Consider the following 71087-nt stretch of genomic DNA (forward strand, 5'->3'; position numbering starts at 1 on the left):
GGGACGACTTGACTTCCTGTGTGGGTGGCCATGGTGAGCCAACCCAGTGAGCTCGTGTCCTTCCAGTGGCATCTCCTGCTCTCCGGGTCCACCCGAGTTCTGGAGAACCAGTTCTTCCGCCAGTGAGCACCTCCCCAGAGCATCGTGTTCACGTTTTGGTTGTAACTGGGGAGTTCCCTGTCTACAACTTGATACCTAATGTCACCTAGGTCCCCAGCATAGGCCCCACCCATCCCATCCTGACACTCCTTTCTCCTCTGTTCCCCTTGAGAATATTATTTCCACTTAAGACGTGAGTCCCGATCAATCCCAGAGCCACCACTCCTGATTTTGGGGGAGTGGTTGATTGATGTAGGGGCATGGAGCCATTGATAATGGCTCATCAGCTTCTGAAGGAAGGGTAATGAATATTTGCATCATTTGTGTTGAAAACTAAGCTCTTCTATATTCTCAGCTATTTCCCTTGTTTCTCTAGGGCCCTGCTCCCACCCTATTATGCCAGAACCCTACCTACCAGTGATTTTTATTATTGGATCAGAACGTTGGGGCTGGCCCCTCACCTTTAGTGTCCAGGGCCTCAGTGTCCAGTGGGGTCTGGAGGGATTTCCTAGACCCTGACTTTCAAGAATTCCCCAATCAATCATCAAGCTTGCAGCTTTAACAAGCCCCCTAAGAACACACTGTCAAGGAGGGGGTGTGTTTAGCAAGTAGGAAGCTAAGAGAGTGAACAAGAGATATTTGCATTTTAATATGCAAATTTGCCCCCTTTGAGCTCCTAGTGTTCCCCAAGAGTCATCTGGGTGGCAGAGCAGCACCCCTAGAAGGCGAGCCTGACCTGCCTGACAGCTCCTACCTACCTCAGCCCAGCCAGGCTTGGGTGTCTTTCACCTTATTCCTCATCAGCTCCATCCCTTGAACCCCTGCCCTTCCCACATCACTTCTGCCTCTCTTACCCTTACTTACCCTTACTTCAATCTAATGCTCCTCACCTTAATTCCCACCCCATTGGTTCCGTTGCCTGTCCTGACATCCTTCATATAACCATTAAGACTCATATTGGGGCAGGGGAGACAATACAGTGGGTAGGATACTGCCTTGAAAGCTGCCTATCTGGGCTTGATCCTTTGCACCCTATAGGGTTCCCTGAGCCTTGCCAGGTGTTAGCCCTGAGTACCACCAAGTGTGGTGTTGCCTCCTTGCTCCTCTGTCCCATCATGTTTCTTTTTTTTAATATCTTTATTTAAACACCGTGATTACAAGCATGATTATAGTTGGGTTTCAGTTATAAAAAGAACCCCCCTCTTCACTAATGCAACATTCCCACCATCAATGCCCCCCAACTCAATCCTCCCACACCCCCTGCCTGTATTCGAGACAGACATTTTACTTCTCTCACTCATTATCATTGTCATGGTAGTTGTTAGTGTAGTGATTTCTGTCCCATTATGTTTCTAAGGCTGGAGAGATAGTTTAAAAGATGAAATGCAGACACATGAGATTCCAAGTTTGATCCCTGGCATAACAGGGCTCCCTGTACACCCTACTTCTCAAGCACTGTCAGGGTGACTCTGGTGACTCAAAGCACCATCAGGTCTTCATCACGATCTCTTCTGACCCAAACATTAGAATGAGAATCATTAGGAGTGAATAGTGGAAACTCCCTCTCACTCATAACATATTTTCAGGGGGGGGGACCATATGGGACGCCGGGGGGGATCGAACCGTGGTCGAGATCTTTCCTTGGCTAGTGCTTGCAAGGCAGACACCTTACCTCTAGCGCCACCTCGCCGGCCCCTATTTTTAAATTTTTAAAGAAACTTTATTTATTTATTTATTTATTTATTTATTTATTTATTTATTTATTTATTTTTGGGCCCCATCCAGCAGTGCTCAGGGGTTTCTCTTGGCTCTGCACTCAGAAATCTCCCCTAGCAGGCTGGGGGACCATCTGATCTGCCAGGAATCAAACCCGGTCTGTCCCAGGTAGGCCGCATGCAAGCATTTGCCCTACTGCTGTGCTGTCTCTCTGGCCCCGGATAATCTATTCTTTTTTTTCTTTTCTTTTTTTGTTTTTGGCTTTTGGGTCAGGGGTTACTCCTGGCTCTATGCTCAGAAATTGCCCCTGGCAGGCACAGGGGATCATATGGGATGCCAGGATTCGAACCACCTTCCTTTTGCAAGAAAGGCCTTACCTCCATGCTATCTCTCTGGCCCTGGATAATCTATTCTTGAGGGAAAGATAGACATGGGCACAAGATACTAGCTATAGTGCTGTGTGAGCTATTACATTTTTCTAAATTTGCCTCCTTGATAAAGTAATTACCAAGTTAAGATCAGAGGGAAAAGGAAACTTTAATCATATCCAAGAGAGAACAGCTTATGCAAAGACCCCATTTTTAGGATGAGCTCATCTCCCTGCCTTTATATCTTCCCTTAGAAGACTTCTTAATGAGCTCTTCCCAAATCCCTCTATGTCAAAATTTTTCTATACTTTATTTATTTAGGATAAAGGAGTCAAACCCAATCGCCTGTATTTTTACCCCCTTCAGCCAGCACTTACTGTTTTATTCTCTTGGTGATTGGGTTATGTCATGTTTTCCCCACAAGAACATGGTCAAGGTTGGTCATTGTATTGTTTGGACCTGACAAATAGGGCCTTATCTATGACAACCTATGCCAGACAAGCGAGCAGGGGGTTGTGCTCAGGGATGAAGCAGGCATTAGAGGCCACAGGAAAGGACAATGCCTGTCCCAATGGTCATGGAAGGATCACTATCAGACTTGATCAAGGGATGGAAGGTAGGAGAGCTCTGGATTTCAGATCTTAAAAAGTCATTTCATGGGCCGGAGAGATAGCATGGAGGTAAGGCATTTGCCTTTCATGCAGAAGGTCGGTGGTTCAAATCCCGGCATCCCATATGGTCCCCTGAGCCTTCCAGGAGCGATTTCTGAGCATAGAGCCAGAAGTAACCCCTGACTGCTGGTGAGTGTGACCCAAAAACCAAAAAAAAGAAAAAAGTCATTTCATGCCCCAACTCCAATTCAATTTGAATTGCACTTCATTCTTATTTGTTGCCTAGTCTTTTGTTTTCTGGAAACTTCTTTCCAACATAGATACCACGCCTCCTTTGACTCGGACTTGGTCACAGGCAAGTGACCTTCCCACTAGGGAAGAAACCTGGCCCGGAGCTTCCTGGTTGGCAGGAGGAATCCTTGGGAGGCAGGAGGGAAGAGGGCTGGCAGAAGGAGAGAACAGAACTCTCTCCTCACTCTCCCTGGGTCCTGGCTATTAGATGCTGAGAGTAATGCTCTGACCCTCTCTCCTATCTCCTAATTTGAATTTAGCCTTAAGGACTCAACTCAACTTGGTTTGGGGGTTGGTCCCACCTTGACCTTCAAGACTGACTGGATTCTATTAAAATAGAGACCTCAATCCCAGTTCCTTTGTCAGCTCTACTACTTAATATCCAACATGTCAGTAAACAAATTCTTATTTACTGTCTCTCTGCTCCATACATATTTTATTTCTTGATTGCATATGCAGTGTCCAGAAGAGTGCCCAGAACACCATGTATATTATCTCATAAATATCTGCTGGTGGAATGAAGTGAATGACCTGGTTCCTGACAAAACTCGTTCTGGGGGAGCCCAACCCTTATCCCCAATTATACTCTTCCTGCCTTCATTTTTTTTTTAATTTCTCTCTCTCTCTGTATTTTTTTTTTTTATGGTAAGGGTGAAGTGTTTTATAAAAGTGAGAAATAATGTATAGCTCAATGCACACAGAGCCCTAAGAAGAAGACAGAGGACACTTAGTCATTCCACAATTCAGGAGCCCAGCCTGTACCCCTACCCTACAGCTGCTCTCAGTTTGGATTTTAAGAGACTTAAGTTTTCCAGACTTTAGAATTTCACCTATTCTTGAACTTTGTGCCTGGCATTTTTCATTCAATATAATCGTGATCTTCATTTACTTATAGTTCATTCATTTTTGTTTTTTAATTGTCGAGAAAAATTCACTGTTACAATTAATCGGCAAATTATATGGCCATTATTGGGGAGACAGACCCAGCAGTGCTCAGGGGTTATTCCTGGTGGACTTGGGGAATCATATGGGGTGCTGGGAATCAAACCTGGGTGGGCTGTGTGCAAGGCAAGCACTGTGCTAGCTATTGCTCTGGTCCCAATACAGCCATTCTTGAGCTTCTTTCATAGTCATTGCAACTATCCTACCTTTAATCTCTCCTCAGCTGATCCGCCTTGCTGGAAAGAACAGAAGGTGGCTTCCCTTTGGTGCCCAGAGTCCCTGAGACACTTAGCATCCCCCATTGCATCTGGGCTGGGCTCTGGACCCTGGGTCAGAAGGGGGGGGCACTTTTCTACTACCACCATGACCAGCCTATCTTCCAGAGAAGAATGGCCCTGGCCAGCTAGCCCAGTTCCCTCCTACTGGGGTCCCTGACCCCATGAAAGGAAGCTGCTGCCCATGACTTTGCATTCTAGGGGTGCATTCATGGGCACTGCAGCCCATGGGGGCGGGAAGAAGGAAGGAGCTTATTAGGCTGATAAAGATCTGAGGCCCTCCCCCAACTTCCCTGGGGCCCAGGCTCAGGCTGGACTGGCTTCCCCACCCTGCAGGCAAGCGCTTCATCCGAGGCATCTTCCATCCACCCTCTCAGAGGCAGGCGCTGCGCCCAGCCTGGAGGCCTTGCCACCTCTCTCTCTAGGCCAGCCAGTCCCGCCCAGGCCTGCCTGGCTCTGGGCCTCCCTCCAGGACAGTAGCCTCTCTGGGCTCCTCCACTGCGGGACACTCATACTATCCTGTCCTGCCTCTCCAATTGGGGAGGCTGGCCCCTTCTACTCCTCTCTGTGGCCCTCTTGTCCTGGGCCTTGTGTGGCCCTCCTCTGGCTTGGGCAATCGAGTCCCCACGCGTGCCTTCTGAAGAGCAGCCATGGCCACCTACAAGGTCAAGGTGGCCACAGGTTCGGACCTCTTGTCAGGGACGATGGACTCCATCTCGCTGACCATTGTAGGCACTCTAGGAGAGAGCCACAAGCAGCTGCTCAACCACTTTGGGAGAGACTTCGCAACTGGGGCGGTAAGCGTGTGTGTGTGTGTGTGTGTGTGTGTGTGTGTGTGTGTGTGTGTTTATGTGTGTGTTACAAGTGTAGTAAGCGCAAGTGTGACTGATATGTGTATGCGTGCACACATCTAAGTTGTGTTTTTGTATCGGGTGTATGTATATTGTGTGTGGTGTTTGTGTGAAATTTGTGGAATGAATGAATACATGGCAGTATCTGTGAATGGATGTTTCCATGATATATATGAGTACATGTATGTAATATGTATGTGAATAGGAGTGTTCTGTGATATCTGGATATGTACGTGTGTGTGTGTGTGTGTGTGTGTGCGTGTGTGTAGCAAGGGAGAGTGGAGGCATGCAGAAGAGGCTGAGACCTTCAGAGAGGCTGAAAGCAGTGGGGTTCCAGGGTGTCTCTGGATGCCCCTCATTCCTGCCTCCTAATCTCTCCCCCTTTCCAGATCTCTGGTTCATCTTCTTTCATCCTAGTTTGTGACTTGAGTCCCTTTTCATTTCTCAGCTCTCACTGGCTTTTTCTCACCTCTTCTTCCTTTCTCCCTCATTCAGTCCCTCAATTCTCAACTCCTGACTTAGCTTTCTTCTCATCCATTTCCCACCATTCTCCTCAGTTCTTTATATTTCCTCTCTCTTGTCTTTCCTTCTCTCCCCTACCTTTCAGCCTTCTTCCAGGCTCACTTCATCCTTCAACTCCAACTCCCTACTTGGCTCTTTTCTCACACCTTTCCCATCATTCTCTTCTTTTCTTTTATCATTTTCTCTCTCCCCTCTCTCCTTGCTTACTCACTCTTCCTAAGCTATATTAATTGCAATGGGCTAAATTTCACAATACATTTTCTGACTTAAAATGACACCAGCCTATCTGACTGAAACGTAACTAAAATCATGTTTGTAAACATGGTGCTTAAATAAAGATATTATTTTAAAAAAATGATACCAGCCTGGGGTTGGAAAGGGAGTACAGTAGGTAGGATGCTTGCCTTGCATTCAGCCAACTTGAGTTTAATTCTCGGCATCCCATATGGTCCCCTGAGTACCCTCAGGAGTAATTTTTAGCATTGCTGGGTATACCACCCTCCAAAAAATATGGCATCCTGTAAGGTCAACAGTTCTCAGCTCTGATATGTGCTTCAGACACAGCCACCTACTTCTGTATGATCCTATGGGGTCACCCATCTATATATCTTACGGATAAGTGGAAGGAAGGAAAAGGGCTGGACCACATGTCCTACTCTGAACCTTCTGGGAGGTCCTGGTCTCCATTAGGATGTCTTTGTGATCTGTCCTGGGGAGACCTGCATGGCTCTTGCACACTCAGGTTACTGAGGAAGGAGGTAGGAGAGAGAGAGCCTAGGACATCAGGAACTGGGAATGACAGTGGGAGAGATTGGGCTCCTTCCCTGCTCAGGGGAGCTACTTGTGGGATTTGAGCTGGACCTGAGGGTGGGGAAATGTCCTGCCCTGAGAGACGCCGGGCTGGTGGGAGGCTGGGGGAACCAGGATCAAGCCGTGCCTGCTCAGCTGGCCCTGTGCCCTCTCTAGGTGGATGAGTACACGGTGCAGTGCCAGCAGGACCTGGGGGAGCTCATCATTATCCGCCTGCACAAGGAGCGCTACTCCTTCTTTCCCAAGAACTCCTGGTACTGCAACTACGTGCAGATCTGTGCACCCAACGGCCACATCTACCACTTTCCGGCCTACCAGTGGATCGAGAGCTATCAGACTCTGGCACTCCGGGAGGCCACAGGTAAGCTCTCACCTCATCACTGGCCCATACTCTTGTCTGGCCTTCCTGGAAGGGGCACTTCAGGGTCCCAGCGAGCCATCTAAATGCCCTTAGGGACTCTCAGGAGTCCATAAAATTTAGCCACATGGCTCTCTCAGCCCCTGTGCTATTTGGGGCTGCATATTGGGGAACAGGCATGAGTAACACTCAGGGATATGAAGGGGAGGATCTGTCACAGACCTCCTCACTCCCACTGGAAGCCCAGCGACTCTACAAAGACTCTTTATTTCCAACTTAGGCCAGATAGGAGGCACCATGGATGCCACAACATGCCCTGCATGGGCAGCAGTATGCCCACGGTTCCAATAGGTTGCTTGTAACTCTGACTGCCGCTTTGTTCTCTCACTTTATCAACATGTTCATTCTGGGTGGCACGCATGTTGTTTGGATGCCCAGGTTTTCCAAATCAGCCTTCTTCAGATGGAAGGGATGTTCCATTGTGCCAGAGAGCCCCTCACTCCCCGGAATGGACCTCATTTTTACTACAAGTATTGACTGCTTTTCTGAAAGATGCACTCCAATCACCCTCCCTCCATTTTCTACTCCCAGATAGACTCCATTATACTGCAATAGGAGACCCTATTACAATACAAAATATTGGGGTTTTCCAGGAGCCGTGATCAAGTTGCCAAGACCAGCCACTTGATGGTGGTTCCATGGAAGAGGAAAGAACCTGAACTTTTTTTTTTTTTTGGCCACACCCCGTGACGCTAAGGGGTTACTCCTGGCTATGTGCTCAGAAATCACTTCTGGCTTGGGGGACCATGTGGGACGCTGGGGAATCGAACTGCGGCCTCTCCTAGGCTAGTGCAGGCACCTAGGCTAGTGCCATCACTCCGGTCCCAGAACCTAAACTCCAGATACCCTCTTGGTCAAAGTCCTGGACTGGAGATTGGGGTCGGCTTCCTAATCCATGACTGTCACCTGGGCACTGGAAGCCAGTTCTGGTTTTATTTATTTATATATTTATTTACTTATTTATCTTTTGGTTTATGTGCCATACCTGACTGTGCTTAGGGCTTATTTCTGGCTCTTCTCTCAGGGATCACTCTTATGGCTCTTGTGGGGGGACCATATATGCTGCTGCAGTTTGAATCTGGGTTGGTTGCTTACAACTGATTTACCTTAACTATCTCTCCAGTATTCCTGTCCTAATTTTTCTCCTGACTCTATCCCCTGTGACCTGCTTCAATATAGATGGAGATAAGAGAAAAGCAGAGCTGAGAAAATCTCTAGAGTCCTTCTTCCCTATAGCTGATTCTCTCATTTCCAGATAGCAAAAACATTTCCTAAAAAGCAGGGACAGACTGCCTGGGTTCAGATCTCAGACCGCTGCTTCTCCTTGTAAGATGACTATGAAAGGGTTTAGAGCCATAGTACAGCAAGAAAAATGTGCCTTCCATGTTGTGTTAAATTTCTAGCACCCAATATGGTGCTCAGAGTACCACTAGGAGTAGTTCCTGAGCTGGGGAAGAGACCCAAAACTGGTGGGAAATTCCCTCCTTGAGGGAGGTTTCTTCCCATTGGTAGGTCTCAAATGCATGGCAGCAGGGGAAGGGTGACGTGGGGTGGCCAGGCAGAAATGGTGTTGGGTGGAGCAGCTGCCATGCAATACCAGGGCAGGGAGACTTGAGTCACTCGCTGGCCCTCTAAGGAGGGAACATCTCCACCCTGTGGGTGAAGCCAATCTAAGGGGCTGGGGCACTGGGGCCCCTGGAGGTCAGGGTTCACCTGAAGCATAGAGTTGTAGCAAATGGAAGGGAGGGAGATGGTAGAGGGTGTTGGGAAGGAAGACTGGTATTGAAGCAATTAGAAACATGCCAACTGGGATTGGCAGCCAGGACACTGTCAAAAGAACAGAAATTTGTAGTTTGCTTGTTTTATTTTTGTACTTAGGTCATACCTAACTTGCTTAGGGCTTACTCCTGCTCAGTGTCCAGGCATTGCTCCTGGCGGGGCTCAGGTGACCAAAGGGGATATTGGAAATGACTTAGTTGGCTACTTGCAAGGCAAGTGCCCTACCACAAGACTATATCTTTGATCCCCAAAATAACCTGGACTTTTATCTCAGAGAACACTGGGATACATTTCCTTAGGTTTTCAAGTGGCCAGGGAGTTATTACAGGGGTCAAGATGCTTGCCTTGCAAGGAGCCTACCCTGTTCAAATCCCTGGCACCACACATGACCTCTTAAACACCACTAGAGGTCACTTCTGAGTACAGAGCTAGGACAACAGAATAGCCCCTGAGTACTTTCCAGTGTGGAGGACCCCCCCACCCACCCAGACAAACAATTATTCTTCCAAGCCTCAGCAATCTCATTAATAAAATCAGCCTAAACTCTAAGGTTGTTTTATAGGACTGCTGAGAAAATCCAACAATATACTCTCTGAGAAATTTTTTTAAAGTTTCACTATTGGTAGGTACTGGGTGAGTGGTCAGACTGCCTGGGTTCAGATCTCAGACCACTGCTTCTTCTTGTAAGATACGTTGGAAAGGGTCCAGAGCTGTGGTACAGCAAGAATGCTGTACCTTGCATATAGCTCATCTAACTAACCTGTGGAAAATTTCTGCCACCTCATATGGTTCCCCCGAGCACCGTTAGGAGTAGAAGTTTCTGAGCTCAGAGGTAGGAGTATCCCCTGAATATCATCAGGTATGGTCTTAAACAAAAAAAAAATATACAAAGTATATATATATATATATAAATTACATAAGTAAAAATATAATAGATAATAACTATATAATTTATATATTTATATGTATAAAGTAATATATAATATATTATAAAGTAACATATATACGTCTGAAGAGTTTGTGGATAGAACACCATGCTGAAACTATTAGGCCAGAAGCATTTTCATTGTTCTACTTTTGGGCCATATCCGGTGCTGTGCAGGGATTACTACTGGTTCTGAGTTTAGGTATTACTCCTAGAGGGCTCAGCGGACCATATGGTGTGCTAAGGATCAATCCTAGGTTGATTACATACAAGGCATGAGTCCTATCTGTTGTACTATCTCTGGCGCTGGACACATTTTGAAATTCTGATTTTATTTAGAAGCTGCAAATACATATGTATATAGATTCATAATATGCATATGCATGTATGTGAAAAATTTGGCCCATAAACTGGACCAAACTTACAAAACTACTTATAAAACTAGTCTTGTGTTACCACACTATCAGAGTTTGTTGTTGTTTTTAGGCCACAGCCGATAGTGTTCAGGGGTCACTCCTGGCTCTGTTCTTAAAAATAACTCCTGGCAGGCCCTGGGGACCATATGAGATGCTGGAGATTGAATCCAGGTCATTTGCGTGCAAGGTTTTAAGTGTTGTTTTAATATAAATCAAAGAGTCCTAGAGTTGGTAAGGGAATGGTGAGGCCTTTCTTGGCTTGGTCTTGCTCCCACAGCCCCTATGGCCTGACGGGTCTGAAGGTTGCAGGGTGATACAGAGAAACTCCCAAAGCAGTCAGATGAAGTTCCAGGAGTCAGCCAGCTTGATTTCACGGTCCCAACTTAACATCTACATTTCCTCACATGGCTTCTATGCTAAGCCTTTTCCTAGCAGCCACTTCTCTACTCCTTCTGGCTTTCTTGGTCTCTGTCTTTCTTTCAGCTGCTTTTTCCAGACTCCCTTGCTGACTAACTCCCTTCGCTGATGCTACTGCTGCTGCTGCTTTGCTGATGCCCAGTTGCTAATGCTGAATCTGATGCTGAATCCTTTGCTGACTCTAATTCTCCTTCTTACTTCCTCTCTCCCCCCAAGTCAGCCTCTACCCGCCCATTCCATGTGTGGACAGTTCTGATCATTCAGGTGGGATAAATAAGAAGTTGGGAAGGGAATACCCACAGTTAAGTGCCCTACTCACTGCATCGTCGCTCCAGTCCAGCCCATCCACCACTAGAATCTTGAGTTTATATAGAAGCTATAACTGGATGTAGTTAGATGGCCTCAACAATACTGTGTTCTCTCAAGGTTTCATCCAGGAATACTCTCCCATCAGGGGAACAATGGGTAATGTGGATATTCTAAGGAATTTTTTCCAAGATGTGGGTCAACCAGTGGTTATGTTGGGGTTTTTGTGTGTGTCTCTGTTTGTTTGTTTGTTTGGTTGGTTGGTTGGTTTTGGGTCATACCTGGTGATGCTCAGGGGTTACTCCTGGTCCTGCACTCAGGAATTTCTCCTGGTGGTGCTTGAAGGAACATCTGGGATATCAGGGATCAAACCTGGATTAGCTATGTGCAAGGCAAGCACTCCACCTTCTGTACTATGGCTTCGGCCTTGGCTATGTCTTTCTGATTCCTGGTCTCCTCCAACAATATTGACAATAGTCAATAATATATGGTGTGTGTAAATAGGAAAATACATATATAAAAGTACACACCAAATATTATTGACTATACTATTAGGGCACTCTGAATTAAATATAATAATGCTCCTAGGGACCAGAGAGATAGCACAGAGGTAGGGCATTTGTCTTGCAAGCAGCTGATCCAGGATAGTTCAAATCCCTGTATCCCATATGGTCCCCCAAGCCAGCCAGGGTCCATTTCTGAACACAGAGCCAGGAGTAACCTCTGAATGCCACTGGATGTGACCCAAAGAACAAAGCAAAACAACAAAAGCTTCTATAACAAAAGTTTTGATACCCAGGAAAGATTGGATAAAGACTCTAGTAAATTTAGAGCAAGTTCTTTTTTTCTTCTACACCTGACTTTGCTCAAGGCTTACTCTGTCTCTGTGCTCAAGGATCACTCCCGGAGGGGTTTGGGGGACCTTATGAGATGTCAGAAAGCAAATATGGATTGGCAAGGAAGCGCCCTACCCCCCTGTACTATAGTTCTGGCCCTTAGAGTCTTAGAGCAGGTTTTGGCAATCAAAGAATTTTTGCTTACCTGGTGAAAAAAAAAAAGATAAACAAAACTTGATTGCTCTAGGTTTTGGTTCTTGGAAATGAGACCATATTGTGAGTTTGAATTGTTTGAATTGATTGTGGCCAGTCACTGGCCTCATAAGGTTGTTCTTCAGCAGGAATATATCGGTATATAAGGTTTGAAAGGTGTCATTTCTCAGAGTAACTGTAAGCTATTCAGTGGGCTTAGAAGAGGGACATCATGAGGTGTAGAGTTCATCATGAGGGGTAAAGTGAGGGTGCCGAGAGTGGCCCATGATATTTTTATTTGAGTTTGGGGCTGGAGAGATAGCACAGTGGTAGGGCATTTGCATTGTAAGTGACAGACCCATATGGACCCAAGTTCAATTCCCGGCATCCCATATGGTCCCCTGAGCCTGCCAGGAGCAATTTCTGAGTGTAGAGCCAGGAGTAACCCTTGAGTGCAGCTGGGTGTGGCCCAAAGATCAAAATAAATAAACAAATAAAAATCTGAGTTTTTACATCCTTGGATGTGGGTCCCCTGCATGAGCAGGGGCAGGTGGGAAAGGCCCAGGCCTCAGATCTTGAAGCTCCCTTGGTCTCCCTGCAGGAAAGACGGCCGCAGAGGACACTCTCCCGATCCTTCTGGAGCATCGACGGGAGGAGATCAGAGCCAAGCAGGACCTCTACCAGTGAGGGAGGGACAGAGGGGTGTGGGCAGTCAGGGGCCAGCGATGGCCCTTGGGGATGGCAGGTGGACACCAGGGCTCACTGTCTTGACATCTCTCTGCAGTTGGAGAGTCTTTGTTCCTGGCCTTCCCAACTATGTAAACATCCCGAGTTACTGCCCTCCAGTTCGAAGAAACCCCAACAGGCCTGAGTAAGGACCCTCGGCTGCCCTTCCTGCCCTCTGCCCCCTTCCTGCCCTCTGCCAGGGTGCCCACCCCAGTATTCCTCTCCTTCCCACAGATGGAATGGCTACATCCCCGGGTTCCCCATTCTCATCAACATCAAGGCCACCAGGTTCCTGAACTCAAATCTCCGCTTCTCCTTCATCAAAACAGCCTCTTTCTTTTACCGCCTGGCACCCATGTGAGTCTTGGGGAGGCGAGACCCCCCAAGAATGGCCTCAGAGCCGTCCAGCTCAAGGGGGAATGGTTGGCAAAGTTGAGGGAGCTAAAGATTGGTCTAAGAGGCTACACCCAGAGGCCAGAAAGCCAGACCCCAAGAGCAAGGTCTGGGAGAAGTGGGGGGCTGCAGCCTCACTGGGGGCCACATCTGCAATCTTGTGTCCCAGGTCCTTGGCCCTCAAAGTGCGCGGCATGCTGGACAGGAAACAGTCGTGGAAGAGACTGAAGGACATTAAGAAAATTTTCCCGGCCACCAAGACAGTCACTTCTGGTATGCAGCGGGGTGACCCCGATTGAATGTGAGGAGATACGGGCAAGAGGTTAGGGGTTCCTGAGGAAAATGCCTCCCTAGGACCCACTGCCTAGCTGGAGAAGAGTGGGGTGAGGGTGTTTGGTTTCCCTCTGGACTTCTGGGGCATGCATTGCCTTTCTCCGGCCCCATGCCTCTTTCAGGGGGGGCCCAGTCTCATTGCGACACCCCCTCATGGTCCCTCAGAGTATGTAGTGGAGCACTGGGCAGAAGACTGCTTTTTTGGCTACCAGTACCTCAATGGCATCAACCCAGTCGTGCTCCGCCGCTGCCATAGGATCCCAGACAAGTTCCCTGTCACAGATGACATGGTGTGTTCTTTCCTGGGAGAGGGGACGTGTCTGCAAGCAGAGCTAGAGGTGAGGCTTTTTCCTGTGGAGATCCCCACCTCTCTGCTTCCCCACCACCTGGGAATACCCATTTCTCCCCACCTTCACCATACTGAGGGCCACATGCTGGCCACTAACTTGTATGTGGGGTGTGGGGTTGGAGAACTCTGTCCCCAAGCTCTGGGACCCTGGTGCCCCTTATCGGTGCCGGCTCAACCACAGCTCCCCTGCAGAAGGGGAACATCTACTTGGCAGACTATCAGATTCTGGAAGGCATCCCCACGGTGGAGCTCAACGGCCAGAAACAACACCACTGCGCCCCTCTCTGCCTGCTGCACTTGGGCCCGGAAGGGAACTTGATGCCTATCGCCATCCAGGTACTTGGGTGCTGGCCTTGGTTATGGTATCAAGGTGTTGCCAATTCATGTGCGTGAATGTGTGTGAATGCAGGCAAACGTGGGGCGATGTGTGTTCTTAAATGTCCCTTGAATGGTTACTGGGTCAGGCTTGTGTGCATTTGAGATGGATGTACCTGTGGGTACGTACCTGCAGGAGTCTGTTTACATCTGTGTCTAAGTATTGGTGCTTCTGTTAATGTACCTATATTCATAGATATTCATGTCTGTGTGTGTGGCCAGAAGTGAATCTGGTATGTGGCTATGAGAGTAAAGTACAGGTGTGTACTCTACTAGTGTGTACGCATCCTAGTGTGCATACATCCGTGGGCTGCCACAGTGTTTGTATACCTGTTCATGAACTTGGATTCTGGGGGCTCAACAGAGACCAGATGGGAGCATGATTGGATGATTCTGTTCATCCATTCATTTGATAAATCAACCTCTGTTATGGCCAGGCCTCATCAGACTTGGTTGCTGCCTTGAGAAGACTCAAAGAGTTTGGCAGAAAAAGGAACTGAGATGGATGTTTCAGTTCCAGACCTCCACCAGGGTCAAGTCTAAATTAGGAAAAGTTCAGGGCACAGAGAGAATGGAGTTAAGAGAGGAGTTTTGGGATGGAGAGATAGCACAGCGATAGGGCGTTTGCCTTGCACATGGCTGATCCAGGACGAATCTGGGTTCAACCTCTGGCATCCCATATGGTTCCCTGAGCCTGCCAGGAGTGATGTCTGAAGTGCAGTGCCAGGAGAAACCCCTGAGTACTGCCGGGTGTGGTCCCCCCAATAAAAAGAATAGAGTTTTTCCATTCTTAGAATCCTCTCTGCCTTCCTTTTGCAAGTTAGGGTGTTTGTACCAGTTTCTCTGACCTCACCTAATATTCCCTTTGTCCTCTCTGGGGTTGAGCAACCTGGCCCTGCTCCTTCCCAATCATTAGTGGCTCAGGGTAGACTGGATTTCAGTCCCTCCTTCTCTCTGGGAATCAGGTATCCTTGGCTTGTGTAGCACCCAACCTACCTGGTAGCTAGCTGTATGTGAGGGCCGTGGGATTGAAATAAGGAAAGCTTTTCAGAGGAATCCGCTTGTGAGCACATTCCTGAAGAGGGAGTGGAAACTGTTGTGTAGAGAAAAGGACAGGGTGTACGGGGGAAGGTTCTATAGGCAGATGGAACAACAGCTGCAAATGTGAAGAAGGAGGAAAGGCCAGACTAGCTCAAAGGACTCGGGGTCAGGAGTTAGGGATTGAGTTTGTACTCTTCTCTGCAGGCCCCGACTAGTCGGGGCATTTGTGCTAATTTCTCTATCCTCACTTAATATGTTCTTTTTTTTTTTCTACCCCCAGCTAAGCCAGACCCCCGGACCTGATTGCCCCATTTTCCTGCCCAGTGACTCCGAGTGGGACTGGCTGCTGGCCAAGACTTGGGTGCGCTATGCGGAGTTCTATTGCCACGAAGCCATCTCCCATCTGCTGGAGACCCACCTCATGGCTGAGGCCTATTGCCTGGCTGTCTTTAGGCAGCTTCCCATGTGCCACCCCCTCTACAAGGTGTGTGCTTGGGTGATGGAGCCTTTCCGGCAGCTCTTCGTCCTCAGGGCTTCTTGTTAACAACAGGGAGGCAGCCGGAGGAGCCACAGAGAGGGCTGAGGATAAGACTTCCTGATATGAGGGGTGTTTCTGAAATGCGGGTGCTGAGGTTGTTTGGGAGCTAACTTCAATATTTTTTTTTTTTTTTTTTGGGGGGGCTCTCTCCAGTGGCGTTCAAGGGATCTGGAGCCACTCTTGTTGACTCGAAGTCTACTGACTGCAGTTTAATATAAGGGCCTGAGGACTCAGCGCTGCTCTGGTTATGTGGAGCCAGGGACAGTCCTGTGATGCCCTGGGGGACATGTAATGGCAGGGATCAAGGCTGGATAGGTTGTGTGCAAGGATGCACCCCAACCCCTACCTATGTCCCCTGGCATACCTAAAATTAATCTCTTCCCATTGCCCCCTGCTTTCTCTCCACAGCTTCTCATCCCTCACACTAGATTTACTATTCAGATCAACAGCATTGGGCGGGCCCTCCTCCTTAATGAGGGTGGACTCTCTGCGAGGGTAAGACTTATTTCCCCAATCCCAATAAGAATTCCTTTTGACTTTGGCTGTTAATTAAAATCAGAATTTTTCACTTGCCTAAATTTAAGTCATGAAGGGGTGTGGAGGAAAGGAACCATTTCAGGTGGGAGTTGTGTTTACAAGGGACCTTGTGGGGAGCTGGCCTTGCTGGTGTGGAGAGTGAGGGGTCCCAGGAGGAGGTTGGAGGGCACTCACTGGATTGTATGGGGGAATGCAGCCTTCTTCGAGGGGATTCCAGGGTCTGCTTCCTCCCTACAGGCCATGTCCCTGGGCCTGGAGGGCTTCGCTGAGGTCATGGTGCGGGGTCTGTCAAAGATCACCTATGAAAGCCTCTATCTCCCCAATGACTTTGTGGAGCGTGGGGTGCAGGACCTGCCGAGATATTATTACCGTGATGACAGCCTGGCGGTGTGGGATGCCTTGGAGAGGTGAGGTTGGGACAACAGTGAGTGATACTTGGGTGGATACCTTGAGGTGTTGGGAATAGGGTAGGAGTTTCCCAGCACCCAAGGCTGAGTGTCTGCCACAGGGATTCACCTCTGGAGGATCCAGGGAGGGCTGTGGGCCTTCCAGGCTTTGATTCTAGCCTGTATCCACCAGTCAGACCCCTTCTGGACTCTCTGAGCTGCCTAGGGATGCCCTCTGATTCTAATGAGGAAGCATTCCTCAATCTGACCTTGCCAGCTGCCAGTGCCACCTCCACCTCACACCTTCTACATATCAGCAGGCTTGGGGGTGCTCTGAACGAGCTAAAGCCAAAGTCTTCCAGGAAAAGTGGAAGAAGAGTTGGTAGAGTATTCATGGGCTCCCTGTCCCCAAACTAGGTACGTGACCGAGGTCATCACCTACTATTACCCATGCGATGCAGCCGTGGAGGCTGACACAGAGTTGCAGTGCTGGGTACAAGAGATATTCAAGGAGTGCCTCTTGGGGCGGGAGAGCTCAGGTATGGATCGCAGCCTCTGGGCACTCAGGAGGGATAGAACTGTGGGATGGGCTTATCCAAGGGCATTGGAGCTTATTTCCTTGGGGAGTGAAGGAGGACAAGTCACTGTCCAAGGGCTTCCTTTTGTGGGGAAGTCAGAGTTGAAGACCCAGCAGTCACTCTTGGTGGTGCTGAGAGACTCTGAGATGCCTGATGTTGAATCTTGTGGGGACTCCTGTATGCCCAGCATGTCCTCCACTGTTTAAAAATCTCTTTAACCCTGTGCTGGGATTCTGATGAGTCTACTGAGAGCCTGGAGCATGGCAGGCAATTAGTCCCTGTCTGAGATCTGGGGCTGTCAGACTTAAAGGGGCATCATTCCCTACTCAAGAAACAAATATTTATGGACTTTAGCTCAACTAGAAGAGGGGTGTGTGTGTGTGTGTGTGTGTGTGTGTGTGTGTGTGTGTGTGTGTGTGTGTGTGTGTGTGTAATGGGAGAATGAGAGAAGCCTCATTCCTTTTTTTATTGGCCACATCCAATGATGCTCATGGGTCACTCCTGGCTCTGCACTCGGAAATCAGGGGGCCATATGGGATGCCAGGGATTGAAGTCAGGTAGGCCACATTCAAGGCAAATAAATGCCTTACCTGTTGTGCTATCTCTTGGACTCCCAGGACATGCTGGGATGGCTCTCTGGCTCTTTGGCCTCTGTGGACAGACCACTTGGGTGTTCACTCACTCACCAAATAGTTAGTGAAACCCTACCATCTGTTACTAGGGAGGCCAGAGGGAACAGGACAAAAAGAGTACCCTCAAACCTCTGGGGGCATCTGCCCAAGGAAGCTGGAGTTCCCACTCTAAGCAGCATTAACCCAGTTTGGAGGAATGCTTGGGGAGGGGTCACAAGAAGCCAAGAGAGGCATGTCATTGAGAGGTGGTAGGCAGACGTTATTTAGTTGAGGTCTAATATGATTAAACTTTAGATAAGACCTGTAGACTGGAGGTGGGTGGGGTGTGCGTGTGAAGTGATCTTGGGGAGTCCATATGGGAAGTGTGAGAGCCAGAGCAGCACAGGGAATTCTGGGAGCTGCTTCCAGGTCCTACACTTGAGTAGGTTCCTGGCAGGGCTAAGGCCAAAGCTTGAGCAATGGCGGAGTTTAGAATTACTCAGAGCACCAGAGTGAAAGCAAGCAGATGTGATGTCTCTGTGCACAATTAGATGTTACCAGCAAGTGAGGAAAGATTTGGGAATCTGTTGTGATATTCTGAAGGGGAATCTGGAAATAACAAGAGCTCCAGACCTGGTGGGGCCAGAAACAACATTTGGTGACTAGTTGAGATTTAGTAGCGGGCTTGGTGAGGGGATGAAAGGCAAGCTCCAGGGTTTGGGCTTTTGTAACTGAATGGGAGTGCATGTTGTTCCTTGAATTGGGAGCCTGAAAGGGCGAGCAGTTTTGGGAAGCACAGGAAGGATCTAGTTTGAAGGTGGGCCTGGTTTGAAACCTGGGGTCACCAGGAGAGCAAGACCCATTGCTCAATGTAGCTACGGAAAGAAACAGGAGTTGCTGAGTCAGATGGGAGGTGGAACCACCTGGGACGTGCAGTCTTGCAGAAAGGGTGGGATAGCATAGGGCGAGGTGCTGAGCCAGGGCTGAAAGCTAGGATCCCTTTGGGCCTTTCCCCACTGCCCTGATTCCTGGAATCCAAGAGGGGCTGGAGCAGAGATCTAAAGCTCCTCCATGCTCGGCAGGTGCCTGACATAGCCTCAGAGAACACCAAAAGTTGAGTTCGGTTGAGGATGAAATGGGCTGTGCCCAAGGGGTGGGCATAGGTTGCTATGGAGGTCCAGGCTGGCAGAATGAAGGGAGGGAGGTGGCCACAGAGATGGGGCATGTGGGGGGCTGTGTCTGGAGGTCTCCTGTGGAGCAGCCAGGCCCAGGGCAGGACTGATGCTCTTGTGCCTTCCCGCTCCCTCAGGCTTCCCCACCTGCTTGCGGACAGTGCCTGAACTGATCAGATACGTCACCATTGTCATTTACACCTGCTCCGCCAAGCATGCAGCTGTCAACACGGGGCAGGTACCAGAGTTTCCCAACCCTGTCCTAGCTTCAGGCCTGATCGAGCTTTCATCCCCAACCTACCTCAAACCCAATGTCCCCTATAATCCTGGTCCAGCCCACCATTGGTCTCAAAGCCAGGCCTAGCTTCCATCCCAGGCGTAATTTAGACCAGGGTCTGGGGTTCCTCTTTGACTCAAACCTTCCTCTTCCCACCTGCAGTTAGAATTCACCTCCTGGATGCCCAATTTCCCATCCTCCATGAGGAACCCACCCATGCAGGCCAAGGGTCTAACCACTGAGGAGATATACATGAACACGTTGCCTGATGTGAAGACCACTTGCATCATTCTCCTGGTGCTTTGGACACTCAGTCGTGAGCCTGATGACAAGGTGCTCTGTGGCAGGTGGCAGGTGGCAGGGGAGGGGCAGTTGGCTGGGAGCTGAGAGCCAAGACCAAGGGTGTGTTGAGCGCAGAGAGCAAGGCTGCTATGTGGGGATCATGGAGGGTTGGGTAACTTGACCGCTTGATGCCAATTGGTTCTCTGGGCCCTCAGAGACTGCTGGGCCACTTCCCCGACATCCACTTTGTGGAGGAGGTTCCACGAAGGAGCATGGAGACCTTCCGCCAGCGCCTGATGGTCATCTCACACAACATCCGCCAGCGCAACAAGTGTTTGCCCATCCCCTACTACTACCTGGACCCGGTGCTCATCGAGAACAGCATTTCCATCTAGCATGCCCTCCCCTGCCCATGCCTGTTTTTCAAAAAAATGTCCCACTTCAAACACAAGCCTGGGTCTGTCAGTCTGGCCCTTTATTGAGAGGGGATGAGGTGGTGGGAACAGGGGGTGGGGGACGGGTGGTTACTGGGTGAGTGTTTTCCACCACTGTTGGGTCTAGGCAGGTGTAGGGCAGCTCCAGGTTCTGGTTCTGCTCACAGATGTCCTGGGAGAGCTGGGCCAGGTGGTTGCAGAAGGTTCCAGAAGGTGCTCTGGTGTGGCTCGTCCACCATGAAATATTCATTCGGGTAGGTAGGTGCCCAGGTGTCACTGTGAAAGATCTGCAAGGAAGAAGGTTGCAACCTTTGGTGTTTCAACCAAGCAGATTCTAATTCATCCAATCCCCAATTTCCCAGGCACCTGAATTACTTGATAGATTACCCGAGAGCCCTAATATGCCAGAAAATGTTCTGACATGCCCCCAGACCACCCATGACCTACTCAACTTGGAACACAAACAAACCATCCCCTTGGGCCATGGACCACCCCACTCTGAATCCCATCTACCCCTGTCCCCACTAAGCCATATTCTAGCTATTGGAGCCATGTTACCCAAAGTACCCCCAGTCACATAGGGCCCCACCCCCAGGAGCCCAGTTGCTAAGTACACCCTCTAGTGAAACTATTGTGACCAGTAGCTGCATTTGCTGTCTTGGAATCTGAGCTCTCCTTCACCCTGGGCCTTGATTACCATGTCCTTGTTCTCAGTGGTGACGTCCGAGAGGAACACAAGGGCATGGCAGATGGTGTTGACCACAGGGGGTGAGGCCACCAGGCCTGCCTGGCGTTTGGTGGTGGGTGTGGTGGATCGAGGAGCCACATGGTGGTAGGAGTATTGGGCATCCAGGCTCTGAATTCCAACTGACCCATCCCAAGCTGAATAAGCTCACTGTTCCTGTGAGATCCACTCTTGTAGCAAGCCCGCACAGCCCCCTTGGCTCTAGGACCCACGTACCTGGCTCTATTGATGGCAGCATGTTGGTCTGAGCAATTGAAGATGATCATGGTAAGATATTTAATAAGGCCTGCACAGCTGTCCAGTGCAGAAGAGACCTCTAGATGGGGGACAAGTGGAGAAAAAAAGAACTGAACCCCAGTGACTGATGCCCTGTACAAATGCAATCTGGAGGACAAGAGAGAGAGAGAGAGACAGACACTTCACCTGAACTGTGGCGGTCTAGAAAACCTTCCTGGAAGATCTCAGTGAGCCATGCTTGGAACTCTGAGTCTTTGCTAACTACACCGTCATCAGAATAATAGATGCCGGGTACAAAGCTGTGGGTCCAGGAAACCCATTGACTAATAGTTGGTGGCTTGTGCTACCCAGATAAACTGGAAGAGGCCATTGAACCAGATGGCCACTGAACTTCTCCAAAGGAAGGAAACTGAAGCCAGAGGAGAAAAATAGCCAGCTGCTGAGTTGACTTTCAAACTCAAAGGCCTTGAACTCTACAAGCTTGCCACCCTAGCTGTGAACTATAATTGGTTTGGAGTTGTATTTTGATCTGTCTTCAAGGTTCTGTGTTTCTTTCTTTTTCAACTTGAATCAATGGCCAACATTTAAATATTAGATGATGTTTTTCTCATGGAAAAAAATAACCTAAAGAAATGGCTAAGAGTTGGAATTGGATTGCAATCATCCCCGTGATGCACCAGGAAACTCCTGGCTCACTACACGCAAGAATTACATCTGGCAGGGCTGGAGGGTAGTGTGTCTGCCTTGCACATGACCAACTGGGGTTCGATCCTCAGCATCCCAAATTGTCCTTTGAGTATCATAAGAATAATTCCTGAGCTCAGGGCCACTTCCCTCCCCAATATTCCAAGCAGTGCTTGGGAGACCATATGGGATGCTGTAGATGGGGGGATCAAACCTGGTTCAGCATGCAAGGCATGCACCCTCCTTTCTGCACAATCACTACTCCTAGTGAAAAAAAAAAGTAGGCCTTTTGTTGTCCTCTAGCCCTGCAGACATTTGCGTTCCAGCTTTCTGAGCTGGATCAAATCCCAAGGAAGGATCAGCCCTTATGTTGGGTCTGGTGTGGTTATCCTAAGTTCCCTTCTGATCCAGAAAGGGATGGGGCTGGAGAGGTGGCACTAGAAGTAAGGTGTCTGCCTTGCAAGCGTTAGCATAGGACGGAACCTGGTACGATCCCTGGGCGTCCCATATGGTCCCTCCAAGCCAGGAGCGATTTCTGAGTGCATAGCCAGGAGTAACCCCTGAGTGTCAAGTGGGTGTGGCCCAAAAACCGAAAAAAAAAATGTTTTTCTCAGCATCCACACCCACCCATAGTGGGTTAAGGGAGATTTGTGTAGCCACTGCCCCAGCAAGATTAACAATTAATCTTTAGGGTAGTCCCTACAGGGGGGGCAGTGGTTGGACTTTGAGAGAGGGAGAGTCAGAATGCTTGGCCTGGCCTCCTGAGGCTCAGAAAGTGCTAAGGAGCAAGGATGGAAAAGAAGGGGCAGCTTCCAGAGGGGATGAACAAATGGTATCCCAGATGTGCATCTCATCTGTCTGGAGACGTGTGTGTGTGTGTGTGTGTGTGTGTGTGTGTGTGTGTGTGTGTGTTATTGGGCAGTATTCAGAAGTTACTCCTGGCTTTGTGCTCAGCTTGGGAGACCATATAGGATGTTGGGAATCGAACTTGGGTCAGCTGCGTGTAAGGCAAAATCCCTTCCTACTGTGCTAGCTCTCTGGCCCTGAGACATATAGCTGAGGGATAAACTTACCTGAGGGATAAACACTACTGAGCAATAATACTGAGAGCACTTTCTGTTTACTTGAGGCTGGTTCTTAGAGATTTGCATTTAATCCTGAAAATAACCTCTTGAGTGGATACTCTTACTATTCTGTTTTTATTACATATATAGATTTTGGGACTATGCTCAGTATGTTCTGGGGTTATACCTACCCACTGTACTCTCTCTCTCTCTCTCTCTCTCTCTCTCTCTCTCTCTCTTTCTCTCTGGTTCCTCCTCTGTCACTGCTCTTGATGAAGTAATAGATGTTAAGTGACTTACCCAAGGCCACAGACCTGGGCAGAAGGAGGGAAGAAGGGCTGGCAGCTTAGGGCAGAGTGGAAAGAAGTGAGTGGCTGAACAGACCGATAAGAGATGTAACTAGGGTGAGGCTCAGAACTCAGTCTTCAGGGAACTTCACCTTTTTATGGCTACCTAGGTCTGGAGTAATATTAGGGGACAAGCTCCTGAACCTCACAGTCAGCCAACTGGTGGGTAGGCAGAGGGAGTGGTAGGTGATAGCTTCCAGCCCTTTCACTATCAGTTCCAAACAGCCTGTTGATCCCAATGATTTTGACTGTAAAGAGAAGAGTCCACTGATGTCAGGAGCCAGGCTAAAGACCCGCCTTTAGTCCCTTCCTGGATCTCTTGGCCCACCACCAGGACCTCAGGCCTTGGGGACCCTTACCTGGTCTATGGGGTAAAGAGCCCAGAATGTTGATGTGGGACAGTATAGCTGAAATGAATAATGAGCAACTGGGGAGATTCAGAGTCAAAGATTACATGACTTGCAGCTCCAGGACCACCCCACAGTCCCAGGCACTAAGATAAGGGATCCCCCTACCCTGAAGATACGGTACACATGGGTATCAACTGCAGCATAAAAAAAAAAGCACCCATCACTAAGTGGGTGCGAAGCATGACCATCTCATGACCATCTCATGACTATCTCATGCATCAGGAACTGAATGGCATACCCAGGTCTTGGCCAGACACCAGTCTTCAGCTGTTTTACTGGGTAGGAAGATGGGGCTGTTTGCACCTGCTTTCTGACTGAGCTGGAGTCAGGGACACAGGAGAAGGTGGAGGTCAGAAAGAAACTGTACTGAAAGTGCAACCTATCACAGAAGCAAGGGGGTCAAGTCAAAAATGGCTGACCACCTTCCTAACTCTGCCCTTGAGAAAAGTTACTCAACCTCTCTGTGAGGAGGCTACCCATGTAGACAATGACCTTGATAACACTAATCCCTTCTTGTTTGGATTATTTTGAAGATTAAATCAATTAATGCCCATGAAAGGCCACTGCACTGACTATGCACCAGGAGTATTTCCTATTGAGGTCACTTTTGAGAGTTCAGGATGGAAAGCTATTTCCTGGAAGGGAGGTGCAGCAGAGGAAAGCTCTGTAGGTCCCCCATAGCATAGCAGACTGGAAGAGTGGGGTGTAGAGACCCTTCTGGGGGGAGTTAGAGGTTTAACCCTGGGAAACAGGATTGAGTGCAGGAGAGTGGCTTGAAGTCCAAGTCACAGTACCATTATGACACTAAATATTACAGAGACAGGATAGCTTGGTCCACCAGGTAAAGAGAGCCTTTCTGGGAGAGAAGAGGCAAGGCGAGGAGAAGGAAGGCTGAGGAGGGTACTGTCCTGGGCAGTTCTGAGAGATTAGGGGAAGGAGAGGAGAGTTACATGAAATACAAACTTATCTTCCTTTAATGAACTTCAGTCCTTGAAGTCAAAGTCACCTTCTGATACCAAGAAAGATACCCTACTTCCCACTCCCAAGTATTGGGGATGATGTTGCTGTGATCAGGGGTTGAGAATAAAGAAAAAGGGAAATGACTGGCCAGAGAAGAGGACTTTAGTTTTTAGAAAACTCTTTCCTGGGTTTGGGATACAACTCATTCCAGCCCAAGGAGGGGGGGCATCAGGCAAACATCCTCAACTGTCATCTGTGACAGTTTCTGAGCTGTGCTGTTCCACTGAATGAATACACTGGTCTTTGCAGTGTGTAACAGGAGCAAGCACCCTTTTCTCAGCTCTGACCCTCTGGCCTTGAGGTCTCACGATGGTGTCCCTCCAGGGATGAGCAGGAAAGGCTGCTCAGGGAAGAGACCAGGCAACTCTAAATATAGGAGATGGAGGATAAAAGCTGGGTGAAAGAAACCAGGACTGTGGCCTGGGCATTTGGAATCCTAAATTTCCTGGGAGGAGAGGAAAGGGAAGGAAATCTGGATCCTCTGGTCCATCACTCCAGCTCATCCTGTAGACTGGTCCCTAGGCCTAGCATAGGGGCCACCACTGCATTGCAATTCTTCAGGAGGCAGTGGCAATGGCGGATCAGGATGGGATTGGGACCATTCAGTGAAGAAGGCATCCTCCTTCCAGTGCTCAAACACATACTCTGCAGGGTTGGATGTAGTGAGGATCTCCCTGGAGCTCTGGAATCCAAGTTCCATCCCTCTAGAACTAAACGAAGAGACCTCTATTTTCCCAGCATGCTCACTCCCTAAAGGTCCCTTTATTTGGACCTGGTTGGATGACTTTCCTAGCGAGGGTTTCTCAGAGATGAATAGAGGTTTGGGTTCTACCTAAGGAGTATAGCTCCCTATGCCCCATTCATTTTTAGGCACATCTCTGCTATGAAAATAAATGGATGTGCATTATTATTGCATTGAAGACTCTGGAACAATGAGAAAATTAGAAGACAGAGGAATGCTGAAGACTAGCAGAATCCATCTTACCTTGACCTATGATTTTTGGGATTGGCTCAAGTTCACTGTCAAAATTGTCAAGTCCACTTCCTCTCCACATGTGGCCCTGAGACAACGATGCTGCTTTGGATAATTTGTTTAGCCAGCTCAATAATTCAAAAGGGAGTTTGCACTGGTGCTAAAATTTTGAACTGAGATTCAATAGGTCTAGTTAGAACAGAGAATAGAACATAAAACTGGACCCACTGCCCCCTGAGTAACAAGAATATCAGAGTAGAAACTTCCTAATCCTTCTGCTTAGTTTTTGAAGTTTGCATTTGAGTTATGAGTCCCTAGTGGAGATTAGATAATTATTTTTAAGCAGTTTGTTTATTAATTGATTAGTTTTTGGGCCATCACACTCAGCCGATATTCAAGGGTTACTCCTGCTCTGTGCCCAGAAATTGCTTCTGACAAGATGGGGGACCATATGGGATGTCAGAAATTGAACCGGGTCTGTCTAGGGTCAGCTGCATAAAGGCAAATGACCTACCACTGTGCTATCTCTCTAGCCCCAATTATTTTAATTTTTAATATTTTTTTATTGAAACCATTATGACTTACAAAGTTCTTCATTGTTGTTTTTTAAACATACAATGTTCCAGGGCCAATCAGGAGGAGAAGAAAATTATTTTTAATAGAGATCACCCCAGTGGCCCATCCCACCTGACAACGTGAGTGATGGTTCCATACTTGGTCCAATGATGAGCTGCTATTGGTGCTTGAAGCCATCTAGGGCAGATCAAGTGGTGAGGGTTGAATTCAGGGCTTAACCACTGAGATATATCTGTCCCAGAAGGTGACAATTTGGAAAGGAAAAGTCTTTCTGTTTTGGATAGTTTCTTTAATTTCAAAGAATATTCATGGACATATGTTTCAGAGAATCTCAGGATATTGATGATTTGAAGATATACTTATAAGGAAGGTCAGGACACAGGGATGCCTAGCAAAGAGACTGCAATGCCCTAACTTACTTTCATCTGCTCTAGGAACTTGGCTTGCTAGGAGATAGTGGTTGTAAAGCACAGAAATGGGAGAAAAGGAATCTTTACGTCAGGAAGTAATTTTCACCCCTGCTTGCCTTGGCAAAGAAGTGTAGTGTTCTACGTTTTTCTCTGAAGCCCTGCCAATGAAAAAGGTTTAGTGAACAGAAACTTTACGATTAGAAGGGAGAACATTTGGGCAGGACCTGACTCTAGGCCCTTCAGCCTGATCTAAGAGGCCAGCTCTGCAGGCAGCCCCAAAGGTCCGAAGGTTTGTCCTTTCTTCTCAGCCAGAATGGCATCTGTGAGGGGGAGGAAAAATGATGGAGAAGAGCGCAGGATGAGTCCTTTCATTTTCAGAATGTTCCAGTTCAGCTTCAGGGCAATATTCGTGCAGAAAGAAAGACAACCTGACTTGGACTGGGCAAGATGATGTGGGAGCAGGGTAAGGGGGACAAAGAGGTAGAATTTTTGGTTGACAGGGCTCACCCCAACACCCTGCCTTGGGCCCAGGCTACATCGGCCTATTGTCATTATTGTCTGAGTGCTCCCACCTTGGGTCTCCTTGTAGCCTTCATCCAAGTCTAGCCCCTCTCAGAGCAGTAGTCTAGGACAGACCTTGGTTCAATCCCCCAACATCCCATATGGTCCCCCAAGCCAGGAGCGAGTTCTGAGCATATAGCCAGGAAGGAATAACCCCTGAGCATCACAGAATGTGGCCTAAAAACAAACAAACAAACAAAAAATAGAGGCCTGATGTGTGAGACATATACTACACCAAGCCTATACAGAAGCTAAAAAGTGGTATTAATTCCTATTCTACTGTTATTTTATGCTTATAGGGGTCTCAAACTCGCGGCCCGCGGGCCCTTTGCGGTCCTCCATACAACATTTTGTGGCCCTGCCCTAGAGGAATCTTTTTTTTTGTTTTGTTTTAGTTGTTTGGGTCACACCCCCCAATGTTCAAGGCTTACTACTGACTTTGCACTCACGGATCAACCCGACTTTGCCTCCTGCGGCCCCCAGGTCAATTGAGTTTGAGACCCCTGCTTTACACGGTCCCATATTTTAAGTACCAATCTAAGTCAATAAATCATCAGAGTACCTGCATGATCTTGCACTGCCTAAACTTAAACCACCCTTAGATGCAACGCAAGGGTAGGCATTTCAGACTGCCATCCTTCTTCCTAGTGCAGGGCATCGGCAGAGATAGGCCCGGGCATAACTTAATTTTTATCTCTATAGTCCAGTTATTCAGTTGCCAGGGCCCACCCTGCCCAATAAGTTGGTTACAGTCTGGGCCTGTCATGGCTGGACTTATGCTAACTAGCATTTTTAAGCATGCTCATACAGAAGCCAAAGCATAGTAAATTCTAATCATATTTCACAATAGACACACTTCAAGACCCACCTTAGGTTTTTCTCTAGTGGCTGCACCATTTTACATTCTCACCAGCAGTACACAAGTGTTCCCATCAACAACTCCAATCAACATTATTAATGGTCACTTGATAAATCATTCTAATGGGTCTGAATTAGATTATTCTAATTGTTATTGTTATTATTATTTTGGGAGACCTTTCAAATGGCACTCAGGAGGCCTAGAGATCTCAGTAATTAATTCTTGGTCAGTGAGGCCAAGGATGTGATGCTTTTTGGATCCAAGAGGTGATACTTGTGGGCACAACGCAGGGGCCACACCTGGTGGTCTTTGGTGGACCATGTGGTACCATGGATCAAACCAGAGTCAGCTGCAATATGGCGTGCACCTGAATACTTGTATTATCTCTTCAGCCTTCCCTAATGATGATGAATATTTGACATCTTTTCATGTGCTTCTTAGCCATTTGGATATCTTCCTTGGAGCAATATACATTTATTCATTAAATTTGTTTTTGAACCATACCCATCTGTGCTCAGCTCAGTGTTCTGCAGCCACTCCTATGGTGCTCAGGAAACCAGGTAGAACTCTGGATAGAAGAAATCAGGTTCCTATGTGCAGAGTATGTACCACTCCAGTCCTTTGAATCCCCAGTTTATGGAGTAAGTCTATTAATGTATTTTGCCCAAAGTTTCTGTGCTTGTATTTTCTTTGTTTGGGTACCACAGTTATGATTCCCTGGGACCTACTCCCAGTTGAGTGTTCCTGGGAATATCCTGCTCCAGCCCTGTGAGCTATCTGCCTAGTCCAAACTATTAGTTAATGAGGGGTTAATTTTAATCTTAGAGCTGACAGTGAGATGTCAAATTGGCAACTAGGTTAAGTTGAATAGATGTGGATCTATCTTATGCCCTTGGGCCATTAGAAATGGGCTTGCAGCTGGAAGTCACCTGATGGAAGAGAAAGATAAAAGGCAACAGGTCAGACTCATCTCCTCAATTCACCGACTTCATTAATAGCTCATTAGAATGAGTGAAATTGCGATTCTACTCCGATTTCCCCATGTACTTTTCTGTATGCACAGGAACACTCTAATTATATATTTCAGCAACTGTCAATTTTTCACTTAAGTCACCTTATTATGAAACTGTCCCCCTGAAGCTATCATATAAAACATTATGTACGTATATATATATATGGGCTGGAGTGGTGGTGGAAGCCATAAGGCATCTTCTTTGTGTGCACTAGCCTAGGATGGACCATGGTTTGATCCCCCGGCATCCCTCAAACCAGGAGTGATTTTTGAGCACATAGCCAGAAGTAATCCCTGAATGTCACTGGGTGTGGCCCAAAAACAAAACAAACAAAAAACAAAAAAAAAAAAGACTTTTTTGTTTGTTTGTTTTTGGGTCACACCCGGCAGCACTCAGGGGTTACTCCTGGCTCCATGCTCAGAAATTGTTCCTGGCAGGCCTGGGGACCATATGGGATGTTGGGATTCGAACCGATGACCTTCTGCATGAAAGGCAAACGCCTTACCTCCATGCTATCTCTCCAGCCCCCCCCAAAAGACATTTTATATATAAAACTATTTAAGTATAACAGCAGACTGCAATTTGGTCAACTCACTCGAGCTCCCTAGAATGAAGGTTTGCTTAAATAAATTAAATAAGTAAATAAAATTGCTAAATAACTTATTTTAACTTTTGCTTAAATAAATAGGATTTTCAAATAACTTGTTAAAGAACTACTGTGACTTTCAATTTTTGGCTCATCAAAGACAAGCATAGAGGACTTCTTGTATCTATGAAGTCCCCTTTGTGAAGATCACCCTGTAGCAAAATCATTCATTCTATTTTGGGGGGAGGGGCCACACCCGGTGAGGCTCAGGGGTTACTCCTGGCTGTGTGCTCAGAAATGGCTCCTAACTTGGGGGGACTGTATGGAAAGCTGGGGGATCGAATCGAGGTTCGTCCTAGGCTAGCACTTGCAAGGCAGACACCTTACCTCTAGCGCCACCTCTCCAGCCTCAAAATCATTGGTAGCTCTTATCTAAAACTCTCAAGTAAATCATATGCAAGAACAACAAATTTATAAATATGTGTTTGACAAAATGTTATTATTATTATTATTATTATTATTATTATTATTATTATTTTGGGGGTCACACCTGGTGACGCTCAGGGGTTACTCCTGGCTATGCTCTCAGAAATAGCTCCTGACTTGGGGGACCCTATGGGACGCCGGGGGATTGAACCACGGTCCATCCTAGGCTACTGCGTGCAAGGCAAAAGCCCTACCACTTGCATCACCACTCCAGCCTCACAAAATGTTATTTTTTATTTTTAGATCACATATTCTAAATCATGATCAAATATATTCATGTGCCTAAAGACAACAGCAAATAAGGGTGAAAAGTGGCCAAAGGCAACAGAATTAGAGAGTCATCTATAAAAATGACTGGGAACAGGGGTATATGGAAGGTTCTTTTGGTATTTTGGTAGAGGGAAGTGGACATTCTGGTGGGAGAAAAAAATAAGTAAGTAAATAAGTAAGAAAAATAAAGTATAGTAAGAAAAAATAAGTAAGTAGGGGCCAAAGAAATAGTACAGCAGGTAGTGCCTTGAACACTGCCAAATCAGGCTCAATCCCCTGCTTCCAAGATGGTTCCATGAGTCCATTAGGACTCCATCCTTGAGTACAGAGGCCAAAATAGACTCTGAGCACTATTGGGTGTGACCTAAAAACGAAAACAGAAAAGTAAGGTGAACCTTCTCCCACAACTTTCTGTTTCCCTAAACTCTTCTTTTGTTGTGTAAAACCCCACCTAGATTAGGGCCTTGACCTACAAGCACTCATATTGCTTATTTAAGAATGAGGCTTGGGAGCAAGGCCAAGTTGAGGGTAAAAAGGATTTCCAGAGGTTCACTGCCCCACCTCTACCCTTCCCTTTTGGGCTTGGGGGGACCTGCCCCAGCCTGCCCACATGAATCCTTTTCTGTTGTTTTTGGTTTTGATTCTGGGGGCCACACCCAGTGGTGCTCTGGGCTTACTCCTGGATCAGAGGACCATAGAGGATGCCAGGTATCAAATTCAAATTGGCCTTATGCAAGGCACTGTACTATTGTTCCATCCCCTCACCCCCCACCCAACACACACACACACACACACACACACACACACACACACACACACACACACACACACACACACACACTCTAATTCTTTTTAAACCTAACCCCAGATTGACTCTTTCAAGAGACTCCCTGAATAACAGGCCATTAATTAACTCTGAAAAGGGGAAGATAAAAATGAGAGTTCCTGCTCTTCAGAAGACCTAAACACAAAGTCTAAAGGGAGATGGTTAAGAAAAATGAATACTACTGGAGCGGTGGCACAAGCGGTAGGGCATTTGCCTTGCATGTGCTAACCTAAGAAGGACTGCTGTTCGATTCCCCAGCGTTTCATATGGTCCCCCAAGCCAGGAGCAATTTCTGAGCACATAGATGTGGCCTCAAAACAAACAAACAAAAAACCCAAATACTTTTTTTTTTTTGGTTTTTGGTTTTTGGGCCACACCCGGCGGTGCTCAGAGGTTACTCCTGGCTGTCTGCTCAGAAATAGCTCCTGGCAGGCCCTGGGGACCATGTGGGACACCGGGATTTGAACCAACCACCTTTGGTCTTGGATCGGCTGCTTGCAAGGCAAACGCCGCTGTGCTATCTCTCTGAAAAAACCCAAATGCTTTTAATATTTTGTTTACTTGTTTGTTTTTTGTGCCACACCCTGCTGTGCTCAGGAGTTACTCCTGACTGTACTCAGGGATCAGTCATGGTGGAGTTGGGGGTGTTTGGGGAATGATGGTCAAACCCTGATGAAGAACCCATTGTGGTATCACTTAGGCCCCTCGTTTGAAAAGTATTTGTATATATTTTGTTTTGGCATTGCTCAGGGACAGCACATGTAGGGATTCAAACCAGAGTGGGTGGGAGGCAAGGAAAGTAAGTGCCTTATCTCTGCAGTATATTTCTGGCCCTGCATTGGGTTTTTGAAAAGTCTAATTTAATTCATTATCTCCAAATGTAGCCAGAACCTATTAATTTGAGATTTTAGGTTTTTTTTATGGGATCTTAAGAAAGGAGGAAGAGAAAATTTCAGGTTTAGTCACACAAACCAACCTTCAGATGTACTTGTTATCAACTATTCTACAAGTCCTTATTAAATATCTCATTACATACAAGACAAGGCAGGTTCAAAAAGGAGATTCAGAAAATCTTGTGTCTCCCAAAGTGGTGAGAACTGTGAGAACTCAAGGTGAAAGCTCAGGATGGTGGGGAATGGTAGAGGGTTGTGTTCTCTGACTACTGCAAAAATGCAGCAGTTGTTCCTATGTAGAACGTCATTTCAGGAAAAATATCAGGCAGGGACAGAGCCATAGCACAGCGGTAGGGCATTCGCCTTGCACACTGCTGATCTGGGATGTACTCAGATTTGATCCCCACACCCTCGGTATCCCATATGGTCCCCCGAGGCTGCAGGAGTGATTTCTGAGCATAAAGCCAAGAGTAACACCTGAGCACTGCTGGGTGTGGACCCAAAATCTATATATATATGTATATGTATATATTGGACCCAAAATCTATATATATGTATATGTATATATTGGCAAAAATTTTAAAGTGCGGAGCTTTGTGATTTTAAAACATGACTTTATATTAAAACAAAACTGCATCCAAAGACCAAATAAAATCAGTATAGTTAGTAGTATCCAGTTTGGCTTGTATGAATCTTAGTGATTCTGAGACTTTAGTCATAGAAAATTTTTTGTTTTGTTTTGTTTTGGTTTTGATTTTGGATCACACTCGGCAGCGTTCTGGGGTTACTCCTGGCTCTATGCTCAGAACTGGCTCCTAGCAGGCTCGGGGGACCATATGGGACGCCCGGATTCGAACCACCGTTCTTCTGGATGCAAGGCAAACACCTTACCTCCAAGCTATCTCTCCAGCCCCCGTCATAGAAAATCTTTTAAAAGTTTTTTTTTTTTAATTTAAAAAACCATGATTTACAAAGTCACTGATAGTTTAGTTTTAGGCATGTAATATAATCCCACCACCAGAGTCAACTCCCATCACCAATGTTCCCATATTCCATCACCCCAAGCCCCTATCTTCACCATGCCCGCCATCTTACTAAGACATTACAAAATTTGGTGGTTGCAGCTTAGATCTCATGCTTTCAGTGTTGTTGAGTCTGAGCTTTGGTTATATCACCAATATAAACAATATGATATAACTGACCCCTGCTCCCCCCGTATTTCCTTGCTCATTTTCTTCCTTACCCTTTTGATTTCTTTCTTTGTGTCTTTCCCCACTAAACTTCGGGGTCAAGGGTGATCTAGGCATTCCCCCATTTACTACATGCCATTTCCTCATCCAGTTATTCTCTATACTATAGATGAAGTGAGATCATCCTGTGTTTGTCTTTCTTCTTCTGGTGTATTTCACGCAACATACCTCATAGATCATTTTGTTACAGATTTGGAAACATCTTAAGTGCATCTAAATAATCTGAGGGACTTTATTCAAATGCAGATTGTGTGTCAACAGATCTGAGTGAGACACTTTGCATTTTTAACAAGTTCCTAGGCGTGTGACTGCCCCTGGCCCACCAACCACACTTGTTGAAATCTAGTGAAAATTTAGTTCATCCTTCTGCTTAGTAATGCCATCCAAATTTTATCTTCCCATTGATGAAGTTTCCAGTTCTTTCTGCAGAGACAGGAGATTCATATCCTGTGGTGGTAGCCTGGGAGCCTGCGCTGCTGCTAATTTCCTCCGGGATCAGTAGCAGTGGTGAAAGATATACAGAATCAAAGACATCAAGGCCTGGCTCCAGACATCAAGTTCCACAAATGAGACTTCCATGGGGAAGGAGTTGGCACTTGCAAGGTGGATTTTCTGTACCCTGGCTGCTTTGTAGTAAGTACCTAGATAAACAGAGGAGACCACCTTTCTGTGAGGGCTCTGGTGCACAGTTTGGTATAGTTTGTTTCCCTTCCTTTCTTCGAAGCCTAAAGAAGGTTTTTCTTTGTGTGTGTGTGCCAGTTTCCCAGTTGTACCCATAGGAGCAAAAGTCAGTTTCTGACTAGTGAAGCATCTAGTTAACAATCCTTTATGAGGCCTTGAGAGGCCCTGGAAAGTGCATTCTTTCTCCCTCATTTCCCCATTCCAGCATGGGGTTAGGGGCAAATATCCAGACCAGATATTCTGAAGTCCAGCTGACATGAGGTGTGGAAACCACTTAAGCCACCCTGTTCACCAGAGACAGAAAGCCAAGGCCAGGGAATGCCAGAGATTTTTCCAAGATCACATAAGCTGGTTTCCAACTGGTGCTTTTAAAAGATGAGACTTCTCTGAGCAGGACGGGACAGAAGCTGGTATTAGCCAGACTTTGGTCTTCTGTGGCAGAAACTTTCAAGAAAAGGACCTTCTGGAATCATCCTGAGGAGGGAGAAAAAAGGGTATATGAAGACACTTTTTGTGGAAAGAAATCCTAGGGGTTCACAAGGTAGTGGTGGGTCTTGGTTCAGAAATAGTCAAAGGAAAGTGGTGTGCAAGATTCTGCTCTCAGAACTCTAGGGCTATATGCAATTTGTTATGGGATGAATGTTGCTAAGAGTTTGAGCTTGTGTGTGTGTGTGTGTGTGTGTGTGTGTGTGTGTGTGTGTGTGAGAGAGAGAGAGAGAGAGAGAGAGAGAGAGAGAGACTAATGTACAGAATTAAAAGAGAGGTTACAATTAGAATTTCAGACTCTATAAGTTTAGACTCCTAGACTATCCTAGATAGTCTGAATTCTTGTATGTGGCATCTCCCCCAATCCCCAGAGAAGTCTCTGGGTTTGAACCAGCCTGTGTCACTAAACCAGAGAAAAACCAAAATACTGGGCTCAAATCTTGCGAGTCAGAGACCCTGATTGCTGGTAAAGGAGTGGTGATAGGGTATTCCTTCAGGGAGCCTCTCCTATAGATGAGCAGCACCCCCTAGCCTGAGGAGAGATCGACAGTTGGGCTTGAGAGTCAGCGGGCAGCACCTGCAGGAACCTTGGGTCACTTTCCCAAAAACTGGCCAGGCCTCGCCTTCTCCAGCTTCTGGCGCCGATCAGGGGGGATTTCCTGCAGACTGATGCCGTGGTTGCTGGCTCTGAGGAGAGATCAGAGAAAGGATCAGAGGCAGGGCCCAACTTATTGATACTTCTCCGTGGGTATGGTTGGGGTAATGGGGTTCCATAAGTACCCCTGTGGGCTGTGATGAGTTCCTCACCCAGGTTGCAGGTCAGGTGGTTTGGGGATGGGTTTATTGAAGCCACGTCTGCCCACCAGCCAATATGTTTCTTCAGTGCCTTTGCCCTGGGGAACCATAGGGTGGGAGATTTAGATGGTACTCTAGGTCTTCGGAAACTAAGACACCCAGAGCCAGACCAGACCTGGATTTAGCCCTGACCCAGAAAAGGTAGATCCGACCTCACCTTGAGCTCCGTTCGTCCTCGTACCTCCACCTGGAAGCCCTCGTCCAAAGCACGTAGGATCTGCACGGTACTTATGTTCACATGGATGCGGTAGGCTGGGACCATGCAGAACATTGCTGACTAGGATTCACCTCCCATAAACCCATCTGGAGATATTTGCTCCCTCAAAATGGGGATGAAATCCCACCCCACCCCCATCCAAGCCCTCCACACTCACGTAGCCCAGTGGATTCCATGCGCGATGCAGTGTTGACTGTGTCCCCAAAAAGACAATACCGGGGCATGGTAAGACCCACCACACCAGCCACACATGGTCCTGTGGTAACACCAGGCAGGCAGCTGGGCTGCATCTAGAGGCTTAGAGGGATTTAACCCTTCCCATCCATTGCCCACCTCTCCAGTGTCCCCTCTTCTGATAGCTAGAAGTCTGGTATGTAAAAGGGACTTGAAGACAAGTTCCCTTACCCACCCCTGCCAGAATTATTCTGATATAGGAAACATGCTGTGGGGCCTGAAGTGAAGATGGGTGAGGCCGGGGCATGCCAGGAGTTACCAGAGTGTAGGCCAATGCGGATGCGCATGGGCATCTCTGGCATGTGTCTCATGCGAAAGGAGCCCACGGCACTCAGGATGTCCAGGGCCATGTTGGCAATCTCCGCTGCATGACGTTGCCCGTTCCGCTGGGGCAGCCCAGAAGCTACCATGTAGGCATCCCCAATGGTCTCCACCTAGGAGAAGGGGTTGTGCAAATTGGCGACTATCTACATGTCTCTCGGTCAAAGCCATTTCCTTGGCCGGAAGTCTAAACTCTGGTTATTGCAGAGATGTGGAGGAGTTGCCTATGGGAAGCTGAACTGGGAATCGGCAGATGAAGTTGGGAACAGGAAGGCTGGGAAATAGGATTGGGCTGGTGATTTGGGGTAGACAGATTGGCAGCTGGCAAGGAAGGCTTGGGCTGGAGGCAGGTACAACTGCAGGAGATTTTGCTTTCTTCCCTTCTCCCATTATACACCTTGTAGACGTCATGAGAGCCAATGATGGCATCGAAGAGTGTATAGAGGTCGTTGAGTAGGTCTACCACTTCGATGGGTTCGCTCATAGCAGAAATGGTGGTGAAGCCCACTATGTCACTGAAGTACAACGTCACCTCCTCAAAGAACTCAGGCTCCACAGGCGTCCCCATCTTCAGAGCCTCAGCCACAGACCTAGGAAGGCAGACGACAGGGTCATCTAGCTGGGTTCTAGCTGCCTTTTCCCCCTGCTTCCCCAGAGGCACTCACGGAGGCAGCATTTGTGTGAGCAGTCGGTCCGTTTTCTGCTTCTCTAGCTCCAGTTCTTCTGTTCGTTCTTGGATGAGGTCCTCCAGGTTGCTTGAGTACTGCTCTAGCATCCGAAGCATTGAGTCAATGATGTTGCTTTTCCGGCCCTTATTGATGCTCTTGAACTAGCAGGAGAAGAAAGCTGGTGGGGCCTGAGCTGCCTTCACTGGACTACACTTTGCCCAGTTCTCTCCCCTCCATTCATCTTCTACTCATTGGCACTGCAATGAGTACACTGGGTACTGTGTTTTCAGACATTATGAGGCTGCAAATGGGCAAGGGGATTCTGAGCACCTGGCTCTTCTCAGCTAGAAGTCAAAGGGCTTTAAACCTAGTCCACCCAGGCCTGGGATTGTTCTATCACACTAGGCCAAGCACATACTTTGTTCTACATATGTATTATTTAAATGGAATTAAATTGTTCTCTCACTCATCTTCTATTATAAAGGCCTCCTCTGCTCCTTACGCAACTCTTTCACCACCAAATCACATCTCATTCACTCCTTCAGCTATAGTCTGCAAAATCAGGTCCTGCCAGCCTTCTTTTCTTTATTATGTTTATTTAATTTGGGCCTTTACAGACACCACTCTGGCCTCCAAGGATACTCAGCCTATGTGGATATACCTGGCAATCCTCAGTGGAGCCATGCAGTACCGGAGATCAAATGCTCAAGACTGGGCTCTAGCCCTTTGAGATGTTTCGCCAAGAACCTGGCCAATCTTTCCCCCAAAACCCTTGCCCAATCCCAGTGCCTGACCAGGTCGAAGATGTGGTCCATGGAGGGCCGAAGATCTGGCTGCTCTGTCCAGCACTGCTTCATCAACTGGATGCACTCTACGGGTGCCTGGTCCATGGACACCAAGGGCCGACACAGTGGAGGGGGGCTCTGCACCCTCTGCACCACTTCTGGAGGCATGAGGGGACCAAGAGAGTGAAGTCCAGAATAAAAGCTACCTTTGATTGTGGCTTAATAATTAGAGTCCAAGATGGGGTTGGGTGAGGGCTAGTAAAGGAACTTCTAAACCAGAATTTCAGTGATGGAGGTATGTAAGGGGGTTGCTGGGAATTGCAAAAAAAAAAAAATCCTTGAACTCTTGGAGTTATGGGCAATTAGAGGTGACAGGCAAAGAGACTAACTTTTTTTTACATAAATGTAAAGTGGGAAGATGAACTAGTTGGTTGCTGAGACAAGTTATGAGAAATATGAGAAATATGAGCTTGGACCAGGTCAACTACTCTTTTTTTTTTTTTTTTTTTTTTTTTGTGGTTTTTGGATCACACCTGGCAGTGCTCAGGGGTTATTTCTAGCTCCAGGCTCAGAAATTGCTCCTGGCAGGCACAGGGGACCATATGGGGCGCCGGGATTCGAACCGATGACCTCCTGCATGAAAGGCAAACGCCTTACCTCCATGCTATCTCTCCGGCCCCTCAACTACTCTTTTTCCCCCCACTTCCTTGGGACCTTTAAAAACCAGAAAAGAACCAGTCCATTGGTTCCTGAGAGTCACCGTCTTCCACTCTATTTTTATTTATTTATTTATTTATTTATTTATTTATTTATTTATTTATTTATTTATCTATCTATTTGGTTTTTGGGTCACACCTGGCAGTGCTCAGGGGTTCCTCTTTGACTCTACACTCAGAAATCACTCCTGGCAGGCTTGGGGGACCATATGAGATGCCGGGATTTGAATCATCGTCCTTCTACACGCAAGGTAAATGCCCTACCTCCATGCTCTCTCTCCATCCCACTTTCTCCCATTCTAATTCTGGCTCTTCACTGCCCCGACCTCCTAGATCCGTGATCTTCAATTCAACATCCAATACTGTCTTGTTGGGAAATAGAAGAAAGAGCAAGCCTTGGACTGCTTGACTGTCTAACAGCAGGATATTTTTCTGACTTAAAGGCAACAAGGGAGGGGCCAGCGAGGTGGTGCTAGAGGTAAGGTGTCTGCCTTGCAAGCGCTAGCCAAGGAAGGACCGAGGTTCGATCCCCCGGCATCCCATATGGTCCCCCCAAGCCAGGGACGATTTCTGAGTGCTTAGCCAGGAGTAATCCCTGAGCATCAAACTGGTGTGGCCCCAAAACAAAAATAAATAGATAAAGGCAACAAGGGGGGCCGTACCCTCAGAAGTCAGTTCCAGCATGGCGTAGGGTGTGCTCCGACACACAACCTCCTGCATGATGATGCCCAGGCTAAAGACGTCACCGGCCAGTGTCCCCCGGCGCTCCATGGCAGGGTCCCGCAACAGCTCTGGGGCTGTCCATAGCTGGTCTGGGGACATGAAGAGGTACTCAGAGAACCCCAAGGGAGCTGAGGACACAGTCCCATGCTCCAGAAAGCTCAGGTTTAGACCCACTTACCCACCCTTCCCAGTCGGTATGACAATGTTATGTCCTCTGGAGCTACTACCAGTAAACCTAGTATGACTGGTAGACTAGGTCCTGCAGATATAGTAAAGGACCCTGGGCCATAAACCTGGACCCTTGACCCCACCTCTTAGAGCAGACCTGGAGGGTGCAGGGACAGTGGCTCTGCCCCCCAGCTTCGAGTTCCTCCTCCTTAGCTACCTAAGGGGTTGCAGAAGTTTCCCTCAAAATAAGACAGCCTTCAAAAATAAGACCTTGCTTACAGATTTCCTTCTGGGTGAAACATAAGGCAACCCGCCCAATAAAAGGTCCCCCAGGCTCTGTCTCGAAATGAAAATTAATTTACCGTAAACTGCTTGCTAGGGCCACCCCGACTGGCATTTGTAGAATTCATAGTTTGTCTGGATTGTGTAGCCAAATACCATACTACCGTACCGTGTCCAGGTAACAAATTTCCTTTATTTTTATTTAATAATAAATGTGTACCACATTCTTCTTCGTGGAAAAATAAGACATCCCTTGAAAATAAGACCTAGCTCATCTTAGGGAGCAAAAAAAATTAATATTAGACACTGCCTTATTTTCAGGGAAACAGGGTAGTAGAGACCCAGCAAAGAGAGGAGCAGAAGGCAGGTCCCTGGGGATGACTGGGATCCCAGGAGGATGATATTCTGCCAGGGAAGCAGTAAGGATCTTACCCTCGGCGTTAGAAGGCTGTGGTAGCACCCTCTGTGCCTCCAGCAGGTGGCCATGGCCATGGTCAGTGACTTTAAGCACAAATCTCCCATCCACCACGCAATTGCGTGACTTCAGCCTCCCGTGGGCCACGCCACGATGGTGCAGATATCTCATTCCCTGGAAGGGGCGGATTAGCAGCAGCCTTAGCCTGTGTGCTTGTCCTGGTCCTCTCCCTGGTCCTCTCCCCAATGCCCTCAGCCCCCTCCTTGCCACCTTGATGAGGTCCATGAGAAGGGAGGACTTGAACATCCAGTCCAGCTTGATGTCTCTCTGTGCGAGGAGGTCATGAAGGGAACCCCGGGCATAATGCTCCGAGACCACAGCCAGCATGCCTTCCCCCAGCACCCCGGGATGGTCCACTCTCCCAGCCAGGAAGAGTCCAAGGTAGAGGGCTACGTTGTCATGGCGGAGCTCCCTGAGCTGAGAGGACACAGTTGGAGCATTTTGTGAGTGTCCCCACCTTAATTTGGAAAAGGTGGCAAGCAGGCGATTTGTATCTTTTCTATCTCTCCTTTGGTCCACAGTATACAAGGTCCTTCTCATGAAAAGTGGTTTTAAGATGGCTATTTTAAGAGGCAAGAGCAACAACTCAAAGAACTGGAGCATAGTCTAGTATCACAGGTTCAAACTTTGGTTCCACAAGGCCTCCCTCCTGCCACTAGGTGTAACCCTGGTGGTTGGATTCCAGCAGAGGAAGCAAAAAATGTTTTTTGTTTTATTTTGTCTTTGGGTCACACACAGTGATACTAGAGATAACTCCTGAATCTGTGCTCAGGTATAACTCCTGGCATTGTTGGGGAACCAACCATACTAGAAGTTGTATGCTCCAGTGCACCTTATGCTATTCTGGGGTTCCAGGAATAATATCTGTGTGGGGGACACATGTAAGGCAAATTCTTTACCCACTGTTCTATTGCTCCAGCCCAGAAGCAAAAAATATTTAGATTAAAACATGAAACAAGGGGCTGGAGAGACAGCATGGAGGTAGGGTGTTTGCCTTGCTTACAGAAGGGTAGTGGTTCGAATCCCGGCATCCCATATGGTCTCCAAACCTGCCAGGAGTGATTTCTGAGCATAGAGCCAGGAGTGACCCAAACACCCTCCCCCCCACCAAAAAAAAAAAAAAACATGGAACAAGGGCTGGAGCACAGCAGGTAGGGCATTTGCCTTGCTGACTAGGTTTGACCCCTGGCATCTCATATGGTCCCCTGAGCCTGCCAGGAGTAGTTTCTGAGCAGAGAGCCAGGAGTAACCCCTGAACACAGCCAGGTGTGGTCCCAAAACCAAACCAAACCAAAACAAAACAAAGCAACAAGGGAATGCAACTGAGTATTTTCAGGAGTAATTTCTGAGCATTGCTGAGTATGGTCCCCCAAAACACACACACACACTCACACACACACACACACACACACACACACACACACACACACACACACACACACACAAAGATAGAAGGGGCCAAGAAATAGTACAGTGGTTATGCATTCGACCTCAGTTCAATTCCTGGCACGCAACAGTCTCTTGAGCATTGCCAGGGCAGGCCTGGCGGGCAGGCCCCAACACTGCCTGGCTCAAAAATAACATCACATCCTCACACTTTTGCATTGAACCATTCACTGGTTGGCCATGAATTGAGAGTAGGGCTCCAGGTTTGCTGGGCATAACATTAGAGCTCTTTTCCTCTCTACCAATGAAAGAAAAATAATAAATTTATGTATCCCTTAAGTTATGCTCTTCCTGGACTAAGGAACCAGACAAAACCATTTTTGGTGTTGGGGAGAAATAAAGTTTTAGCTTGGTAGAACTAAATTGTTTTTTGTTTTTTTTTGGGTCACATCTGGCAGCACTCAGGGGTTACTCCTGGCTCTATGCTCAGAAATCACTCCTGGCAGGCTCGGGGGATCATATGGGATGCCAGGATTAGAACCACTATCCTTCTGCATGCAAGGCAAATGCCTTACCCCTATGCTATTTCTCTGGCCTCAAAAAATGATTTCTTAGGCAATGCTGAACCCAGGGTCTGCCACATGGAAAGTACATGATCTATGCTGAGCTATATTCTCCTGGCCTCAAAGGTGATCTTCACTGATATTGACAACAAATGAGAACAAGAACAACCAAAGAAGTAGGGTTGTGAGACATCTTTATACCCAGCCACAAAGAGGGGAAAAACAATAACCACTCCTCCCCTCTCACTCGCATCATGGACTCCACTCTCACCTTGGAGAAGGCTGTCTTGGTTGCTGGACGAATAGCTATGTGTTGATCCCCTGGGAACTTTTTTAGCCAAACCCAATCTCCCTGAAACAGACCAATGGGAATAGTTGCAACTCAGTTTTATTATTATAAATTTTTGATAGCAAAAACCCTGGAGCCCCACATTTCCAATGGCCTACTGTCTCAGAACAATTCTATCCCTCATGTGTCTTGAGTTTTAGGGAGCATGGGGATTGAGGTATGCTAATTTACTTCACAAGCAGCTTTGTAAGGCTACTCCTTGAGCAAGAGAGCCTCATGCTATGAGACTATCTTCAAAACACCAGATGTACACACCAACAGCCCATTACCACCATGAAAGTCACTGATAAATGTCTTCAATAACGTGTCGGTTGCCATGAGAGAGCGCCGTGAGGGGAGTCAAGAATCTGAGGAGACCAGGCCTTTGGAAAGGTCTGATGCATACATCACCACTCCACTCCAGGCAGTGGGCCTCACTGTCCTCATCTGTTCACGAGGCCAGTGCATAGGTACAACACCTGTGCAGCCTCCCAGCTGCCGTGTTTGCAAGGGTCTGAGCACTTTGTTCTGCACTACCTCTGGCAAATTATGTAGCTGAACTTTTCTGTTGGTAAGCGATTTGGACTAGAGAATGTTGGGGTTGATGCTACCCTTTAAAAACATTTGGAGAGAAACATGGAGCATTTGTGCTACCCAAACAGAGAGCGGCTTTGTGGACAAGGTCAGACACAGACACAAAACATCCTTTGTGGAAACATGGTAGTCCCAGACAATGAAAACGACGTGGCCAAGAGGACAAGTTTACTCCTACTCCTATGAGAAATGGTACGGACATTTGGTAGCATATTAGGAAACATTTTCTCCAACATTCACTCAGTCGATCTTGCTTTCTCTGAATCTGCTCTTTTTTTTTGGGGGGGGGGCATACCCGGCAGTGCTCAGGGGTTACTCCTGGCTGTCTGCTCAGAAATAGCTCCTGGCAGGCACGGGGGACCATATGGGACACCGGGATTCAAACCAACCACCTTAGGTCCTGGATCGGCTGCTTGCAAGGCCAACGCCGCTGTGCTATCTCTCCGGGCCCTGAATCTGCTCTCTTATCTCTCACCCATCCTATCATCTTCAGATTCACTGACCTTTTTGTGATTTTCTTTTTGGCCCGTCCAGACTGGCTATTCTGAATCTGATCTGAAGTGGGGAGAAATGCTGGGTGGAGGAGCCACAATGCTGGAATGGCTTAGGTCAGGGAATTCCTTCTGGAAACTTCTCAACCGGAACAATTCACATATAGGAGATGTACTTTGGGGACCGTGAAAAGAATATGTCAGGTGCTCCTCTGCCTCGATGTTTTTAGGGAGGCCTGTGTTCACTAATTTGAGGACTTCATAGGGACGGGGGTACCTTACAGAGAAGGATGCTTCCTGCTTGCTCAGGCTTCTAACCTCAAGTCACTCACCTTTGAGGTGCCACTCTTGCGTAGTGGCTATGGGGATAGTTTGGATTTGCCATCTCAGAGGCACCTCTTCTGAGACCCTACTTGTAGAATATGGGGGTGAGGTGAGACTACCCATGCCTACTTCCTGGAGTCTACAGGATATGGCAGTACTGACTGCCTCCCAGAGAGAGGGTTGGTCTCTCTACCCAGACCTGGGCCTCTCTCCTCTACAGACATTCTCATTTGGGTTCAGGCTTACCTCATAGAGGCCAATGTTGGAATTGTTGGGGAGCTGGCTAGGACCACTGCGAATGTCTGATATGCTGCGGGCAGTGAGACTCGATCGACTCCCCTGAACCACCTGGAGGGGAGAGTTCAGGACAAGGGATCAAAATATACTGGGGGGGGGGGGGGAGTGTGGAGACATAGTACAGCAGTTAGGGAGGGCACTTACTTTGCATGTGTCTGACCTATGTTTGATCCCTGGCATCCTGTATGGTCCCCTAAGAACTGCCAAGAGTAATTCCTGAGTGTAACGCCAGGAGTAGCCCCTGAGCATCATCAGGTATGATACAAAACAAAAACAAGGGGCCAGAGCCATAGCACAGCAGTAGGGTGTTTGCCTTGCACCTGGTCGACCCAGGATGGACCTTGGTTTGATCCCTAGAGTCCCATATGGTCCCTAGAGCCAGGAGCAATTTCTGAGTGCATAGCCAGGAGTAATCCCTGAGTGTCACAGGGTGTGGCCCAAAAATCAAAACACACACACACACACACACACACACACACAAAACTAAAACAAAAACAAAAAACCAACGAAAAAAATTTTTGTGTAGTTAGAACCCTGAGTTTAGATCACTTTTAGCTCCAAAGATGGAGAAAGGAAAGAATTCTAGTTCGGGAAGTGATAATGATATCATTCCCCAAGTGTATCTCACAATTACAAAAACACAACTATATTTAATTATTTGTTGTGGGATAAAATTTCCATCCCAGAAATGTCCTAGAAAGTTGTTCAGTTCAAGGGCTCCTATCCTCATTAAACTCTTTTTCGTTTGTTTGCTTTCTTTGGGAGGGGCCAACCCCAGCTATGCTCAGGGGTTACTCCTGGCTCTGCACTCAGGAACCCTAGTGGTCAGGGGACCATATGAGATGCTAAAGATCAAACCACATGTGATGCAAAGGCCCTCCCTATCTGCCGTGTTATCATTCCAGTTTGCCTTCAATGAACAGCTATGATAGGAATCAGGTCTCCCCATATTTGGGATGGAGATGGGGGAATGTGGATGGGGTACAAGTCCAGACAGAAACACAGAGTACAGAGAAATGACAGATATGTCTCCACTTCCACTCCTAAATACTATTACTGTCTCTCATCCCACCTCTATAACTCCTCCCACCTCTATAACTCCTCCCACCTCCACCCTCTAACCCCTGACCTTTCGAGAACTTCCTCCTGGTGGGGGAAGGAAAGTGATGTCATCTGGAGTCAGGATGATCTTGTTAGGGCCTGAGGCCATTTGGATATGAAGTAGGCGATGCCTGGTAGGGGAATAAGGTCATTTCCACAATGGGAATCCAAGTCCCTGAGAAGAGGTCAGCAGGGAATATGTTGACTCAAGGAAGGGAAGCCACCACCCCCCCAAAAAAATCCTGTGGGATGCTGCCAGCCCTCTAGGATCTCCCCCACACACCCCCAAAGAAACTTCTATTCACTGCTATCTTTGCCACAAAGTTACATCAAGAGTCAGGCTTACCTCCTACTTACCTCATTCTTCTACTCACCTCATGTAATGGGCAAGATAGGCCCCTGTCAGTCCCATTCCAACCACCAGAAGAAAGCCAATAAAGACCAGGCCTGGTTCCACTCCTGGAGGTGCAGTGAGAGAAGAGAGAAACTGAAGGTCTTGCATGAGGGGAAGACGCCATTTTAGGAAGGCATACATTTATTAAAATTTGGAAGCTCGAAGGAAAAGAGGGTAGGATATGAAAATGAAGTCTAAGGTAAAACCATGTGTTTGGAAAAGGGAAACATCTGGAATGCCAGAAAAGTTTCAAGAGGGTGTGGCCCATTGGGAAGAGAGGAGTTCTGCATGAGTTAGAAATCTGATGACCTGGAAGGTCCTTGAAGGAGGAGTAGAGAAACAAATTTCACTTTCTTTCACCTCTTCATGGAAGAAATTTGAAGACTATCATAGTGGAGGTTGAGTTGCTTTTTCTTACCTCCATTGCAGATGACTTCTGGGTCAAACCAGCATGAGTGGTCATGCCCAGGCCCTTTTCCTCCTCTAGGGAAATGCACCGGTGTCCCAGCCCAACGGAAGTGTCCCTGGGCTGGGTCCAACATATATGTAGCATATAGTCGATCTCCCACTGCATTTGTGTCCAGCAGCACAAAGGGAGTCTCCTCAGCTCCTCCCCAGGCTCCACAGAACCCAAGGACCTGGGCATTCCGAACATGGTGGACCACAGCAGCTCCTGACATCCAGCCACCACCTGCAGCCTTGTGTGCTTCCAGCATGCCTTGTGCGAGCAAGAAGACTGCATCATAGATGGTGCCAAAGAGTGGGGATACCTGGAGAAGAACAGAGACCCTAAGGTACAGGATCACTGCCCAGAAATGGACCAGGACTCAGTCCCTACCTTTCCTTTTACTGTCTTACTGACTGTTTGCATTTCCTTGGTGTAAACAAGGAGGGTTGGGGGGGCCCCTATGTTCCTCCCCATTGGCTAGTTCTTCCTCCATCCCTTTTGGTTAGCTTGTTCCCTCTCTCGAGAAGCTAGAGCTTTCTCTCTCTTCCTTTTTCCCCATCAACCATTCTTTTTTTTTTTTTTTTTTTTTGAGTCACACCCGACAGTGCTCAAGGGCAACTCCTGGCTCTACACTCAGGAATCACCCTCAGCAGGCTCAGGGGACCATATGGGATGTCTGGATTCGAACCACCATCCTTCTGCATGCAAGGCAAATGTCCCACCACTGTGCTATCTCTCCGGCACCCCCCATCAACCATTCTACCTCCTTTCCCCACTGACCTTCAGGATTTCTTCACCATTTTAATTTTAACTCTTCATTACTTCAGACCCTTTCCTGTTTCTTGCCCAGCATATATTTTATTTTGTTGTTTTTTTGGACAGGGCCACACCAGACTGTGCTCAGAGCTTACTCCTGGCTCTGTGCTCAGAATCACTCTTGGGGAGTTCTGGGGACTGGGGATTGAACTGGGTCTGCTGTAAGCTAAGGGTTCTATTTGCTGTACTATCTCTTCAGTCCCCCTGCATATATTTTAAATATCATTATCTATACTATTTACATAAAAACTTGCTTTCCCATCTTTTTTATTGACTTCTACTTTCCTTCTTCACTGTCTTCAAAGCTAATTATCCAACCTGTCTAATTTTCCTCTCAACTCTTAGAGTCCCTGTCTAAAGTATCTTGCATCTAGTGGCAGAGAAAGACTGGGCAGTACAATGAGAATTAAGGGAGCTGCAGAAACTGGGAAATAGATTCAAGTCTAGGCCAGGGAGGAGGAGGAAGCTTCCAGAGTGACCATCACTGAAGGGATGTATCAGAGTGATCTCAAGGAAAGTAGGGATTGGAAACAGCACAAGTAGCAGTACAGAGACAAAAGAAAAAGATGCAGTTAGGCATCCAAAGTAACTTGAAATTCAAGGAAGCTAGAATATACTGTGCTCTTCCCTGAGACTTAAGGAACTTTCCCTCCTTCTCTTCTCCTACCTTCCCTCCATCCTTCACTAGCCACTATTACTAATTCTTATCCTCTTCATGTTTCTTCTTTCTCCCCATCACCCAACCTAAATCCCCTTGGAGGAAAACAGAAGTGTCCTGGGTAGTATTTGAACAGCCCTTGACTAGCACTGCTCTTTTATCTGTTTCCTCTTGAATTGGGTCCTTCTGGAGCTTAGTTTATGGTCCACTGACATCCATATTTCCTTCTTCTCAGTGGCTTCTAGCTTCTTGTGTGATAGGAGGAGGAATAGCTGGTCTAAATTGGGATTCTTGATTCTCAGCAAACCCTAGGTTTTAGTAGATTATGGGGAATAACTTGTGAATCTAAATGGTTGTTTCTGCCTTTTTACTTTGTACAAGATGTTTGTAATCCTCAAAAAGTTAATGAAACATGGGGGCTGGAGAGAGAGCATAGCAGTAGGATGTTTGCCTTGCATGCAAACAATCCATAACAGACAAGTGGTTCGAATCCCAGCATCCCATATGGTCCCCCCGAGCCTGCCATGAGCGATTTCTGAGCACAGAGCCAGAGGGACCCCTTGAGTGCCACCAGGTGTGACCCCTCCACAAAGTTAATGAAACATAAGAAACTTTATAGGCGTTGACTTCACAGTCCGCATGTGGTGGCCCTGTAGCTACTCTAGTTTGAAGTCGCCTGCCAAGAGGTTACACTGGAGGGTTCATTCCAGTTTGGTCCTTGAAGCTGGGTCAATAGAGGGCTGTGTTGCCTGCAGTTCTAAGACACTAAATGCCCCCAAGCAAACCCCTAACCTCTACCTACCCACTACTCCAGGTCAGCCAGTGCATCTAACATCTCTGCTTACTGACTAACCCTCACCCTCCTCCTCTCATTTTACCAATTTCCTTCCGAGTTAGGTTCATTCTTCTATCATCTCATTGTCTTTCCCCCATCCACTCTCTAGCCTTTGGCGCCATCTTGCTTTCTCCTCTTCCCTGACCTACATCTTCTCCCCATTTCCTCCCTATGTTTCCTCCTCCCTGGCCTTTCTTACCTGCTGCAGGTTGAGATCAGGGGGTAGTTCCTGGAGCTCTTGGGCCTTTCGCAGGCTGTCCAGCACGCTGGCCCCTGGTGGGCAGTGGCGGGTCAAGGTGAGCACTGCATCATGGGCCTTGAGAAGCTGGGAGCTGTTGGCTATCACTGCCAGAGCGTCTGGGCCAGGGGCCAGGGCATAGTGGAGTGTGTCGAAGGGCAGGAAGACCAGGGAGCCATCGGCCAGACCTAGCTCCTCTGCGGCCTGCAGCAAGCTGCGCTGTTCCTGACCTCCCAGCAACACTGAATGCATCACCATGATCACCACTGCAGAGGGAAGGAATGCCACTTACTACCCAGATCCGTGGTGCCCACCCAGCCCCAGACACCCTCCGCAGGAGAGAGGCCTACCTCGGACACGGGGGCTGGCCTGGACCCTCCTCAAAGCCTCCCGAGCTCCTGCCAGGTCTGAAGGCTCCATGGAGGTCACCAGGGAGATGGGTAGGCCCCGGGCCCTGAGTGCAGTGGACAGTGCATGTCCTGCCTCCACCCATAGGTCCTGTGGGGCTGTGACCAGTGCCACTCGTGCCCAGCGGAATGTGCGCAGGAGGGCATAGAGGGCATCAGCTGCCTGCACCCCTGGGCAGCCCCAAGGCATCAGAGCAACCCCTGCCTCCTGGGCCAGCAGCTCTGCAGGCCGGCAGGCAGCAGGGTTCACCGGGCCCACTAGGCCGGACACTTGAGCCAACGCTGGGGCCACGGAGCCCAGCGAGGCAGGTGTCCTGCAGGGCTCCAGAAGCATCGCCACTTCCACTCTGGGCATCCTAGCCTGGTGGTTAGCGCGGTTCAGGCGAGAAGCAGCCAGTCGTGCAGCCAGCTCCGGTCGGGCCCTGGCGAAGATGGGGTCACAGGCCCAGGGGCCCAGTACCCCCACGGTGAACACCCCTGCAGCCAGGGTGCAGGGCAGCTGGGACAGCAGCAAAAGGCCCAGTGCGCACTGGTCCAGCCCCATGGTCCAGGCCATGGTGGGCATCTGTGGGGACCAAAGAGGCAGCCTCAGCTTCGGGTTTAGACAATTGTGCTGAAAGTCCAGGTCACAGCAAAGATGTCCCCTCTCTCCCTCCTCCCCAACTGCCCACTCCCTGGTCTGGAATCTGCCTTTTATGGGTTTGTGGGGTCAGAGGGATACCCCACACTTCTAGAAGATTAATTTAGGAGTCCAAGTCACAGAAAAGACGTCCCCTCTTTCCCGTCCCCAGCTCCATGGCTTGGAATCTGCCCTTTGCTGTGTTTGTGGGGTCAGTGGGATACCTCACACCTACTAGAAGGTCAGTCCAGGAGTCTAAGTCACAGCAAAGAAGTCTCCCCACTCTCTCCTCCCCAGTTACCCACTCCCTGCTTGGCCTCTGCCTTTATGCTGGGTTTGTGGGGTCATCCACACCTTCTAGACTGTCTAGGGCCAAGGATCCCATGTAGAAGGGTCTTTCCACTCACTGGACAGTCCAAACTCGTTGGGACCCAGGGCTCTGGTGAGGGGGTCTCGGGGGCGATCCTCTTCTGATGCCCTCCCACAGGTCCTCTTGGCCCAGGGAAGGAGTTCTGGAACTCTCTGCCTGCCCCTAATCTCCTACAAGCTGATTAGGATCTTTTAATCAGGCAGGGGCAGGGAGCTGGAAGAGGAGGGGGGAATCTCTCTTGGCTTCCATCCACCCCCTAGCCATGCCTCCCAACGGCACTGCCACGCATTCCTGATCACCCCCAGAAAATGACAGGGTGTGTCCATGGATACTTGGGGTGAGTGCTTTCTCTGTTTCATTTTTTTATATTTGGGTCCTGAGCCATAGTACAGCAGGTAGGCATCTTGCTGTGCAAACTGCAGACCTGAATTTGATCCCCGGTATCCTCTGTGGTCCCAGAGCTCTCCAGGAGTAAGTGCTGAATGCAGAGCCAGGAGATATCCCTAAATACTGCTGGGTGTAACCCAGAAACAAAAAATTTAATTTAATTAAAGAACCGTGATGTATAAAGTTATTGATCGTTGAGTTTTAAGCGTAGAATACTGCAACACCAATTCGACCACCAATGTCAACTTCCACCAGTGTGTCTGCACTCATCCCTGCCTCCATTTTTCTTTTCTAGTTCTGATGACCAAGTTTAAATGCCATCTGTTGGCTGGCAAAGTCCACACCCCACAGACCAATCTCAAATAAACCTGATATGCTTTCCTTTCTTCTCTCTGCTGATCACTTGAGGTTCTTTTTTTTTTTTTTTTTTTTGGAGGAGGGGGTCACACCCGGCAGTGCTCAGGAGTTACTCTTGGCTCTGCATTCAGAAGTTGCTCCTGGCAGGCTCGGGGGATCATATGGGATGCCGGGATTTGAACCATCATCTGTTCGAATTGGCTGAGTGCAAGGCAAACGCCCTACTGCTGTGCTCTCTTCAGCCCCACACTTGAGGTTCTTTAACCACTGAATATTGGTGCCTAAAAATTCATCTCTTTAGCCTGTAGGTGGCAGAATCTGAGATCTTTCAGAAATCACTGAAAGAGCTCTGCTTTGAGCAGACTTGAGTTTGTAGTTCTTTTTATTTATTATTTATTTATTTATTTTGTGTTTTTTTTTGGGTCACACCCAGCAGTACTCAGGGGTTACTCCTAGCTCTGTACTCAGAAATCACTCCTGGCAGGCTCAAGGGACCAAATGGGATGCAGGGATTTGAACCACCATCTGTTTGAATTGGCTGCATGCAAGGCAAACGCCCTATCAGCCCTATCACTGTGCTATCTCTCCGGCCCCCTATAGTCCATTTAAGTTTTAGAAAGTTGTTTAATCGGGGCAGGAGAGATAGCACAGCGGTAGGGCTTTGCCTTGCATGCAGCTAATTCAGATGGACGGTGGTTTGAATTCCGGCATCCCACATGGTCCCCGGAGCCTGCCAGGAGTGATTTCTGAGTGCAGAGCCAGGAGTAACCCCTGAGTACCACCGGGTGTGACTGAAAAACAAACAAACAAAAAGAAAGAAAGAAAAAGAAAGTTGTTTAATTTTGGGGCTGGAGAGATAGCATGGAGGTAGGATGTTTGCCTTGCATGCAGAAGGACAGTTGTTCGAATCCCTGAATCCCATATGGTCCCCCGAGCCTGCCAGGAGTGATTTATGAGCGTAGAGCCAGGAGTAACCCCTGAGAACTGCTTGCTGGGTGTGACCCAAAAACCAAAAGAAAAGAAAAGAAAAGAAAGTTGCTTAGTCTTCCTGCTGGTTATTGTGACAATAATTTATGATAAAAAATGTAATTGCCAGTTGATTGAAAGAGTTGACAATTTTAAAGGATAGTGCAATAGGGTACTTGCCTACCGTTTTTATTAAAAAGGTATGATAATTAAAATGCTATATTGGTACAAGAACAAATAGAAAATGGAACAAAGGGTCAGAGTGATAGCCTTACAATGGGTAGGGTGTTTGCCTTGCACTGGCCAACCCTGTTCAGTTCCCAGCATCACCTATGGTCCTGGAGCCTGGCAGGAGTGATACCTGAGTACAGAGCCAGGAATAACCTCTGAGCACCACTGGGAATACACCCTTCCCCCCACAAAATTTCATGACAAATGTAATACCCCTATTTTGAATCCTATTGAAGTAGGTCTCCTGAGGCTGGCTCATACAATAATGTCAGTGAGATAAATAGGAAACAGGTAGTTAGATAGATGGAGGGAGGGAGGGAAGGAGTGAAGGAGGGAGGGAGGGAAGGAGAAAGGAAGAGGGAAAGGGAGGGAGGGGAGGAAGGGAGGGAGAGAGGAAGGGGGAGAGAGAGACACACACAGAGAGAGAGAGAGAGAGAGAGAGAGAGTGTGTGTGTGTGTGTGTGTGTGTGTGTGAGACAGAGAGAGAGAGAGAGAGAACTGCCACCATATTGCATGACCCACCTTGGTCTCCCCAGGGAAGTCCTGGACATGTTTTAGACTAGTAACATCTGACATTAGCGCCCACACAGTGTGGATACTAGGATCCTACAAGGCAGCCATTAAGCTACACCTGAGGTCCATTTGATCTGCAAGGTGTGGGAATTAATTTCTGCTTCCAGGGTCCTCAGGCTTAGGTAGGCCAAACACCACCCTGCCAAAGTGTTGGTGGCTGCATCCACAATTGCCACCACTCAAATGGCCCAACTTCACTGCTTTTCCACTGATCTCTGCGAAGCTTTGAGCTGAGAGACTGGTGTACCCATGAGCTTTCATGGTTTGGTTTGCATCTCTTCAAGATTAACATGATTCTAAGGAGCTGACCTATGAACTGACGTGGCAGTGGCCGTGGAACGTATCTCTAGAAAAAAATTTAGGAGTCTTTTTTTTTTTTTTTACTGTGCTGTAAAATATTGAGAATTTGAGTATGTTACTAAATTGTGAATTATGATGTACTAGTTTATCAACATTTGATGATATTGGTACTTGGTAGCTAGTTAGGAAAAAGTATTCTCAAAATTTTGGGCTAGAAAGTTAAAGAAAAACTACTTTGAAAAGAATCACAATTGCATGATTTTTAAAATATTTTCAGTTGGTATATTAAGTGTTGTGTACAGGGGCCACAGAGAATATCTCAATAGATTTAGTACATGCTATCCATGCAGGGGACCCATTTTTGCATGCCTGGACACAGTAACAAGATCAACTTGTAAGTACTGCTGGATGTGATCCCAATTTTCTTTCTCTCTCTCTCTCTCTCCCCCCCCCCTGGTTTTTGGGCTACACCTGGTACTGCTCAGGGTTTATTTAGGAGTAACTAACTTAGAAGTAACTCTGTGCTCAGAAATTACTCCTGGCAGGCTCAAGGGACCACATGTGATGCCAGGTACCAAACCCTAGTGGGCTGCATGCAAGACAATGCTATTGCTCTGGCCCCCCAATTTTTTTCCACACCCAGTAGCACTCAGGGTTTACTCCTCGCTATGTGCTTAGAAATCCCTCTTGGTTTGGGGGACCATATGGGATGCCAGGGAGATCGAACAGCGGTCTGTCCTAGGTTAGCGTGTGGAAGGCAAACACCTTACCGCTTGCACCGCAGCTCCGGCCCCAATGGTCCACAAATTTTTTAAAGAAAAAAAACTAAAAGAGGATTGAATACAAATTAAAATATCTGTGTACTTAGAGGCCAGAGCAATAGCACATGGTATGGTATTTGCCTTGCACGCAGCCAACCTGACAGACCCAGTTCCATCCCCGGCATCCTCAGCAGTCCATATGGTCTCCCGAGCCTGCCCGGAGCGATTTCTGAGTGCAGAGCCAGGAGTAACAGACCCCTGAGTGACACCAGATGTGGAGGTGTGGTCCAAAAATCAAAAATAAAATATCTGTGTACTTATTCACAAAGCAACAGATAAAATCTTGTGAAAAACTTCTCTCCACTCTCATAAACCCCAGGACTGATGGTCTCTTGCCCTTTGACTGGAAAAATTGCTCTGTGGAGAAAAAGGGGATGTGCTCGCAAAAATCCAAGTTGTATACTCAAACTGGGAGAACCCAGACAGTCTGAAGGCCACCAGGCAAGCTTTTCAAAATGGAACATACGTTATGGCCTTTAGAGTTTTTTTGGGTCCTGGGGAAGGCACAACAACTTCTTGATTCATCTGTAGTTGAGCATTTTGGGTTGTTTACATCTCTTGCTATTGTACTAAACTCTGCAATTAACGTAGGTGTGCCTATGTCTTTAATCTCTTTTATGTGTTTTGGGAATAGATACCAAGAAGTGGTATTGCTGGGTCGTGTGGGCATTTTTGGAGAGGTCTCCATACTGCCTTTCTTAGAGGCTGAACCAGCTGACATTCTCACTGGCAGAGGATGATTGTTCCTATCTAATCACATTGACTAAAGGAATTAAGTAATGTTTTCTTTGAATACTCACTGGAGTAATAGATGTTTTTTAATGACTTTTTTTTTGGGGGGGGCCACCCCTGGCGGCTCTCAGGGGTTACTCCTGGCTATCTGCTCAGAAATAGCTCCTGGCAGGCACGGGAGACCATATGGGATGCTGGGATTCGAACCACCGTCCTTCTGCATGCAAGGCAAACACCCTACCTCCATGCTATCTCTCCAGCCCCCAAATTAAACAACTTTCTTTTTGTTTGTTTGTTTGTTTGTTTTTGAGTCACACCCGGTGGTGCTCAGTGGTTACTCCTGGCTCTGCACTCAGAAATCACTCCTGGCAGGCTCCGGGGACCATGTGGGATGCCGGGATTTGAACCACCATCCATCCTGGATTAGCTGCATGCAAGGCAAAGCCCTACCGCTGTGCTATCTCTCCTGCCCCGATTAAACAACTTTCTAAAACTTAAATGGACTATAGGGGGCTGGAGAGATAGCACAGTAATAGGGCTGATAGGGTGTCTGCTTTGCATGGCAAATGCCATAACTCCATGCTATCTCTCCAGCCCCCAAATTAAACAACTTTCTTTTTCTTTCTTTTTGTTTGTTTGTTTGTTTGTTTTTGAGTCACACCCGGTGGTGCTCAGTGGTTACTCCTAGCTCTGCACTCAGAAATCACTCCTGGCAGGCTCTGGGGACCATGTGGGATGCCGGGATTTGAACCACCGTCCATCCTGGTTTAGCTGCATGCAAGGCAAAGCCCTACCGCTGTGCTATCTCTCCTGCCCCGATTAAACAACTTTCTAAAACTTAAATGGACTATAGGGGGCTGGAGAGATAGCACAGTAATAGGGCTGATAGGGCGTCTGCCTTGCATGGCAAATGCCATAACTTCATGCTATCTCTCCAACCCCTACTTAATTTATTCAAAAATTTTTTGTCAACTCCAAATTTTTATTATAACACCTGATTCACCAGTTGTCCATAACACAATTGTTTCAGGTATTAAATGTGCAGACACCAAGTCACCACCAGTGTGGCCTTCCCTCCTTCCCTCTACCTGTGTCCCTAGTTCCCACCTACTGCTATAGACTGACTGCCCCCTTTCACACACAAATTTATTTTATCTTTTTTGGTCACAACTCAAAGGCAAATGGAATTATCAAAACTTAGATCAAGAAGGGTCAATTTGAAATAATGTCCAAATCTTTCAAGGATATTATTAATGCCATTGTCTAAGAATTTACTGGGTTGGGGTATATGCCAATTGAGCCTTCTGTGTTACTGTTTAGGCTCACTGAGCTTGGTGGTCTTCTATGGAACTTTCCCATCAGATATACTGTGATCCTACTGGCTGACACTACTATAAAAATATGAAGTCTAGAATCTATAGATTTAAAACAAATTTGGTGGTTTGTCAGTTTAATAAGGTTAAATAATGGAGCTGGGGCCTTCTGTTGAAGGGTGTGTGCTGTGGCACTGTGCTGCTGTGGTTCGTGCAGAAAGGGGAATCTTCCCTGACCCTTTATAGGAATGCCACAGAGATATCAGCCTAGATCAGAGTACTTAGGAAGAGTCAGTGGCCATTATTTTCCTTTCGAGTTTGATAGGGAAATTGGACCATTTTTCTTCCAGAAAGATGGTGGGTGACATTGCTGGGTTTTCTAGTGGGGAGGGAACAAATGCTCCATAAAATTTCAAATTAAAATGAAAGGGCACTGAATCTAAAAAAAACAAAAAACAAACAAACAAACAAACAAACAAAAAAACAGATTCCAAAATTCAGGTTCCACTAATTTATAGAGAAAAGTAAGGTTGGAACATATGATGATTTGTTATTGAAGCAAGTCATTTCTTGTGGAGTCACTGGCAATGAGTTCTTAGGAAATAATAAAACCGAGATCCAATCCAGGGACCGGAGCAACAGCACAGTGGTAGGGCTTTTGTCTTTCACGTGGCTGATCCAGGATGAACGGTGGTTTGATCCCCTGGTGTCCCATATGATCCCCCGAGCCAGGAGTGATTTCATAGTCAGGAATAACCCCTGAGTATCACCGAGTGTGGCCCAAAAACCACACCAAAAAAAAAAAAAAGATCCATTTTAAATATGGGATTTACTATACCTAAGCAACCTAAAAAAAAAATAACCTTCACCAGTGCTGGTCCTGGAGAAGACAAGAACCCCTCCTAAGAGGAGACACTCCAGCAGGAAAAAAAGACTGATTAAGAACCCACAACTTGGGGGACTGAGAGATAGCATGGAGGTAAGGCATTGCCTTGCATGCAGAAGGTCGGTGGTTCAAATCTTGGCATCCCATGTGGTCTGCCAAGGCTGCCAGGAGTAATTCCTGAGCCCAGAGTCAGTAGTAACTGCTGAACACCAACAGGTGTGGCCCAAAAACAAACAAACAAACAAAATGAACAAAAACATCAAATAGAAGTACAGACTTGTATGTGAGAACCCTAATTTTGATGCATAGCACCTCTTGGTCCCCAGAGCACTACTGGGAGTGAATGCCAAGCCCTACTGGAATGAACTCCAAACACCCTTATTTAAAAAAAAATAGGAGCCAGGGAATATGGCTAACTGGTACAGTGCTTACCTTGGGAATGAGACCAAATATTTTATCTCAGGCACTGTCACACAAGCTGAGTGCAGTCTTGAGATAGGAAGATTATCCTAGATTATCAGGGATGGCTCTATATGCCACCACAAGTGTCCTCAGGAGAAAGCAGAAGGCCATGTGAGGACTGCAGCAAGATGCTGTGGTCCTGTCTGTGAAGATGAAGACGGGTGACTAAGTCGTGAGTCAAGGAGTGCAAGGAATGTAGTTCTGGAAGCTAGAAAACAAAAAATGGATTCTCCTTAGAATTTATGCAGATATGGTTGTCCTGCCCATCTTAATTTTGACCTGACAAATTAATTGATTTTATTTATTTATTTATTTATTTATTTATTGTTTTTTTGGGGGTCTCACCCGGCAGCGCTCAGGGATTACTCCTGGCTCTACGCTCAGAAATTGCTCCTGGCAGGCTCTGGGAATCATAAGGTATGCCGGAATTCGGACCACCATCCTTCTGCATGCAAGGCAAACACCCTACCTCCATGCTATCTCTCCGGCCCCTAGTTTGTGGTAATTTCTTACAAAAGCTGTAAGGGGCGCTGGAGCAAAAATAGCACAGTGATAGTGTATTTGCCTTGCATGGGGCTGACCCAGGACAGACCGGGGTTTGATTCCTGGCATCTCATATGATCCCCCTAGCCTGCCAGAAGCGATTTCTGAGCCCAAAGAACCAGGAATAACACCTGAGTGCCACCGGTGTGGGCCAAGAAACAAACAAACAAACAAACAAACACAAAACACAAAAGCTGTAAGAAACTAATATTTAATCATTTCTACCACTGTATATTGTACAATAGAAAAAGTATAATAATGTGAGAAAGTGGTACTTAGGAAAATTTTCTTAAAACCCATAGGTGAGTGAGACCATTCTGCGTCTCTCTCTCTCTCTCTCTCTCTCTCTCTCTCTGACTTATTTCACTCAGCATAATAGATTCCACGTACATCCACGTATAGAAAAATTTCATGACTTCGTCTCTCCTGACGGCTGCATAATATTCCATTGTATATATGTACCACAGTTTCTTTAGCCACTCATCTGTTGAAGGGCATCTTGGTTGTTTCCGAAGTCTGGCTATATAAATGGTGCTGCAATGAATGTTGGTGTGAGGAAGGAATTTTTTAATTGTATTTTTGTGTTTTTAGGGTATATCTTTAAGAGACCTCTGACTTTTTTTTTTTTTTTTTTTTTTTTTTGGTTTTTGGGCCACACCCGGCGGTGCTCAGGGGTTACTCCTGGCTGTCTGCTCAGAAATAGCTCCTGGCAGGCACGGGGGACCATATGGGATTCGAACCAAACACCTTTGGTCCTGGATCGGCTGCTTGCAAGGCAAACGCCGCTGTGCTATCTCTCCAGGCCCCGAGACCCCTGACTTTTAAAAAGCTTTTTCATGGGTTAAAAAGTCATCTTATATGCCAGAGAATATGGTATATTAAATATATAGTTTGAGGCTGGGAGATAATATAGCGGTTCAAGCGCATGGACCCTGATGTGTGTTTGATTTCTGTCACCACATAGTCCCCTGAATATAACAAGAGCCAGCCCTGAAGCCCATAAAGCAATACCAGTATGGCTCCCGAGTCCCCCAGCATCCCTAATGTTGTTGCCAGAATATCCTAAGCACTGCAGAGCCTAAGCCTTGCAACTGAACCACTGATTCAGTTGGCCGAGAACCCCCAGGTGTGGCCCCTGAGCCTCCTCAGCAACACTTGGGACCCCCCCACAAAATATAAATAAGTGTCTCTTTGGTGGAGTTAAGACATACACTCTTATAACCACCCCTTATAATCCCAATCATTTCAAATGATTCTCAGCCATTGATTGACAATATTCTGGCTTCCCCATTCTAATCCTAGGAATTCATTTATACCCTTTATCTGAGGTGTTTTTTGTTTGGAAGCCATAAAGGGGTGGTGCTAAGGAGTTTCTTCCAGCTTCCAACTCACGGGGTGTTCTGGGGACTATGGAATCCAGGGAAGCTCCTGTGTGCAAAAGATGTGCATTAATTCTTTAAACTACCACTTCAACCCTAAATTTGGCTTTTTAAGATTGCGCATTTAATAAAATCACGCAGCATTTGTCTTTCTATGTCTGACTTATCACCATTATTAGCATGATACTCTCAAAGCCCCTCTAGATTATAGCAAATAGCACGATCTCCTTTTTATGGCCAATGATGCTGTGTGCAGTAATGCGTGTATATTTAGTCTTTATTCATCTCTTGGTGGACATTTAGGCTGTTCCATGTCTTGGCTATTATAAATAGAGCCGCAATGAACACAGGAGCACCAAAGTTTTTCAAGGTAATGGTTTTGTTTCCGTCAGAAATATATTCAGATGTAAAATGACTGGATCATGTGATAGTTCCATTTTTAATTTTTTGAGGAACTTCCATGCTATTTTCTAAGGTGGCTACCTTACTTTATGTTCCCATCAGCAATGCACAAAGATTCTCTATTTTTCTTTCTACTCCCCAGCACTACTTCATATATTTTTTGTCGTAGCAATTCTAACACTGTGACAATTCATCAAGGTTTTTGGTTTAGCTAAATTTTGAAATATTTTTTCACTTAGTTCATCCCTAATCAGAACATTGAAAAGAATCTGATAAGTTTCCAACTTTTACAGTTATATATAATGCCTGGGGCCAGGGAGATGGCTCAATGGCTGGAACACATGCTTCATATGCAGGAGATCTAGGCTGTTCAACTGAACACTGCCAGAAACTACATTGGTGTGTAGAGTTGTCCCCGAGCACTCTAAAAACAAACCCATTTTTTTAAAAAAAAAATCCAGGGGCCGGGCGGTGGCGCTGGAGGTAAGGTGCCTACCTTGCCTGCGCTAGCCTAGGACGGACCGCGGTTCGATCCCCCGGCGTCCCATATGGTCCCCCAAGAAGCCAGGAGCAACTTCTGAGCGCATAGCCAGGAGTAACCCCTGAGCGTCACAGGGTGTGGCCCAAAAAAAAAAAAAAAAAAAAATCCAGGGGCTGGAGCGGTGGCGCAGCAGTAGGGTGTTTGCCTTGCACGAGGCTGACCCAGGACGGACCTGGGTTCGATCCCCAGTGTCCCATATGGTCCTCCAAGCCAGGAGGAATTTCTGAGCACATAGCCTGGAATAACCCCTGAGCATCACAGAGTGTGCCCCCCACCCCCCAAAAGAATCCAATGTCTGAGAATCAGGGAAAGCTGCAGTGTCTACACTTCCTGGCTTGCAAATATGAGGCTGTGAGTTCAGTTCCCTGGTATGATGCTTGGGCTAGTAGCATCCCTGCAGCTCTGCTGTCCCTCATGTCCCCACCACAAGACATTTCACTCACACTGCAGCCTGTGTGTGAACATTGAAGTTAAAGGGCGGGATCTTGGCAAACACAGTAACTAAAAAGATAGGTAAACACCAGGGCTGGTTGTATAAGGCTCCAACAAGTATGAGTGACAACATCACAGTGACACCTGGCAACCATGACCTGAAGGCATATGTGTGAGCCCCAGCCAGAGGAAAATGGTTCCCAATGAAAACCAGACAAAAACATGCAAGCCATGATGACTATCTGTGAGTCTCTCATCCCCTGCCCACCTCCTAGTCACCGTATCAACAACATTGACAGAGTGTGGAGACAGGGAGTGGGGGGGAGATATCATTGTATATTGTCCTTTAAAAAAATATTCTTTGGGGGCTGGAGAGATAGCATGGAGGTAAGGCGTTTGTCTTGCATGCAGAAGGACGGTGGTTCGAATCCCGGCATCCCATATGTTTCCCTGAGTCTGCCAGGAGCGATTTTTTGAGCATAGAACCAGGAGTAACACCTGAATGCTACCGATGTGACCCCAACCCCCCCCAAATTCTTTTTTAAAAACGATTTGTGTCTTGCTTGAACCTGCAATGTATTTATTTATTCCATAGGATTAAATGTGAAAATCATTATGGTAAAATAAATTTACAGGTTGTAGGATATACATGGTTTGTACTTAGCTTTTCTAGATTTTGCACAAAATTTAGTGTGAAAATACAGTAAGAAATATACTAGAAGAATAGGTGACTAGAAATTATGTATATTGTTCACAGACACTATTAGGTCAATCCCTCTATTTCTTCCTTTATTAATCTATATAATGATTGTTAGTTTGAATTTTAAATATAAATAAATCAAAAAATTTTCTTTTTTGTGTCATTATAATTGGCTGCATCAAATTTCTCAACTAGAAACAACAATTAAGATTTACATACACACCCTTTTTTTTTTTGGCTCATCTATTTTCTCACCACTTAAATTTCTTTTCTTTTGTGAAGATCTGGAGGCAATACTTGGCAATCTTGGGCAGCTGGGCTAGCAGTTTAAGGTGAGTGAGGTTGCTCAGCCCCATAGTGTCAGGGATTATTTGGGTCACCCCTGTGGTCTTTGTGGGTCCCCATGGGTGCACCAAACAAAGGTCAAAGATCAGGATCATGTGGTGCCAGGCACTGAGCCTGACCCTGACACAAGCCTAGTATGCACCCTAATTAATGTACATGACCAATTCTTATTATTTCTTGTATTCCTAATTTGGATTCATATTTATGGAGCAGGATTGTAAAATTTACATATGCACATAAATGAGCACAGGATGGATTACTTTATATCCTTTCTACTTCATGTTGGCAATAGAAGAAAATATATTAATGGATGGAACCGTTCATGGAATCTCTATTTCCTCCAGATGAGGCAGTCCCTTTGGAGTAAAAATGGGATCATTTCCAAGATTATCTTCTGATTGGGACCGTCATCCCTTTGTATTTTTTTCCCCAGGTTGGGATCTGGACATGGGGGGGGGGAGAGGAATGGCTGTCCCTGATCTTAGCTGATCTGCACCCAGGTGACTAGTCTGGTGTCTGAATTGGTGTCTGGCTGGTTTTTTAGGTGCTTTGCAGGCAGTGCTGGATTGGAATTAAGGCTATTTTCTAGGCTCTGGGGAAAACACAACGCTTCCACCAGGGGGCAATGTAGGCTATGTTTAAAGCTTTTTATTTAAAAGTTTTTAAAGAGAAATGTTTGTATTATTACTATTATTATTTTGTATTACCTATAAACAAGATTCTACTGATAGATTGATTCAGTGAAGACAGGAAGACTGAGCAGGCGATGGCAGAACGCTTCACTGGTTTCTTTCAATGGAGGGCTAGGTTTTACTTCAAGCATGGCTGAATTCTGCTGAAGCCTAGATCTTTTGCTCTCCTAGTGACAATGTGACTACAGCAGTCTTACTTCTCATTCTGCTAGACTTAAGTTCACAAGCAAAGACCTCACGGATCTAGAAATCTTCAACAAAACTAAATTGAGTTTCTGACTGATTGGCCTGACCTGATATCTTAGATACCTAGGAAGATGGCAGACTGGGAGGGAAGGCTCAGTGAGCCGGGCTGAGACAGAGTCAGTCTGACCCAGAGGGCCTAGATGGAAGGGATGTGCACAGGAGATCAATCTCTGATCCTGGAATCTGGGCAGTCCTCAGAAAGCATAATCAGGTCAGAAGGGTAGAATGAGAGCCAGTGGAGGTAGGGAAATAGAATTCCACTTAAGGCATAGTTTTGTTTTGTTTGTTTGTTTTGTTGTTATTACTGTTTTGTTTTATTTTGATTATTTGACTTGTGTCCAGGGCATGAACCAAACAAGAGCACAGACTAAAAAGCAATGCTGGAATAAACAAGGAATTGCTCTGTCTCTGGCTGCATGAGATGGACACCACTAACCAGATGCCTTCTCTATCAATTGTTTTTTTTTTTGGGTTTTGGGTTTTGGGTTTTGGGCCACACCCAGCGGTGCTCAGGGGTTACTCCTGGCTGTCTGCTCAGAAATAGCTCCTGGCAGGCACGGGGGAGTGTATGGGACACCGGGATTCGAACCAACCACCTTTGGTCCTGGATTGGCTGCTTGCAAGGCAAACGCCACTGTGCTATCTCTCCGGGCCCTATCAATTGGTTTTAAGCCATATCCAGGGATGTTCAGGGGTTACTGCTGACTCTGCACTTAGAAACTCCTCCTGGTGAGTTCGAGGTAACAGTATAGGATGCTGGGGATCAAACCCGAGTCAGCCTCATGCAAAGCATACCCTACCTGCTATCCTATCTCTATGGCCTCTTTAAGCACAGTTTTGAGGGCCTGCTTCAGCCTGATGAGCCCTTTACCCAGCCACTTTGATGAGTAGGTTGTGCTGAACTGGGGACTCAGAAGTACAGTGGTCTAGAGAGATGATGTGCTTGGCGTTTGATCATATGAAGAAATGACTTAAGAAGGGGCTGGAGTGATAGCACAGTGATAGAATGTTTGCCTTGCACGCAGGCAACCTGAGATGAACCTGAGTTCAATCCCCAGCATTCTATATGTCCCCCTAAGCCTGCCAGGAGCAATTTCTTAGTGCAGTGCCAGGAGTAACCCCTAAACACCACTGGGTATGGCCCAAAAGCCAAAATAAAATGGGGGGAATTACTTAAGGAGATGTTCTCCACATGAGACAGGTGATTAGAGAACTAAGAGGCAGTGGGAGATAGTGGAATCCTGGGAATGCTAAAGTCACCAAAATGAGAAGATGGGGAACTAATGAAGTGTGTTTGGTGACTGTTGTTATTCTTTATGGGTGGGTGAAATGAATGGTGTGTTCCTCAAAGGAGCACTGAAGAGGAGTCAGGGAGATTGTGCAAAGGTGTTGGGTGCATGCCTTGCATGGATGAGTCTTGCATTGATTCCAGCCTCATGTGGTCCCCTGAGCCACCTCACACCAGTAAAACTGGCACACACCACAAAGATGAAAAAACAACCACTGTTGAGCCAAGGATTTTTTTTTTGCACAAAACCCTGTCATTATCAATATTGAAAATCATGGTACCTAATATAAAAAATAAATTAAGAGAAAAGCGAAAAAGCAGCATTAGCATTGGTGAATGATGAAAAAAAAAATCCCAAATTTCCCAGCTCTTGGGATATGTGGAATCTTAGATGAGCCTCAGAAAAGAACTCTTGAATTAAAAATGAAGGGAAGGTAAAATTCTGTGCATATATTAACAGTGAAGAAGAAATCTTACAGGCAGATTAAATATCTACCTAATTCCTTCACTCCCCAAATCCTAATAAAATTACAATAAAAGAATAAGAAGGCAGAGAACCACAGAGACAAGAAGAATTGAAGAGAAAATAAAGCACAAAGAAATCAATATTCAACTACTGGGGAGAGGGTTAATGAGTGGTGATTGATGTGCAGTGAAGGAGGTAGGGATACACATCAAAAATGCAGAATCCCAGATATCTCAGGAATCCCAGAAACTCCCAAGAATCTTGTTTATTGGTTGATAGGCAATAAAATACTCCACCATTTAGTAGCTTGAAGCATCACCATTTGTAATTTCTTTATTCTGTGGATCGGATGGTGCCTCATGGGCATTTCTGCTCTGTGTGATGGTGTGAGGCCCTAAGATAGTCTGTGGACATGACTAGTACCTGGAACTGTTTGTAGCTTAAGGCAGACATCAGTGAAGGACCTCTGTCTCTCTTTTTTTTCGAGTCTCCATGCAGCTTGTGCTTCTCATATTTTCAAAATTATCATAATACCTATTGACACCAGGTAGCTGAATTTTAACAATGAGATCAGTGTTACACCATATCACAGTTCTGGCAGAAAAAAGCTAGATATAGCCTGAAATGCAAGAGTGAAAAAAAAGCTCTTGCCACATTGCATACCCACAATACTCAGCAAAAGGTCATTCAAGTTGTCAGGCTTCCATTTGGTGTTGCTCAGCTCCCAAAGCAGAATTGGTATCATTAATAGAATAGCTTCACCCTTTAGATACCCTATATAATGGAGCTAAGAGATAATATGTTTTGTTCTTAGTCTCTTGAGGCATCACTGTAATAACATTGAAGATCCTCATTGCATAACTTGTTCAGACTCAGTTTCTTTCTCCTCTACATTTATATCCAAACTTCCAGGCATTTTCTCCAGTGGAAAGGACCTGAGGTTGGACCACTAAGCTGGTCTAGAGTGTCCTCCACCCCACTTCCCCCATGCACTCCTATTTATAAAGAGTTGGATTATACTGGTTTAGGTCCAGGAGCTATTTTAACTACTAGGCTGATCATCCATGGGGTTCACTGTTAACACCAATTATTGAACATAGGGCGAAGACTCAATGTCTTGTCTCCTTAAGAATTCTGATGTGCCAGGGCCAGAAAGATAGTGGGAAGCCTAAGAAGGATAAGCTTGGGAAAACAGAGTATAACAAATTGCTTTTGTTATGTAGAACATAATAGAACTTGTCCTTGCTTTTTTAAACAAAGATTAAATCCCCATAACCCCCAACCCCCCAGGGATTGCAACCCCTATTGAGTGTGCACAGGATGCCTTCAAGGACAGGATGTGCCAGTCACAAGACCTTGAACAAGATGTGTGACCCAACCCCATGACGAATGAGGGCCCGACCATCACAAGACCCTCAACAAGATGAGTGGCCCAACTCTATGATGCATTGGACCAAATGCTGTACCCCCTCCTACCTCCCATTTCTGAACTATAAAAGTCCCCCTTTTTCCTTGATCAGGGCTCTCTGGTTTTTGTCCAGAAGCCCTAACTAGCTAGAATTAATAAACCTGCTTTGCTGTTTGCATTCCTATTGAATTTGGAGTCTTCATTTGAGGCGGTGGGCTTCCACAGACCCTAAAGTAGCACAGCAATAAGGCATCTGCCTTGCACTCAGCCGATCCAGGACGAACAGCGGTTTGAATCCCAGCATCCCACATGGTCCCCCGTGCCTGCCAGGAGCGATTTCTCAGCACAGAGCCAGGAGTAACCTCTGAGCGATGCCAGGTGTGACCCAAAAACAAAACAAACAAAAAAAGAATTCTGATGTGAAGTTTGAAAGGTACAATTATAGGTTCTTGTGCTGAAATTACGATTGCAATCCTAGACCTAAGACCACTACTTCATGCAAGAAAAATATGGTGATGGAAAGGCAACACAGTGGGTGGGGTGCTTACCTTGCATGCATTGAGCCCAGGTTCAATCTCTGGCGTCCTAGATGGTCTCTAAGCCCATCATGAATAATTTCTGAGTGCAGATCCAGGAATAACTCCTTAGCACTGCTGAGTATGGCCCAAACCAAAACCAAAAAATAACATTAAAAAAAAAATCACGTAATCATCCTCTAGCGATGACACTTCCTTACCTCCCCACCCCAAACTGAAAGTGAAAAAACATCTGTAAAGATACATAAGTAGGTTTTCATATTTATTTTATCTCTCCCCATGTTAGATCAAAGAAGTTTCCATTGTTCATTCCAATTCCGATCAAAACACTACTCTGAGGATGAACATGCGTTCCCTTGTCTGGAGAAATGTTATTTGACAGTCTCTTTCTAAACCGATACACTATTTTCTGTTTCAATCCTTTCATAGTATTTTGAGCATTTGCAGGAGTGCAAATCCCTGTCCTCACCAAGTCCTTCTCGAGCAGGTTGCCATTTGTCATTGTTTGTCATCATTGTTGGCATTTTCTGTCTTAGAAGACACAACAGTAAATATTATGAGCAACTGAATCTTCTCAAGTGGGACAAGACTGTGTGCTTAAAACCTGGGTAATTTGGTAATGGGGAAAACAAAGTATCCCCGCCTCCCACTGCCACCATCAATGGAAAACCCTGCATTCCCCCAATTATGTCCGTATCTTTCCAGCAGGAAAACAACCCAGCTCTTATACAAAGCTCCAAAAGAAAATGATGGCACAGGTAGTCTGGTCGAGGCTAAAACTTTGAGGCCTTCTCAGAATGGGATTGGGCATATTCCCCTTTCTGCCTAAAGGCACAGTGGCCCACAAATATACCCAACACACTCCAGCAAAAGAGATCCACATTTTAATCTTTTTGATTGTTTGTTTGTTTTTGGGTCACACCCGGCAGCGCTCAGGGGCTACTCCTGGCTCTATACTCAGAAATCGCTCCTGGCAGACTTGGGGGACCATATGGGATGCCGGGATTCAAACCACCGTTCTTCTGCATGCAAGGCAAATGCCCTACCGCTGTGCTAGTCTCCGGCCCCCACAATTTAATCTTAATCTGACAAGCCAACAACTTTGTTCCAGGTCTATAGATCCTGGACCATACAGCTCTACGTGGCCATGCAACACCTCAAATTTTCTTCATGGTATCAACCCAGTAGGCTCATAGTATATCTGATAGGAAAGTTGCATAGAAGACCGCCAAGTTCATGAGCTTAAACAGTAACACAGACAGCTTAGTTAGCACAAACCACAGCTCAATAAATTCTTAGTGACTTTAGTGAATGATTTAGAGATATAATAATTCTTTCGAATGGACACTTGTTCTAAATTTTGAGCATCCTATTTGCTTTTGTGTTGTAACAAACAATATAAAGTAAATCGGCTTGTGTGTACAGAGGGCAGTCTAGAGTGGTGCAAGTGAAACTGGGGATGTTGGGTTTGTGTTATTTTTCATTTCCTTACTCCTCCAGTGAGGCAACTATGGGCGTTAGAATCCTTATTAATTCTTAATCTTACCGCATGGTGATGGAAGCTTCTACCAGTGGGATTTAATAACACAACTACTCCAGTAATTAAAGTACATGTCATGGATGACTAAGTAGCCATCAGGGGTTCAAAAGTTTTCTTTTTCACAAATCACACGTTTTGGTTTGTATTTTTGTTTGTTTGGGTGTTCTTGGGTTCTGCTTTTGCTTTTTGTTTGTTTGTTTGTTTGTTTGTTTATCACCTGAATGCTAAGGAGTTACTCCTGGCTTTACACTCCAGGATTACTCCTGATGTTGTTCAGGGGACCACATAGTGGCCAACCAAGGTATGATTCCACACACACACTGAAGGCAACTATGCCCCTTTGTTACAGTGAAAGGACACATATTAAAATCAGCCAAGGGGAAAGACGTATAAGGCAGAGTACAAGATAAAAAATGTTCTCTTCATGGAGAAAGTAGTGGCTATTATTCATTCCTCCCAGCCATAATATCTGATGACAAGCATGGAGAACTGCCAGTCAGAGAAGCTTAGCCATCTTGGTGCCAGAGATTTTATTATGACTCAATCATGTTGTGCCCACATGTGTGATCTTTAGTCATCCATAGTTTAGATGTTGCCTCTGCGAACCCTCTCTTAGTCTTAGCATCTCTCTTTTTTAGATACATATACATATATATATGATATAGTCGTAGAATTAAAAATTAGATTTTTTTCTAAAAATTTTTTTCTTCTCAATTTCACTCCTCCTTTGTTTTTGTTTTTGATTTGTTTTTGTTGTTGTTTAGGTCAAATTTGACAACACACGCCTGGCTTGCTCCCATCCTTCAGTCTTTATCTTTTCTCTCCCTCTATCTCTATGTGATGCTATTTTTGCTGTTGTGTCTCTTGATCCTCCTTTTCTTCCTTAGAGGAAGAAGCAGCAAACTGAACATTGCTTTCTTAACAGGAAATCAAAGATTCTTTCTCCAGCTTCTCTTATTTTTAGCCTATTATGTAGTTGAGCCAAGATCTATTCAACCTGCTCCCATGACTCTGCGCTTTGTTTCCAACCCTTTGCTGGGAAATGCGGCAATGAATAAATAGCCTGTGCATACGGCATTTCATTTTATTTTTTCTTCCCGGAGCTGCATCTTCTTCTGCACACATCCTTCATATTTGCACAGAAATGGCGTTGCAGAGCTAAAGAGCAAATGGCAAGAGAGCTCTTCCCTATCATCCCACCAGAGGGGGGTTGCCCACCTTCCAGATAAATGGGTGTGTCATAACCTTATAAAAGGAAAATGGTGTTTCACTATTGCTCCAGTTTGAATTTCTCCCTAAGAAAATCTGAGTTTCTCTTCTTGGGTTTGAAGACAAGCCTCTCTTTTGTGAGTTCTTTTCTTCAAGTCCATTGTTCAGTTTTTGGGTTCTGTTTATTTTTTTTCCTTCTCAATTTCTCTTTTCCTCCTTTTTTTTTTTTATTGTTTTGTTTTAAGCTACTCCTGGCTTGCTTTGGAATATCTCCTAAGTGCTCAGTCTTTTTAGTTTGTTTCTAATCTTTTTACTAGTTCAGTCTGTTATAAAAAGATATCACCCAGGGGCCAGAGCAATATCATAGAGGTAGGGCATTTGCCTTGCACGCAGCCGACTCAGGAGGACCTGGGTTCAATTCCCTGGCATTTCATATGGTCCCCCAAGTCTGCCAGGAGAGATTTCTGAGCTCAGAGCCAGGAGCAACCCCTGCCCACTGCTGGGTGTGGCCCAACATTTTTTTTAGTAAAATTAAAAATTTTTATAATAATAAAAAGAAAAAAAAAGTAGATTCTCATACAGGTATTTAGATATCTTCCTTGCAGTCAGCTGACCTGGGTTTGACTCCCTAAACCCCATATGCATCCAGAGCCCCCCCAGGAGTGATCCCTGAGAGGTGAGCCAGGAGTAAGCCCTCGGAAGAGTTGGGAATGACCCCCAAAAGAGAAAAGAGTAGATTCACATGTAGTAGTAAAAAAGACAACAGAGCTATCTTGTGTGTGTGTGTGTGTGTGTGTGTGTGTGTGTGTTTGTATGACCCATCTTTCTTTGATGATAATGCCATCTAGAACTATGTCTAGTAAAATGTATTTTTTCCACCCCACGCACCTGCCTAAAATGTATTTTTTAAGTATTTTCATGCCACCCCAAAATTTGAGTTTATTTTCATCCATGTGAGGTGCAGGAATTTCTATATTTTTTCACTGATAGCTTCTGGATTCTGACACAGTTTCTTTGTAATATTTATGTGACCACTGTGGGGAGTAGTTACTTCCATGTATTTCAGACACCATTCAGCACAGAAAGAGATTTATGGGGAGATGATGCTCTTTTCCTCAACAGCTGTGACTCTAATTCCATATTTGTTCTCAACAGAGAGTGCTTTGCTGCCCTTATATCTCACTCTGCCTGGATTTTCAATTTTAGGCTACATATAAGTGTGCTTATATACTGGTGTTTGGAGGTTCCTGACAGGTCTGATGGTCCTGCCTCTGCCCTTGAACCTCCACAGTTAGATCAGATCTCTTGATTTGGGGAAGAACTTTCATTGCATGGTTCTTTAATTATAAGGACTTCTTCCTCTCTCCCAGTTGTCCCGTTTTCTCTTTCTACTACAAGTTTTGGGATTTTAAAGTCAAATACTGATCACCTGTCATCTCTAATACTAAAAGCACTATAACCAGATCAGGACAATAGTTCAGTGAGTAGGGCATGCGCCTCACACACAGCCAACTTTGGATCGAGCCTCAGCATCCCATATGGTCCCCCATGCACTGCCAGGAAGTAATTCCTGAGTGCAGAGCCAGGCGTTATCCCTGAACATCACTGTGTGTGGCTCCAAAACCAAAAACAGAATAATAGAAATTATAAAATAAAAACAAATAAAATGACTAAAAGCACTATAACCAGGCCTCCTACATTTAACCTATAGTTGGATTTTCTTTTTTTTCTTTTTTTTTTTTTTTATAGTTGGATTTTCATAGGAACTCAATAACATGATTGATTCCGCCTAATGGAATCCAAGACTAACCTTTGATGCCATGCATCTCTGTCTCTGTCTGGGGATTTCTAAAATGAGGCTATCATTTTCAATTTTTTGTTTTTCAAAGTCAAAAGAACCAGAGAGCCATGGAGAAGGCCCTGGCAACACATGGTCTTCCCAAAATATCCAGAAGTGACTCCAATCACAGAACTTAGAGTAGCCTCTAATCATGGCCAGGTGCAGAACACAAAATAGATTTAAAAATAGCAAAAACAATGAACACTTTGAAGGATAAATGAAGGATAAAGGAGTTGGGCCATATGGTCACATGTAGAACCTAAATGCCTGTAATTTCCTTAATTTCTCTGGCCCCTGATGATAACTTTTTTTGGGTTTTGGGCCACACCTGGTGACACTCAGGGCTTATTCCTGGTTATGCGTTCAGAAATAGCTCCTGGCTTGGGGGACCATATGGGATGCAGGGGGGTCAAACTCCGATCCGTCGTAGGCTAGCGCATGCAAGGCAGATACCTTACTGCTTGTGCCACTGCTCTGGCCCAGACAACAACTTTGAAGCCTCTACATTTGAGTGTGCTCTGCTACAAAACAATGTAAAACCCAAACTAAGCATCCTTAGACTAGTTACAGACAACTGAAATCAGAAATCTTAAATATAGAAAATTCTGTATCTGAATTGTAATTAGTCCATTTACTAGTCCCAAGCAGTTATGTAAAGAGGCCAGGATTTGATCCCTTACGAAGAAGTAACATTTGCCAGGAGTAACCCCTAAGCCAGGGGTCCTCAAACTTTTTAAATAGGGGGCCAGTTCATTGTCCCTCAGACCATTGGGAGGCCAGACTATAGCTAAAGAAAATGACAAACTATGGAAAGCAGTGGCCTGCAGGGCTGTAATTTGAGGACCTCTGCCTGAGACTTAGGAGTCAAGAGACAAAGAGAAGGAAGGGAGTTGGACATTGCAGCACATAGGCCACAGATGCTGCTAAGCAGGACAGGCAGCGGCACCTGATGGGCTGGATAAATGACCTGGCAAGGCTACATATGGCCTGCAAGCC

General features: G+C 46.4%; 2 protein-coding genes and 1 non-coding gene across 3 annotated transcripts; 1 reads left to right on the top strand and 2 right to left on the bottom strand.

The window, feature by feature from the left end:
- The first annotated feature begins 4952 nt into the window (after positions 1-4952).
- On the top strand, positions 4953-19767 carry LOC125997996 (arachidonate 12-lipoxygenase, 12R-type). The gene is made up of 15 exons (XM_049766189.1): positions 4953-5099; positions 6642-6846; positions 12376-12457; positions 12559-12645; positions 12735-12857; positions 13063-13166; positions 13392-13564; positions 13768-13911; positions 15272-15475; positions 15938-16024; positions 16304-16473; positions 16870-16991; positions 18951-19051; positions 19253-19423; positions 19588-19767. Exons 1-15 carry the CDS (start codon positions 4953-4955, stop codon positions 19765-19767), a joined length of 2100 nt encoding a protein of 699 aa, XP_049622146.1.
- A 15009-nt stretch (positions 19768-34776) lies between these two features.
- On the bottom strand, positions 34777-52013 carry GUCY2D (guanylate cyclase 2D, retinal). Its single transcript, XM_049766117.1, has 19 exons — positions 51960-52013; positions 48451-49072; positions 48062-48366; positions 45524-45875; positions 45086-45170; positions 44740-44842; positions 43560-43661; positions 41848-41928; positions 39838-40044; positions 39585-39741; positions 38642-38791; positions 37273-37421; positions 36476-36639; positions 36208-36400; positions 35749-35923; positions 35413-35511; positions 35196-35290; positions 34991-35076; positions 34777-34870 (listed from the first exon to the last, which is right to left on the bottom strand). Exons 1-19 carry the CDS (start codon positions 52011-52013, stop codon positions 34777-34779), a joined length of 3273 nt encoding a protein of 1090 aa, XP_049622074.1.
- Positions 52014-62134: 10121 nt separating this feature from the next.
- LOC125998498 (small nucleolar RNA SNORA48) lies at positions 62135-62264 on the bottom strand. The gene has a single exon (XR_007492053.1). It is a non-coding gene; the product is annotated as a small nucleolar RNA SNORA48 (small nucleolar RNA).
- Between the last annotated feature and the right edge of the window lie 8823 nt (positions 62265-71087).

This window comes from Suncus etruscus, chromosome 20 (assembly GCF_024139225.1).
Source record: "Suncus etruscus isolate mSunEtr1 chromosome 20, mSunEtr1.pri.cur, whole genome shotgun sequence".
Taxonomy (NCBI): Eukaryota; Metazoa; Chordata; class Mammalia; order Eulipotyphla; family Soricidae; genus Suncus; species Suncus etruscus.

Coding starts and splice junctions, on each gene's coding strand:
- LOC125997996 (XM_049766189.1), top strand. CDS start 4,953: ATGGCCACCTACAAGGTCAAGGTGGCCACAGGTTCGGACCTCTTGTCA. Junction 6,847..12,375: donor GGCACTCCGGGAGGCCACAG/GTAAGCTCTCAC, acceptor GTCTCCCTGCAG/GAAAGACGGCCGCAGAGGAC. Junction 16,992..18,950: donor CTTGGGGCGGGAGAGCTCAG/GTATGGATCGCA, acceptor CCGCTCCCTCAG/GCTTCCCCACCTGCTTGCGG.
- GUCY2D (XM_049766117.1), bottom strand. CDS start 52,013: ATGTCAGATGTTACTAGTCTAAAACATGTCCAGGACTTCCCTGGGGAG. Junction 43,662..44,739: donor CAGGAGGAAGTTCTCGAAAG/GTCAGGGGTTAG, acceptor TCTCCCCTCCAG/GTGGTTCAGGGGAGTCGATC. Junction 37,422..38,641: donor GCTGGAACTGACTTCTGAGG/GTACGGCCCCCC, acceptor TCATGCCTCCAG/AAGTGGTGCAGAGGGTGCAG.